The 72,089-nt window shown below is 38.4% G+C and overlaps 5 protein-coding genes across 6 annotated transcripts; 3 read left to right on the top strand and 2 right to left on the bottom strand.

Moving 5' to 3' along the window:
• Nucleotides 1-28,515: 28,515 nt before the first annotated feature.
• On the bottom strand, nt 28,516-35,464 carry LOC127973120 (claudin-3-like). Its single transcript, XM_052577189.1, has 2 exons — nt 34,911-35,464; nt 28,516-29,207 (listed from the first exon to the last, which is right to left on the bottom strand). The coding sequence occupies exons 1-2, from the start codon at nt 35,389-35,391 to the stop codon at nt 28,555-28,557; spliced, it is 1,134 nt and encodes a 377-aa protein (XP_052433149.1). The 5' UTR covers nt 35,392-35,464; the 3' UTR covers nt 28,516-28,554.
• Nucleotides 35,465-39,537: 4,073 nt separating this feature from the next.
• On the bottom strand, nt 39,538-40,628 carry LOC127973117 (claudin-9-like). The gene has a single exon (XM_052577186.1). The coding sequence runs from the start codon at nt 40,582-40,584 to the stop codon at nt 39,931-39,933; it is 654 nt and encodes a 217-aa protein (XP_052433146.1). The 5' UTR covers nt 40,585-40,628; the 3' UTR covers nt 39,538-39,930.
• A 9,744-nt stretch (nt 40,629-50,372) lies between these two features.
• Nucleotides 50,373-69,695, top strand: LOC127973119 (claudin-4-like). The gene is made up of 2 exons (XM_052577187.1): nt 50,373-50,550; nt 68,912-69,695. Exon 2 carries the CDS (start codon nt 68,919-68,921, stop codon nt 69,549-69,551), a length of 633 nt encoding a protein of 210 aa, XP_052433147.1. The 5' UTR covers nt 50,373-50,550; nt 68,912-68,918; the 3' UTR covers nt 69,552-69,695.
• Nucleotides 51,370-54,939, top strand: LOC127973121 (claudin-4-like). The gene is made up of 2 exons (XM_052577190.1): nt 51,370-51,984; nt 53,665-54,939. The coding sequence occupies exons 1-2, from the start codon at nt 51,441-51,443 to the stop codon at nt 54,255-54,257; spliced, it is 1,137 nt and encodes a 378-aa protein (XP_052433150.1). The 5' UTR covers nt 51,370-51,440; the 3' UTR covers nt 54,258-54,939.
• Nucleotides 60,557-63,931, top strand: LOC127973111 (claudin-4-like). Of its 2 annotated transcripts, none has more exons than XM_052577176.1 (2): nt 60,557-60,643; nt 60,738-62,149. In XM_052577176.1, exon 2 carries the CDS (start codon nt 60,854-60,856, stop codon nt 61,796-61,798), a length of 945 nt encoding a protein of 314 aa, XP_052433136.1. In that variant the 5' UTR covers nt 60,557-60,643; nt 60,738-60,853; the 3' UTR covers nt 61,799-62,149. The 2 variants fall into 2 exon arrangements, with proteins under 2 accessions (XP_052433136.1, XP_052433137.1); XM_052577177.1 differs by lacking the exon at nt 60,557-60,643 and adding an exon at nt 62,617-63,931 and having other exon boundaries at nt 60,846-61,561.
• Nucleotides 69,696-72,089: the final 2,394 nt, after the last annotated feature.

Raw genomic sequence — 72,089 nt, 5'->3', positions numbered from 1 at the left:
AAAATGTGTTTAATAAACACACTGAATTTATAATAAGAGTTAAGAGCCCAACTAATGAAAACACTAATCACTGTTATGGTGAAACACAATAGAGTTAAACCTCTGTTAATTCTCAATAAAACTTTTGTAGATGTCTAATAGAAATAAGGTCAATTTGGTTCGTAATAAGAGAAGCTGGTAAAGCTGTTTGTGGAGTTGTTTAATCCTCCTCTGCTGAGATCTTGAGAGATTTAATGTCTTCTTTTATCTTCAGTTGATTCAGTTGAAGGTTGTGGCTGAAGCCAGTTTTTGTGTTTCTGCTCTTCTATTTTTCTGTTCTCTTCTTTCCTTCAGTGATTCTCCTCGTTAACAGGCTATTAATTAGTACTCAATTCGTACAGCTGAGTCTTTACTCATTTTCAAGAAACATGTAAAGACTCAAATGTTTCACCTGCACCTAACCAACTAATACCAGCACTTTTCCTTTCCTTATCTTTTTGTTAAAAAAAAAAATAAATAAAAAAATAAAACCTGGCTATGTGTTCTATACTAGACTAACTGAGACTTGTCATGGCACTTGTATACTGTTGTTGTTCTCTTGTTGACCAGAATGCTTCTACACAGCAAAAAAATCTGAGTGAAATTAACTCTGCTGGGAGTACATGTGAGACCACACTCAAAAGTGTGAAAGTGTTAAAATAGGAGTGTTAAATTAACACTGAAGCTGAGTTAAAGTTAATTAGATAATTAAGTGATTCATTGAGTGATGATTGACCATTATTGACGAGACCTGATGTTAACATACAGAATCAACAAAGACGAAAATCACTATTTTAATGGTGTCACCATTATAGTGGTCAGTGTTTGCTTTAGTTGGGCTCTTGACCCCTAAAATGTTAAAGTCAAGTTATAACTATGTTATAAAACTGATGGACAAGCAAAGACTATTGTTATTCCCGAATTACTGAGTTAAAGTTACATTGTTGATTATTGCAGCCCTGTGATTTTTCAACAATGTGTTTCCAGCATTTTAAATACAATCTGAGGAATTATTTAAAAGTTGTTTGCTCAAAAATCTTTCAAAAGAGTCTTTTAAGTTAGACATGCAAACATCAAGAATCAACCTGTGAATCTCAACAATGGGGAAAATCCAAAAAGCATGTTGCAGTGCATTCTGGGTGCCACCTATCAAAATTCATCCATGACTCCCATGATGCATTGCGGCATACATAAATTATTAGCTGAATTGTTTCAGTAATTTCCTTTATTGTTACTATTCTATTTTTGTTTTATGTTACTTTTAGTAGTTTGTTTGCTAATGTTTAGAGTTGTTCTGTTTTTCTGAATATGCTGTTTGTCACCGTTTTTGAGATTCCTACACTAATCTTTGATGTATGTGTGTGCCTAAAACAAGCTTTTTTTTTTTTTCATTATCAGAACAACTTTCAAGAATTCCTTTTAAGTAGCTTGTACTGTAAAAAGGCTTTAGTTGAGTTTTGTGATAAAATGCCCATGTTTTGATTTTTTTTTTCTTGTCTGTTTGTTACAATTCAGTTGTAACAGCCAAACCAAATCTCATTTTAAAATTGTAAGCCTGTTAGATTATGTGTTATTTACGTCTACACCTAAATAGCCTTAAACTTACCCTTTACAATAATGAAATACTAATTCATGTTGTACAGCATAGGGTTTGCAAGACTGTTTTCTACTAGTTTATTTTTTATTTAAAAAATTAGTTAATTGCTTGAGCGTCTCAACTACTCATAATTCATACTATTGTGAATTACTTTTATTGTAAATAAAAAAAATGTTGTTTTAATAAACACTTATTAATTTATAGCCTTATGCAGCAATTACATATGTAAATTTTCATGTAACAACCAGTATTTGTATCTGTAACAATCAACATTTTTCCTATCTGTATTCGGATACAACATAGTACAGTTACTTGATAAGACCGTTATGAGTTTTTATCTTTTTTTTTTTTTTTTTTAGTTATCACTGAACATGTCGTGTTAAACTAAAATAATTATACATTATACAAGTAATATTTATCATGCACGCAGAGAGATTTCATGACAAACATTTAGTGATCATTTGAACACGACTGAATCCATTCAATGCACACATTTTCATTACACAGAACTCTTTAAGCGAGTCTTAATGTTTAGTGAACTTCACTAAACAAATGTGTGTGTGCCGTGCTAACCAGTAAAAGATAAAGATGCAAAAATGTAGGACAAGTCAAAAATGTATCCGTCCCTAAACCTATTATTAGTCTACTCTTGAGAGAGAACTGGTTTGGTTTTTGAGAGACTGAGACATACAACGCAGCTGTTTTTAATTGGTGAGCATGCTGTGCTTATTCATTCGTTTCATATCATATCGTAGAAGTTTTAAATCATTGCCTTTTAAATATATACAGATAATATAACGTGTATGATGTATTATTATGGGTGAAACTACTCTTGCAAAGCTCTGATTTCTGAGAGATGCACGGAGAGGCAACAGCAATGCTATGTTTGATTTGCACTCTTTTCATTCATAAAGTGAATATTTTGATAATATTCATTCACGTCACACTCTATTGCGTGACTTTAGAGGTCTGTGTATAATATTGCGCTGATCCCCTGAAATAACTGTTATCTAGCAAACACCAGACTGTGCCAGTTTAGCCGAGTATTCAGGCAGAATTATTACTTCTCCGTTATTCATTTTTGAAGTAATTATCCATGCCATTCCGAATAAGGCTTCAGACACAACCCTAAATTTACATTTTATATTTTCTTTTTACATGCAACATAGATAAGGTCATAGAATGTAAAACCTCCACACAATATTGTAATCCTAAAATTCACATCGTACTTGCAAACTCTCTGTATGCATTATGGTTAATGCATGCTCGAGTAGTCGGTTGTTTCCAACAGCGTTTGGAAACAACCAACTATAATGGTGACACACAAATTGTGATTTTCTCATTTGGTGAGTCTGCTTGTTAACATCAGGTGTCTTCAATAATGGTCAATCATGACCAGATTAATTTCTTAATTATCTCATTAACTTCAACTCTGCTTCAGTGTTTAACTTTTAACACTGCTTCAGTGTTTATATGAGTCCACAGACTCCACACTCAGCGTGTTAAATTAACACTGGAGATTTTGCTGTGTAGTCTATGCAAGCCCTAGTAAAGTATGACAAAAAAAAAATTCATATCCCGAGCTTTGGCTGTGTGTGTGTGTGTGTGTGTGCAGCACCAAGGCATTACTAATTTAAAATATCTGACCACAGACATAATATCAGCTAACAGCAGCATTATCAAGTAAATAAAATATAAATAAAGTACATAAAAATAATTTGACCCTACAGCTCCAAACTTGGGCCTGGAGGGCCAGTGTGCTTTAAAGTTTGGATCCAACCCTAATTAAACACACTTGAACCAGCTAATCAAGCTCTTATTAAACACCCTACAAACTTCCAGATAGGTGTGTTAAGGCCAGTTGGAGCTAAACTCTGCAGGCATTGGCCCTCCAAGATCTAGTTTGGAGACCCCTGTCCTACAGAGTTGTTACTTTGCACATGGTTTATGATCATTACAAATAAAAATGTCAAATAATTTTCTTAAAATAGGAATATAATGTTTCTCACATCACATACATTATCAGTAGTTAAATATGTGGTCTTGAAGAGGATCCTTTTCAATCATTTGGACTCGGTCTTGACTTGGACTCGACTTGGACTCAACAAAGCTGGACTTGACTACAGCTCTACAAAAAACACTTTAATTGTCTTATAATATGTATTTATTTTTTACCTTATTTGCTCAACAACTGCCAAACAATTTATACAACAATAAATTTTTCCAAACCCCTCTAAAATCACAGTAGTAGAGATAAGGGCTCGCTTTAGTTGGGCCAAATTTTTAAAAGCAAAATTTGTTATATCAAAAACTGCTAGAAACTATCTGATCAGATGAGGCATATTACTTGCTGATGGTTCTATTGATTTAGTCATCATGTTAAGGTGTGTGTGTGTGTGTGTGTGTGTGTGTGTGTGTGTGTGTGTGTGTGTGTGTGTGTGTGTGTCTGTTATCATGTTCAGCCCTGTTTGTGTTTGGTTGTCCACTGTTGTCTGTTATCCTTGTGTTTGGACTGTTTCTCTGTGTGGACTTTTACCTTGTGGTTTATTAAAGACTACAACCTTTGTTCATCTTTGTGTTTATAATGCATACTTCACAACATGTCACAACGTGATCAATAACATCTATTTTCCTCTCTTCAAACACAATGTTTCTTTGTTTTGATGAAGCAAGGATCTTTCCTCCATTGACTCTGGCCGTCTAGCAGCCCTCATTCCTTACCTTCTCCAGTATCGGTCATGTGACCTCAGTTTCAGAGGAATCATTGTTGTGAACAGAGTTGAATTTCCCCGGGAACAGATGAGATAGAACAAAGAGAACTCTGTGAAGCACTTTGAGATTTGGATCAATTACAGAGAGCACAGGTACACCAGCATTTCAGCTCAGCTAACAGAGTTATTAATTAGGAAAGTGCACTGTAATGCACTTCCTAATAGTAGTGAAAAGTGTGAATTTACAGTATACTTCAGGATAATAATTGCATTACTTCCACAGTAATTTCACATTGGGACTTCTCTTATATCTAACTGCACTCAGAGATTTCTTGTAAACAAACAGCATCACACTGTGTAGTGTATACAATGTGGAATGAATAGATTATGCTGTAGAGTTTTATTTATTTTTTATTCTTTTTGGGTTTCTTTGAGCTATTGAACTTGTTTTTGGTTATTTTTTTACCAGTCTGAAAAATTATTAAGAAAAGAAAATATCACTCACAAGGAAAACCTTTATTGCGATTTAGACAGACACATCAAGAATAAGCATATGAATCACAACAATGGTGTCAGTCCACAAAATAAATAAACATAAGTTCTGAATTTCATGCTGTTAAAACTTAAGACAAAAGCAAGAATACAAGCACATAGTAAGAATTAAAGACAATAAGGCAGAGCTGGATAGTAACGGATTACATGTAATCTGGATTACGTAATCAGATTCCAAAACTCAAGTACTTGTAATTAGAGTAAACTACTTTTTAAAATACTCGTAATCAGACTACAGTTACTTTTTTATGGATTACATGATTACATATTATTTGCACAATGGTTATAAGCTGTTCACAATTCATTGATTCTCCTAAGTTTCTTTTTTTATAATTTTTATATTTTTTCCTAGTAACCTGCCGTTTATATACATCTGTGATTCTTTGAGTTTTTCCGGCGGATAGGGGGAGGGGTGTCAGGATCATGCTCAGAAGAAATCAGCAACAAGATAATGGACAATGGTGGGGAACGCAGCCTTTAATTACTGGATGTACAGTGATTTAATTTTTTTAAGAAAAACACGGAAAAAGTTCACTGTTCAGTGTAAGCTCTGCCTACCACAGATTAATTTGCTGACCATGGAAATATTTGACCTAGCAAAGTAATTGCTGGGAATTTCATGTTCTTTAATATAATTTTGTAATGTTGATTTTTCTTCATTGTTACTACCTTATGCACTTCAAGTGTTTTGAGATTAAATATTTACCTGGAAATGGTCTTTCTATCTATCTATCTATCTATCTATCTATCTTGTTTACAGAGAGCAGTGTGTGACCGCCAGTCCCACCACACACGGGAGAGCACAACGGACCCACACTGCCACAGCGCACAATGAAGAGGAAGCCGAGCACCCTGCACCAACAGCGCACATACTCCGCTGCCTGACCCCCGTGTCCGGGCCACACAGCTGCTGCTGAAAGCGACGTCCCACAATGAATTTACCACTTACCTTAGATGTTTGAGACCGTGGCCACCCGGGAGGCATGGCCCAAGGAGGAGTGGTCAAGGATCTGCTGGTACCGGTCCTCCTCAGGCGAGACTGGCCAGGGTTCAACCAGTTACTCGCCACCATAGTGAAAAATGGCCTGCTGTACTGTGTTGCACAGTGGAGGGGGGAGGAAAAGACACTGCTGGTCGTCCCGCGCAGCAAGACCGGAACGGTAATGGAGATAGCCCACGCACACCCTATGGCAGGACACCTAGGGGTTCAGAACACCGTCCAGCGCCTCCGTGAATGGTTCCACTGGCCGGGCCTAGAGGCTGATGTCCGGCGGTTCTGCCAGGCCTGCCCAACCTGCCAGCGGACCTCACCACAGACCCCTCCCCCCAGCCCGCTGATACCGCTACCCATCATTGAGGTGCCCTTTGAGCGGATCGGGATGGATCTAGTGGGGCCGCTGCCGAAGTCCGCCTGTGGGCACGAACACATACTGGTCATTGTGGATTATGCCACCCGCTACCCTGAGGCCATTCCCCTCCGAAAAGCCACTACCAAAGCCATCGCCCATGAACTCTTCCTGCTGTGTAGTCGGGTCGGCATCCCATCCCAGATACTGACTGACCAGGGCACCCCATTCATGTCCCGGATTATGGCAGACCTGTGCAAACTCCTGAAGGTCCGAGTGCTGCGCCGAGTGACGGCCGAAGATAAAAAGGACTGGGACAAGATGCTGCCATACATCCTCTTTGGTGTTCGGGAGATCCTTCAGGCCTCCACCGGCTTCACACCATTCAAATTACTCTTCGGCCGCCAGCACCGTGGTCTGCTCGACGTTGCCCGAGAGGCCTGGGTACAACAACCGTACACCGTACCAATGTGGAACACGTGCGTGAGATGCGGGAGCGACCGAGTGATGCCCATCATCTGGGAGCACCTCGTCAAGGCACAACAGGCCCAGAAGCGACATTATAATCAGGCGGCCCAACCACGGGAGTTCCAACGGCCGCCTGTAAGTTCCTGGCCACCTGGCAGGGCCGATACACCGTTACCGAAAAGGTCGGCCCCGTTACAAACCGAGTGCGACAGCCCGGAAGACAGAGGAGAGACCAGCTCTATCACATTAACCTCCTGAAGCGCTGGGTCAGAACTGGGCCTCAGCTCTTGACCTACTCCAAGGCGTCTCCCGTGGTTGTGGACATGGACCCTCAACTCTCCGCAGCCCAGAAGACTGAGCTGCAGCACCTGGTCAGTCAGTTTCCAGATGTGTTCTTCCCCCAACCTGGGCGGACCCACGTCTTGGAACACGAATTCCGCACACCACCCGGAACCATCGTCCGGCAGTGGCCCTACCGTGTCCCGGAGGCTCGGAGACACGCCATCAAGGAGGAAGTACAGGAGATGCTGAGGTTAGGGGTAATTGAACCATCTCACAGCCCATGGTCCAGCCCCATCGTCATGGTTCCGAAGCCCGCCGCCTCAACAAAGTCTCAGAGTTCGACTGCTACCCCATGCCCCGCGTCGATGAGTTGTTGGATCATCTGGGAAGAGCCCGGTTTATATCAACCCTCGACCTCACCAAGGGATACTGGCAAGTCCCTCTCTCGGAACAGGCCAAGTCGAGGATGGCCTTCTCGTCCCCAAACGGACACTGGCAATACCAGGTCCTTGGCTTTGGCCTCCACGGAGCACCGGCCACCTTCCAGAGGCTGATGGACATCCTGCATCAGGCCTACGCGGTGGCCTACATCTACGACGTCGTCATACACTCGAAGACTTGGGAGGACCACCTGGAGCGGCTGCTGAGGGTGCTATTGGAACTGCGCCAGGCTGGCCTGACTGCCAACCCCACGGAAATGTCACTTGGCCCTCTCAGAAGCGAAGTATCTGGGGTACCAGGTGGGACGTGGCCTGATCAGACCTCAGAAGAAGAAGGGGGCAGCAATCCTCTCCGCGCCAAGGCCCACCTCCAAGACACAGGTACGGGCCTTTTTGGGGTTGGCAGGGTATTACCGCTGCTTTATCCCTAACTTCTCCTCCTTAGTCTCTCCCCTGACCGATCTGACCTGGAAGGGACAACTGGAGAAGGTCCCGTGGACCCCTGAGACAGAGGCGGCGTTCCACCAGATAAAAGGACGGCAAACGCCAACGCCAACGCCGACGCCGACGGACTCTCTCAGATTTGGGCAGCTTTCGCACAACGGACCCAACACTTCCACAGTGCACAGACCGAAGAGGAAGCCGAGCACCCTGCACCAAGCCACCTCACGCCACCGCCTTCTACCCTTGCATTTATTAATAAAATTCACCCTTTGGGGAATTCACCTGTACCTCCTCATCGTGTCCTTCTTCACCCCGCCATAGTTGTTATTGTTTTTCTTTTTCTCATTGTTACAATGTACTTAAAATGGTTTGGGATGGATAGAAATGTCATTGCTGTGTGAGTTTTGTCTTTTTCAAAATTAATGTTTGCAATGTAGCTATTGTTTGATGTTTTTCATTGATACAGTCATATACACTTATAGATTTTTTAAATATATATTAAATATTCTACCTAGTAGTGATACTGCTGTGAATTTCATGTTTATATATATATATATATATATATATAGCCTGTAGATGGGGACAAAACTGTCAATTAATTGGACAAAAAAAATGCCCCTGCACATACAAATATAATCTAATTATGTCTGTTGCTAACAAAGTGAATATGAATAGACAGTGTCGAATGAGGCATTAAATTAAGATCTTCTTATGTTGCACCGTATTTTATTTTAGGCGTTTTTACAATGTTGCACATTTTAACCATTCACACACAATTCTATTGAGTTTAGGGATGCAATGGCAAAACAGAAACGTTCAGATGAGTCCTTGCTGAAACTTATCAGTTTTGTTGAGCGCGTGCGCGTTCACTGACTGAATTACGGACTCTTGCGAATTCCCTCATCATAAACAAAAAAGCGCAGATATATGTACAAAATAAGAGATTCATTTCACATTTTTACAGCTTTAGTGATTATAATGATAGCTTTTTTTTTTAGAAAATCAGCCAAAACAATAACTACAGTATAAGAATAACTTGAATCTTGAGAGTGCTTAAACTCACAATAGATCAATGTTAGTGATAATGTCACTCTCTCTATATAATTTATTCGCTGTTTGAATAATCGTGGAAAGGAAATGTAACAATGTTCGTTGCGTAGGAAGTAAGACGGCAGGGTCGGCTGTTACTACTGACTGCTTTTATTTCAACAAAAAATGATACAAAACAAAAAGCACGGAAAATAATGATCAATAACACAAATTCAGTGGTCCAGGAGTATAGCAGCTAGCAGTCCTTCTCTCTCTCCCTGCTCCTGTTTCTCCTGGTGTTTTATACTCTCAACGCCAATTACTGCAACAAGAGACAGGTTTTCGTTATTTGCACTTAACCCACTCACTCACCGCAAGTCTCCTGACGCTCTCCTCCACTGCAGGGTTCGCTAAACCACGCCCCCGCCACAGGAAACATTATATAATTCTAAATTTCTGACGCTATTATTAAATTGTAATCTTGTTAAATACAAATTATGTCCCGTAAAAAAAAAATGTATTTACCCTTCATGACACCCATGTCTGGTTCTTGCAAAAAAAGACGTGTTTATGATGTTTAATACACAGTGGTGGAGCCAGGATGTTTTTCATAGGGGTGGCCAAGGAGGGGCCAGCAACCAGTCAGGGGTGGCACAGAAATCTTCATTATTTCAATATAAAAATATGTTTGATTATAATGTACTGGACTGTTTTAGTGCCTAAAACAAAACTGAGTATAATTAATTTCTACTTAACTGTAATTAGATTAAGTAATAATGGGTGAAAATGACAAAATGAACTCCAGGTATTTTGATAAAGGGGCTCACTATAGCTTTATTGTTTATTCAGCTTCTAGAAACTCCCAAATGCTTGCTCTCCAACATTGCATACTCCTGGATTAGGCATGCGTAGTGATAAACTGTCCAACACTGGTAAGAGACAAAATTTGTGAACTTCAGCAGGGTAGTGAATATACCTCAGAGCAACAGACAGCACAGGTGGTCCAACAGGTGACTGTAGACTTAGCAGTACAGGCCATAGAACGGGAAAAACTACAAAAAGAAATTAACATCATGTCATTTGACTTGCAAAAATTGAGCAAAAACAGAATATTGTTACAAGCACACAACAGAGTGTTAGTGCCACACCCCACACAAACACAGCGGTATTTCACAAAGGTATGACCCACAGCAAAACTCACAGCAAAATACCAACTTAAGTTGGCACCTAGCATTGACGCGACCAGTTATGTTGACATGTAATAGAGAGTTCAAAATATCCGGCCAGGTGAACCTGGCCAAAAGGATAAACTCACAAAAGGAAAAACTGCAATGTGAAGACAAGAAGGATCAGATGTGTTTTGCGAGGTCCTGCAAACATACTAGCAAAATGAGGTAAGAAAATCGCTATCTTTATTATATTTTGAAAAAAGTAAAGTTTAACGTTAACAGTTTACAAATGGGTAACTTAAAGTCACAGTGAGTTCAGTGTAAAATGCATTGAGTAAAGAAGTTAATATACAAGACTTGGTATGTCCTTGTGCTTTGGACACAAACTTTCAATAATAAAAAGAGTTATTTGACCTGTGTCATGGTCTTTCATTTATTTAGACTATTTGAATAATATAAAGTCGTGGAAGTTTGACTTCTAACCCTAGGGTTGTGGGTTTGAAACTTGGGCTGGCAATACCAAGACTGAGGTGCCCTTGAGCAAGGCACTGAACCCCCAACTGCTCCCCGGGCACTGCAGCATAAATGATGAACACTGCTCTGGGTGTATGTTCACGGTGTGTGTGTGTGCACTTTGGGTGGGTTAAATGTAGAGCATGAATTCTATGGGTCACCATACTTAGCTGAATGTCATGTCACCGTTCACTTTAAAATTGTGTATGCTTATAGATAATAGGCCTTACGTTCAGTAAACAAAAAATATTTTGTTCTGGTATATTTTTGTAATGATGAGATCCATGTGCAGAACTTTAATGATGAGAATGGTCAGACAGGCAATGATCAGTAACGGCGTCAGGTATGTAGGGATAATCAGAATCGATAACAGGAACAGGCAGATGTCGGGGGCAGGCAGCAGAGAATCAGAGTCGGTATAAACAATCCAAAGGTCAGGCACAGAAGGAAAACACAAGGAAAACGCTCGGAAATGTCAGACTGGCTAAACAAGACTTCGCAGTGAGTGAGAGTGAGTGTGCTGCTTATATGTGTGTGTAAATGAGGTGCAGGTGTGGCAAGGAAATTGGCTGATGAATAAGGTGCAGGTGTGGCAGGGTGATTGTGATGCAGTGACTTATGGGTAATGTAGTTTGGGTGTGGTGCAACAGTATGAGAGGTGCTAGTGTCCAAGTGACATCTGCTGGTTGATGGGTGGAATGGTCCTGAGTGGAGTGCCCTCTACTGAAGCTCATGGGCACTCCATCTAATGATCGTGACGAAGCCAAAGGAGTGGCTTCCAGACGCTCAAAATAATCTAAGAGGGCGGTGGAGCGGAGGCGGAACAGGGGGAGAGATGGAGGGCCAGGTCCATGAGGAAGTGCAGTGGTCGGGGGCCTGACATAGGAAACAGGGGCCCACCGAGGGTTTAACAGGAACAGGGCTTAACTTGGGAACAGGAGCCCGCCGTGGGCATAACTTGGGAACAAGGGTCCACCAAGGCAGAGCAGGTGGCATGGGAGCCCACCAGAGTGGAGCAGGTGGAGCTGGAGCCCACCAGAGAGGAGTAGAGGACCACCACAGCCGAGAAGATGGGACAGAAGCCCACCAGGGCAGAGCAGAGGATCACCACAGCTGAGAAGACGGGACAGAAGCCCACCAGGGTGGTGCAGAGGACCACCACAGCCGAGCAGATGGGACAGAAGCCCACCAGGGCAGAGCAGAGGACCACCACAGTGGAGTCGATGGCACAGGAGAGTAAGTCTGCTCAGGTGGGACTGAAACAGAGAACATTAACAGGTTAATAGCAGCCTCCGTGGCCGTGATGAGATGTTGTATGGTCTCCTTAGCCCTGACCAGAATGAATGACAGCTCATTGACGGCCTCCCTGGCCGTGACAGGATAGGACGAGAGCTCTGAGATGTGACGAGGCTCTGGTAGATCTGTGGTGATTTGACTGGGTTCATGAAGATCAACTGTGACTTGACTTAGTTCATGAATATCAACTGCGACTTGACTGTGCTCATGAAGATCGTTGGTGACATGACTTGGTTCCTGAGGATCAACTGTGACTTGACTTAGTTAACGGAGGTTAAGGGTGACTTGACTTTGCTCATGAAGATCATTGGTGACCTGACTTTGCTCATGAAGATCATTGGTGACTTGACTTGGTTCCTGAGGATCAACTGTGACTTGACTTAGTTCACGGAGATTAAGGGTGACTTGACTTTGCTCATGAAGATCATTGGTGACTTGACTTTGCTCATGAAGATCATTGGTGATTTGACTTTGTTCCTGAGGATCAACTGTGACTTGTCTTGGCTCATGAAGTTTAACTGTTGTTTTACTTGACTCTTGGGTGTTAGAGTTGACTTGACCTGTCTCTGGATGGTCAGCGGTGACTTGACCCATCTCTGGATGGTCAACGGGTACCTGACTAGACTCCGGGAAATCAACAGGGACCTGATCAACAGTGACCTGACTTGACTCTGGAAAGTCGATGGGGACCTGATCAACAGTGACCTGACTTGACTCTGGAAAGTCGACGGTGACTAGCCCTGGCTCTGGAGGGTCATCGGTGACTAGCCCTGGCTCTGGAGGGTCATCGGTGACTAGCCCTGACTCTGAAGGGTCCATGAACACCTGACTCGACTCTGGAGGGTCCACGAGCACCTGACTCGACTCTGGAAATTCCACGGGCACCTGCCTTGACTCTGGACAGTCAACCGGAATCTGACTGGACTCTGGAGGGTCAACTGGAACCTGACTCGACCCTGGAGGGTCCACTGGAACCTGACTCGACCCTGGAGGGTCCACTGGAACCTGACTCGACTCTGGAAAGTCAATGGGCACCTGACTTGACTTTGGACTGCCTGTAGAGATGTGAGACGCCTCGGCTTCGGTCACTGCCTCTGGAACAGCCTCGGGCACCGCCTCGGTAATGGCCTCGGGCACCGCCTCGGGAATGATCTCCGGGCTTTGAGGAATGGTAGACGCCCGTCTCCTCCTCCTCCGCCCTCTATGGTGGCGAGTCGGTGGCACCTTGTCTGGAGGCTCAGGCGTTGAGTCGGCCATCTTGTGCTGTGGCGCTGGGCTGGCGGTCATCTTGTGCTGTGGCTCTAAGCTGGTGGCCATCTTGTGCTGTGGCGCTGGGCTGGCGGCCATCTTGTGCAGTGGCGCTGGGCTGGCGGCCATATTGTGCAGCGGCGCTGGGCTGGCAGCCATCTTGTGCAGCGGTTTTGGGGCTTTAAAGTCCTCTGCCTCTCCCACAGTGAAAGGAGAACCACATAACAAGAGCGAAAAGTCCATTATATCCCTTAAGCTGCAATTAAACTCCCCTCTAGGTAACCATGATTTTACTGGTTCATTGAGTCCAAAACGGAATAAATCCTTAAACAAGACTTCATCGTCTAGAGCATTGGTCTCAAACTCAATTCCTGGAGGGCCACAGCTCTGCACAGTTTTGGTCCAACCCTAATCAAACACACCTGATACAGCTAATCAAGGTCTTCAGGATTACTAGAAACTTCCAAGCAGGTGTGATTTGGAGCTGGTTGGAGGTAAACTCTGCAGAGCTGTGGCCCTCCAGGAATTGAGCTTGAGACCACTGGTCTAGAGGAACTCGATATACCAATTCACAGAACTGTTGAACATAGTCCTCAATAGATCGATCTCCTTGCTTTAGATTTAACAGCAGGTCAACTGGATCTGTGGTTAGGCTGGATTGGTGATATGCTGACATTGAAACAGGAACCGATACCTCAGTGACAAGGGGATACCGGGCTGCTGGATCCTGGTATGGCGAAGTCTTCTGTAATGATGAGACAGAGACGTTCGGATCCATGTGCAGAACTTTAATGATGAGAATGGTCAGACAGGCAATGATCAGTAACGGCGTCAGGTATGTAGGGATAATCAGAATCGATAACAGGAACAGGCAGATGTCCGGGGCAGGCAGCAGAGAATCAGAGTCGGTATAAACAATCCAAAGGTCAGGTACAGAAGGAAAACACAAGGAAAACGCTCGGAAATGTCAGACTGGCTAAACAAGACTTCGCAGTGAGTGAGAGTGAGTGTGCTGCTTATATGTGTGTGTAAATGAGGTACAGGTGTGGCAAGGAAATTGGCTGATGAATAACACTCAAAAAAATGATTTTTGCTATTTGTTCAATTTAATTAATTAAAATGAGCACATACAACACAACTCTTGGTCCCAACTTAATTTTATTTAACATAAACAATGTAATTTAAAAAAAAAAATTTTTTACATTGAGTCAACAAGAATATTTTTCGTTCGTCTTAACCGGATGTATGTCACGCTGCGTAGATGTGAGATGGGTAAGTGGCCATTTCAATCTATCACCATCCATCTTATTTAATTAACAAATTAATTAAAATATGCTTTGTTAACATCTTGTTGCGTACCAGAAAGTTATTTTTCTATAAGCATTGTATGAAAATAGCTCTTAAGTGTGTCGTTTGTAGCTGATGTTAGGTTTCTGGACTCAGCACATGATGCAGTCATATATTTAAATCATTCTCTCTTTTTTTTTTTTTTAAAGTATCAAATAAAGTTAACATGAAGAATCGCAGAACAGAAATATATATTCAGTACCATAAATTAATGTATAAAACCAGTGCCATAAGACACCCCCGATCATTAGAAATGGCCAAACTGACCCACAGGATTTTAAATTCTTACTCTGCATTCAGCTGTTGTTAGGGTGACAAAAACTTTCAAATGTATATTTTAGTTCTTCATCAACTGTATATAGTTTATTGCTAGTAAAAACGATTTGAGATGCCAATCAAAGCGCGCAGCAGCCAATCCAAGGCTTTAAATTAGTCACGCTTGTTAAATTCACGTGTTCGTGACTGAATTCACCGCATTCAAGTCTCTCGTCTTAAACAACAAATAGAGTTTTAGCGACGTAAGTACGAGATAAATTTCGCTGCTTTAGTAATTGTAAGTGGAGTTTTGCATATCTTTTGCTAAATTATGGTCATGGACCGACTTATGTCTGTGTAGGCAGCTAATAACATCATGTTTCTCCAAGCGCTTGTATATTACGTGTAAATTAATGTTATTCTGTTACTTGAGATTAATATATCAAGAGGAATAATCGACAATAATGATTTGTCATAAATAATTTGGCAGCCTGACCCTGTACTAAATACTTTTTTTTTCTTTGTAGCATTTTAAACTTTTTTTCTTTTCTTTGCTGAATTGCCCATAAACAAGACCTCTGTAATTTATGTCTTCAGATTAATGCAGAATTTCGTCGGATCACAACCCTTACTTTACAGTCCAAATTCCTTTCCCAACTGTATCAGTTTTCTGAAGATGAGCTGACAGTGTTTACCAAAAAGGGTGGAGTGTTTAGAAAAAGCATTCAGGATGTGATGGTGCCAATGTCTCAGGTTGTATTATTACTTTAATTATTTTTTTTTTATTTAATTACTTTCTAATACAAGCTATTGATATAGTGCTCTGTAATGCATAAGGGGTCAGAGATGTGTATTGGAGGGTGTTATGTCAAATGTATAAATATCAGAAACTTAAAACTTTTGTCTGTTTTCTTAGAATGGAGACCATGCAAGAGTGCATTCTCAAGGGGCTATGCATCCACCTGAATGAAGATCCACAGGATCTGGTGAATGGAGTATTTGGTGAGTATAGAGTTCTCTTTCATTACAAACAGTTATCAGAAGTAATATATAGTAGGTCTGACAAAATTCAGAGTAGTTAACCTGACAAAATCTTCTCTATTAGGCATGACAAAACTTTATCTAGTAGGAATGGCCAATTTTCTTTTTGTAATCTTGACTAAAAGAATTTAAGTTTATTCAACAAGATTACTACAAATCGTTTCAAACTAATTCGATTTTGGTTGGAAAATGTAATTAAATTTTGTGGAAAATTTACTCAAATTTTTTTAAGTTCGTTCAACAACTTTTTTTTTTGAGTGAAGGTGCAGGTGTGGCAGGGTGATTGTGATGCAGTGACTTATGGGTAATGTAGTTTGGGTGTGGTGCAACAGTATGAGAGGTGCTAGTGTCCAAGTGACATCTGGTGGTTGATGGGTGGAATGGTCCTGAGTGGAGTGCCCTCTACTGAAGCTCATGGGCATTCCATCTAATGATCGTGACAATTTTAGGTTTAGATGACTATATATGTTGTGACAACTTGTGATATTAAGTTATTATTTTAAGTTAGGTGCACTGAAAAAAAAGATTTGTTGGATTTACTCAATTGAATTATGGACATTGGTTCCACACATTCAGTTTGAGTTCAAAGTATCCTATGCATTTATGTGGTTTCATTATAATACGATTGTGTTAATCCTATGCAATTTCAAAAAGTAATGTGTACATAGTCTTTTCAAGTTATACTAACATAATTCAGTTATGCTAATTTAACATTATTATTTTATTTCAGATATATGCTTCAATCATGTTAATTCTGTGCAATTAAATCAAGTTATCTTAACATCATTTTGATAACTTCACTAAAATTACATTTTAATACATTTCCATGGTTTGTTTTCGCATGTTTCATTTCACGTAACACAAAAACCTTTTGTAAATCCTTTATTTAATAATTTGAACAATGTGTAATTTAAATGGCATTTCTAAATAACATTGTGCTTTCAAAAGCATAGCATAAATAACTTCTCTGATTATTAAATTTAATAAAAATTAAATACATATTAGTTTTAATTAGACTAGTATAAAAACAAAGACAGTTCATTTTGTATGCATAACATGTAGATCAACAATATATGTAAACCTTCATAAGTTTTACAAGATTTCTTTTTTTTATAAACATAAGTAACATTATACTGCATGTAACTGTGTTAAAAAACTAATAAAACATTGTAACACTAATTTATTTCATTTCTCTCAGAAACGTTAAAACTGTACCCAAGAACACGAGTACCTGGAACTAGGGCTGCACGATGTGTCGTTTAAGCATCGATATCGCGATGTACGAATCCATGATAGTCACATCGCAGGATGTGTGATGTAGGCTGTCGTAGTTGATCCGTTATTCATTAACTGTACGGGCAGCTGCTCCCCGGCTCTTGACGAATGTGATTCGCGGATTAATTGTACAGCTTAACCATCATAGAGTGAAAGTTTATCATTTACATGTGTTTTTAAGTCCTGTCAGTTTAACAGGGCAGAGAGAGAGAGCACGAGAGAGAGCATGCGCGAGAGAGAAGAGAGAGAGAGGGAGAGAGAGAGAGCGAGCCCCGGCCGCACGCTCACCATCTTCAAACAACACAAGCGATATCTTGCTCTCTCTCCCTTGCACATATGAATCAGTTGACACGATGGTGTCGATGTTTAAATCATTTAAAATGAGAATGTAAGTGTGCTCACCCAATTTTTGTTTGTAAGAAAAAATTTGATTAGATTTCATATCGCAATATATATCGCAGAAAAATAAAATCGCAATGTCATTTTTTCCCAATATCGTGCAGCCCTACCTGGAACTGTTATTTCAAGAAAAATGCTTTCGTTTCAAAGATAATTATATATAGACGTTACAAAATAATGTGAAAATACAGTATCTGACCCTTACCTAAACTATAAACAATGTATCTTATTTATGCTAGTTCATCCATGTGTCATAGATTCAGCTCTCTAATCAATCAACTTCTGAGCCAGTCCAAAGAAGGGCCAAATTCAGACAAAAAAAAACATAAAGACACGAGAGCAGGCAAAGGGGAACAGTCTAAACAACAAGATCACGGTTTACCCTCTGCGGTGGTCTTGCATGAAGGCTGCTTAAATTTTCTGAGGTTGATTGTTTGTAGTCTCAGTAGTCATTCAAAAATCAGTCCGTCTCACTGGTGGAGGAGTTCAGATTTAAAATTTTGGGCCTTGATAGAGAGTTCACCTGCATCCAAGTCCATGATGTGTTTTTGCTAAATTTCATATGTAAAACGCAACTTTGTGCGGTACTGCAGGTTAAGAGCATAAATTAGACCAAACAACATTGAAGTTGCAAAATCCACACTGCCGATGTCCTGAAGCACTGCTACACCCTCTAGCACAATGCCTACATCATGGGCTTCCTTGTCTGTGTGGCAGTTGTTACGTCACCTGCCGTGTTTAGCCAATTGAGGGCGCTCACAGGCTATAAAAAGGTAAATGATGTGCTACCTGAGATACGTCACCTGTTGAATTGTTGCGTCGGTAACGCGTTTCCGTCACTTCCGCACTTCCGTCATTCCCTGGCGCTAGCAAACATCAAGGTAAGCAGAAAGCGCTTCTAGTGTGTTGGCTGTGGCTCCGTTATTTGGTTAATACAGTTTTCATGTGTGTTTATAGGTTGCAATTAGTTTGGAGCATCGGCTTCGATTCAGTGATTGCTGCCGTGCGGCTATGTAAACAAGCCGTGCGTAGACTTTAACGACGGTAGGATGAATGCTTTGTGTATTTATTCATGACGCACATATTATAGCAACTGAAAAGTTGAGAACGATAACTTGCCCCCTTTCTCAGCTGTGAGACCCAATGCAGTCGCTGTAATTTTGTTAATTCCTACCCTGGCCTTGGTAGTAAGAGTCCTGTCATGTGTGCTATTCAAATCTCCTTGACGATTGGTAAGGTATTTTTGATCTGTTCCTGTATTGGGATGGGAGAGAACCAATCTAACAGGGTCTCGTTTTTGTGTATAGGTTTGGGGAAGCAAGTAGCTGCTTTTCATTTGAGGCACTCGTGCCCTTTTACAGCTGCATTGCTGTCCTGTTTCCAGAAACTATTTTTTTATTATTATTTTCTTTTTTTTTCCTAATAATACCTTGGGTTTCTAATATTATCTTGTTTTCAAATATTCTTTTTTTCCTCGATTTCTTGTTTTTTTTTTTCAATATTGTTGCTCTGGTTGTTTTTCATTGATTTTGTCTACCTGACTCAGTTGCATTCTCTGATATTCTTTTTTATATTTGAATTGTTTTACGACAAAGTCCTTATTGCGTGACTTCCTTTCTGTCTTCATATCCTTATATCTTGTTGAATTTGTTTCTGTTTCCATTTATTTGTTTATTTCTGTGGTAGGTTTATATTGTTTTTGTTTCTTTTTTTGTGATTTATTTACTGGCCATATGCTCTTCTCCAGTGGCTGTGTTTATTCCATATATTTGGATATCTGTTAAATTTTGATTTTCTTTTGTATTCATTTATATTGTTACTGTGACCTCCCCGCGAGGTAGCTGCAGATTTTATATTTGCAAAAGTATTTCTTTTTTTGTTTAATTAACCGAGGTTTAGAGAAACTGTTTATTTGGGATATATATATATATATATATATAATATTTTTGTCTTGGCAGGGTCTGGGCACCAGGGCAGAGGACCAGCTTATTTTAGGTGGTGGCACCCCCGTCACAGTGTGCAGTGATTTCTCACAGTGTGTTGTGGTGCGTCTTCAAGTGTGTGTGTGTGTGTGTGTGTGTGTGCACAGCGTGATTCACTTATAGGTGGTGTGGTCTGGTCAGCCGCTGGTAAGCTCCAGCCCCTTGCCTTTTGGCGTTGTATCAAATTTCTCTTGGTGGCCCATTGGGATGAATAACCAAATGCTCCATTGCCTATTTTAATATTTTTTACTGTTTTTACTGTCAATAAAAAGATTATTTTTATATTGTTACCTCTGTCTCTGACTCGTATATAATTGGTGATACGAACCTGTGTTTGCCCTTTTAACAGGTGGTTTGATTAAAATCTTTGGGTGAAATTCCCATCGTGGCGTAGTCTGGTTATATTTATTATTGTAAGTCGCCTCCCCGTGACGTAACATTGTCAGTCTCCACCGACCCCCCACGCCACATCTGCAGTGTACTTTATCACGAAGATGCCCATGGTAGTCTTCTCAATCGCACACTGTAAAAGATCTTCTTTCATTTCCTAAAGACAGAAAAAAAGATGAATTTGTATTACAATTAATGCTACATGTCTAGTGGATAAAATTATTATTTTTTAAATTTATGTTGCAGTGTGCATATTTGATGAAACCATGGTTTTTAGATGTATTAATATTTTGCTTGTTGTACAGATTCCATCAGTTAAGCTATAACTACTCACCACATACTCCTGAATGAGCTCTTTAGGGTCCTCATTAAGATAGATACACAGTCCTCTGATGGCAAGTTCACAAGCTGCATCAATGTCATCCTTAAAAATAAGCCAAAGCAGAAAAAGAAAAGTTAGTTTAAGACATTACTCAAATCACAATTAAACAAAAGAGCACAATGGGTCTCATTCACTAAAAGTTCTTAAAAATGTATGTGTATGGTAAATATGTTGTAGTATAGGAAAATATAATAAAGATAATAGCTTAATTTTATTATGTGAAATGTAATGCAACTTACCTAATGCTAATAACATCAATTACAAAAAATAGAGTATGAATACATGCACACAAACAAAAAACAAAAAATTATAGTGTGCTAACCGGACATCCAAACAATGCATTTTTTAAAATCAGTTCAATAAAGCAAAAATAACTCAATAAAACTCAATAAAATAAAAATAAAATAATTTGTGCCTTTTTGATCACTAATTTCCAAATTCATGTTTATACCATACTGCCATACTATATATGGTAGTAAACCTTTAAAATCTATTTCTATCTATAATCTGTCAATATTTAAACAAATGTTGATGTAAGAGATTATGTGAGCCTGGAGACTGTAAAATACCGTATGACTTTATATAATTATTGGTTAAGTATGAAAGGGATCTTTTACAGGCAATCAGCCGTTATCACAAGAATAAATCCAGACAGTGTGATCAGGACCCGACATGAATGAGGGTCTTGTATCACACTGAAGGGGTTTATTCAGTTATAACAGCCAGCTGTCTGTACATTACCCTGCTTATTAAATGGCTACTTACCTAATAAGTAAGTAATTAAAAATGATATATTGATTCAAATTATTTTATTAGCTAATTACTTTTGGTTTTAAGTTAAGACATGACGTTTAAGAAACCATGCCTTTAAATACTTTAAAACTAAGAATTTCTATTGTAAAGTTAAACTGTTCCATTTTATAAATTATTTGAAGGCCAAGTCCCACTGATGTTCAGTTTTTATAATGTTGAAAGTTTTTTTTTACTGTTGTATTGACTGTGTAATGTATAAAAATATATTTCAACACCTGAGGCACTGCTACAATGAGCTCTATGAACAATACATGACAAAAAAAAGTCCCAGGACACGGGATTTATTTATTTATATTTTTTGGCATTTGTCTAGACATTTTGTTACACCTTTACTTAGTGATTATTTTGACTTATGTCTGTTCTAGAGACACATTACAACTTTTTGATAAAGCTCTAATTGGTTTTCTTTTGGAAATGATTCAAATTCATACTGAATGTATTTATTACTGTAAAGCATAGTCTGTGTGTAAAAATCGTGATTAAAATGTATATGTCTTTTTCTTTTTGTCCATATCACACAGCCCCAAATGTCAGTTATGTTGCTGTCTATGGGTGCGACTCAGAAAGCCTTCTGAAAAGACTTTGTTAAAGGGGATTATATGAATGTTTTTGATGTGATCACCATATGCAAGTGCAACTTTGCTCACTTACTTCAACTACAGTTGACATCATCTCTTTCAGCTTTCTGTCTTGTTGCCCTGGTCACCTTTCAAAAACCTTCAGAAAGCCTTCATAGTGAAGGTCAAGCTGTGAAATAAATTTTGACTGTAGAGGAACTGTAGTGATTCGCTTGAACTCTGCATTCACCTGAAAGCAGAATGTTAACAAAAAGAAATTAGAGTAGCAATAAGATATGACTCTCTGTAAGACATATTCAACCAATTTTGGAAATCTAACACAAAGCTCAGTGACATCAAAGAGAGCTGGCCATGTCATCATGAAGTCGCTGATCATAGGGGCACAACGAAGCACTTCTTGTCTCCTAAATGCAAATGTTCTCTGCATTTTAGTTTTAATAGTCTCTCTATTGCTTTTTTTCTTCACATCTGAAAGAAGCGCAATCTCTAGACTAGAGTATGGTCGTTCTCTCCAGGGGAATAGGAGGGGCAGTAGTACGCTGAAAAAAGTAATAAGTAAATTTACTTAATTTTTATTTGGCAAGTTTTTGCACAAGCATTTTTCAAGTAAGTTTAACACATTTGGAAATTAAGTAATTCTACTTAACTAAGTCAAGTAAAAAAAAAAAAAAAAAAAACGAATAAGTATATTTTATTGAGTAAATTTTAATTAAATAATATTAAGTTAATGCATTTAGCAGACACTTTTATCCAAAGCCACTTACAGTGCATTCAGGCTAACAATTTTCACCTATCATGTGTTCCCGGGGAATCGAACCCCCAACCTTGCACTTGATAATGCAATGTTCTACCACTGAGCTACAGGAACACTTCAAGATTTTCTGAAAAATAAGTGAAAATTTCGCTTACTTACTTTTTTATTTTGGAAAAGTTTTTACACTAACAAAAAACCTGAAACAGATATTCTAGAAATTTTTTATTTCAGTTGATTTCATCTAAGGCTGTGTCTGAAGTCAGTTGTAGTAGTTCTTGTGTTTCTCTTTTCTTCAGTGATTCTGTTTGTTAACAGCAGCTGTTCATCACTAATTCTCAATCAGCACTTAGTTAATCACTTAATTACTTGAATGCAAAGTTTTAAAACTTACAGGGTTTAACTGTTTACTCAAACGGTTTGAGTAAAGTTTACTTATCGGGTTTTACAGTGCTATTTCTTTTGTCTGTTTTCTTAATTGCAGAATATTTATCATGTGCATCCAGTCCTTCGTGCTGTCTTTGCTGTAAACTGGTTTAAAGGGACAGAAGAGAGAGACTCATTTACCCTCATTTGATAAAACTGTTTTGAAAAAAAAAATATTTTACATTTAGAAATTTCTAGAATATCTGTTTCGGGTTTTTTATTAGTGTAAAAACTTTTCCAAAATAAAAAAGTAAGTAAGCGAAATTTTCACTTATTTTTCAGAAAATCTTGAAGTGTTCCTGTAGCTCAGTGGTAGAACATTGCATTAGCAAGTGCAAGGTTGGGGGTTCGATTCCCTGGGAACACATGATAGGTGCAAATTGTTAGCCTGAATGCACTGTTAAGTGGCTTTGGATAAAAGTGTCTGCTAAATGCATTAACTTAATATTATTTAATTAAAATTTACTCAATAAAATATACTTATTCGTTTTTTTTTTTTTTTTTTTTTTTACTTGACTTAGTTAAGTAGAATTACTTAATTTCCAAATGTGTTAAACTTACTTGAAAAATGCTTGTGCAAAAACTTGCCAAATAAAAATTAAGTAAATTTACTTATTACTTTTTTCAGTGCACTTCACCACTCTTGGGCTTCTTTACATTGTAGGCAGGGCTTTTTTTCCATCTGGCTTATGCTTTAAAGAATTTACAGTAACTTCAGGACATCCAAGTTTTCGGGGATGTGTGCGATAGTTAGATAATTTGTACTTAAGGCTCACTTTCCAACTCCCATACCCAGTGTCTGAGCCCTTTTCTGTTAAACATGGATGCTTCTTGATGAGAGCCTCTCCCACTTGTTCAAACTCTCTGTCTGTGACATAGACCTTGTATTGAACAATTTTTTGGACCAACCCCTCAAGACTTCAGCTTTATATCAGGAATAAGCAGTTTTCAATTTTCTCTATAGACACTGTTTGCCTGTTCAAGCTTAAATTCTACATCATATGAAAATGGTGGAATGCAGAACATTTCAGGCCAAGAAGCTTGTGTGGTAGAGGACAGAGAAGAAATGGATGCAGAGACTTCGGAATGTCCTGGGGCAAAAGTTGAACTGTTCATTGTGCCAGCTGAAGTAGCATTCAGAGGTGAGAGGGGGTCAGTCATGTTTATTATTTGTATTGTGTTTTTGTCCTTAATTCATTGAAGTCAAATTCATAAACTGGTTATCAAAAAGAGTGTCCATAAACTGCAGACGAAAGGGGTCCTGTAGCTTACATTGACTCCTAATGGCATCTTCTAGTTCAGTCACAGATTCAGGCAAGCCAGATGGAAAAAACACTCTCTGCCAGCTGCTCTCCCCCAAAATGATTGAAGAACAGCCGATGTCATTGTCCAGTGCCTCAATAGTGAACTCAATAGTAAAACAATAGTGAACACACCCTCAACACCTGTTTGCATGTTTAGATACAGCACTTTTTAAATGTGGAATAATTTAAGAATTTATACAATATCACTGTAAATCAAAGTAAAAAAATTATTTTGAAGCTAGTTTTACTTTTTTATTCCTTACCTTTGCAGCAGACAAAATCTCTTTAACGTTACCATCTGCACATGTCATCATCATTCACATTCATCAGTAAATTCACTGACTTCTACAAGGCTAACTGCCTTTGCTGGGGACTGACTTAGCTAGTAATTTGTCTGAACAGGCTTTGGAATTCCTAATGTACAGCAAATGTCATTGTAAAGAGAGAACGAGCAGAAATTAGTCATAACAACAACAATTAATGATTTTAAGTAACAATTTACTGTAAGTTACTCTTCCAAATTAAAGACGATGCTATTTATAATATTACCCCCTTTTAAGATGTAACTTTTTGGAAAAAGGCTTTTTAATTTTTTCCAAAATTTATGGTAAATACTAGAAAATTAACCAACATTCACTTTAAAAAACAATTTATAGCATACCATAAAATAACCTTTATTGCAGCAGTCATTTATATTAATTATGATATCCATCTCAAAGTGACAACCATGTTAGTTAGCCAACAAAAATTTTATTAACTTAGATGTGAAATCCTAATATTGTAATCTTAAAACCTGCCTGAGAGAGATTTTTGTGAGTTATGGGGCGAGGGCAGGGCTATCGAGTATTCGTTTACTTGATGAAAGAGGTCATTGCACTAAAAACATGCTGTATGTTTAAAGGGGGGGGGGGGGGGGTGAAATGCTGCATACTGAGTTTTTTACACTGTTAAAGAGTTGGATTCCCATGCTAAACATGGACAAAGTTTCAAAAATTAAGTTGTACGTTTGAAGGAGTATTTTTGTTCCAAAATACTCCTTCCTGTTTGTCACAAGTTTCGGAAAGTTTTTTTCGAGTATGGGTCTGTGTGACGTTAGATGGAGCGGAATTTCCTTATATGGGTCCTAAGGCACTTCTGCCGGAAGAGCGCGCGCTCCCGTATAGCAGAGCACTGAGAGCACAGACATTCACTGATCAGAGCGAGAGCGTCGCGGAATGTCACAAAAGGAGTGTGTTTTTGGTTGCCAGGGCAAGACAATCCTGCACAGATTACCAAAGAAAAAACAGCATTAAGGGACCAGTGGATGGAGTTTATTTTTACAGAGCATCAACGGAGTTGTGCAAGTGTTTTTGTTTGTTCCCTGCATTTCGAAGATGCTTGTTTTACAAACAAGACCCAGTTTGACGCCGGATTTGCATATCGTTTATTTCTTAAGGATAATGCAGTCCCAACGAAAAAGGGTCACAATCGTGTGTTGGAACCGCATGTGGTGAGTAAAACTGCTTCAAATATCTCTGTGTTGTTAACTTAGCTATCAGCGCGTAAGCACATCAAGTAAACAACATGCGATGTTGGCATCAAACTGCACTTTCCACATGTACAGCTTACAAAAAAAAAAAAAAAAAAGACGACATAAAGTGGAACTTAGTCATTTTTCAAAACCGCTAAGCAAATATATACAGTTTCAGTACATACCACATAGAGACATCGTTGCTGATGCTGCTCTTGTTCAATTTCAGCCTCTGGATCTGATTCTGGATCATAAATAAACGGCTGAATCTGACTGTTAGCCATGGTTTGTTTTGGATGTTTTTTCCTCACGGTAATGTCACAGTTTCCACATGCTCTCAACGCAAAAGCCTACTGGCGCTCGTGATTCTTTAGCTCCGCCCACACGTCACGCTTCCAGCCGGTCGTGTTTTTCCGGGAAAAATCGGTACAGACTATCTTTCTCTTATGAATATAATAAAACTAAAGACTTTTTGGAGTTATGAAGGATGCAGTACTACTCTATAGATACTCAGGATTAACAGGATATTGAGTGAAAACAAGCATTTCACCCCCCCTTTAATCACGTGACAGATCCATGTGCTATTTCTGATTTCTGTCACTGTGTTTTTGTTACTGTTTCTTCAGGTTTCTTCTATGGTGTGTTGTTTTTTAAATAAATAAAACCTTGTTATAAATAAAATATTGATTAATTTGTCTTTTTGACTGTCTATCAGAAAATAAACACTAGGCTACAAAATAATATAATAAGCCAAGTATTTATAGCCTAGTTTTTAATCCAATTGTGAGTTTGCTGGTATAATAATTGCTTTTCCTAGGCAAACTTGACAAATTGGTCTAATATATGTATACGATGCTTGCTCAAAAAGAACATAATGACATAAATTAAAAGCAAATAACATTTTGAATCCTAAACAAGTAACACTACAGTTAATTTAGTCTAATCTGAACTCAAAAGACATAAATCATACAAAAAGGTAATTTTTGAAGATAAGAATCCACTGTAAAAAAAAACACACACACACACACACACACACACACAAATTTCAAAGTGATGTCGCTGTCATAGAGACAACTCGTTCTTCCCTATAGCTACATTAAAGATTCGTATCGTTCAAGAACGACACATCACAAGACACCAAACAAAGAGCTGGTAGGTAGGTAACCTTTATGTATGGTTTAATATGTTTGTATGGTTTTCTCAGATCAATGTTATTCCCCCATCAGGCTCTGCTCGCATTGGTCATGGTTGATTTCAATCAAATGTTCAGTCAACGTTTAATAAAACACTATAAAAGTAAAATACGCTTGGCGCTATCAAACAATAAACAGTCATGGTGATTTGCATATTTTGTATCAGTTTATTTTGTGACAGTGACCACATAGCAAGATTGCACCAAATGACAATATGCACAGAATGTTCCATAATAATAATTGTCTGGTGACACGTTACTTGTTAATGCATGAGAGTAAGTCAGTTAGATAGTCGGTTAAATTGTCAGGCCTAACTTAGTCATTTACATTTCACATGTAAAATGACTAAGTTAGGCCTGACAATTTTGGATGCATTCTCTGCATTTCATTCACAATTAGTTTTTAGGGTTTTTTTAGATTGAGAATAACAGACACGCATAAGTGTTTATTTTGAAGACAGGGAAGAGAGCAGTGCCAAGCCATGAAAAGAAGTAAAGAGTTTCTTTCAAATAATTTTTTTTTTCTCAAATTACAGGGATGACAAAAAATTTATTAATCAAAAATGTGCTTTATTACTGCATTTGTTTACAAGTAACTTTATTCAAGTTAAAAAATAATAAAATCAATAGGATTTACGTAATATACTGTAGAATGTAGATTTTTTTGTTGTTGTTGTTGTTCTTTTTGGTCACTGGCGGCCACCCCATTTGGAGGCAGTGCCCCAGCATGACAACTGAAAATGCTCTAGCCCCTGCTGTTGTTCTTTCCCTTACATGCCACCATTTGCCACCTGCACTTGTTAGGTGATCTGCTGATGATTACTGGTGTGTATTTGGCTTTGCTGCTAGGTAACATGGCCCCATGGCTTGAGTTTCAGGTTTTGTGTAGTCATCATTACATCCTCATACAGGAAGAGATACTGAGATGATTTCAAGCATCCATTCTCCATTCTTGATGTGTACATTTATTGTTGTACTGGAACACAAATGTACGACATCTTAATGTTTCTGATCGGAACTACACCCTATTGCTACACAGACTACAATGTGAACACTATAGGACAAAATTACCTTACAGACACCTGTACCCCTCAGCTGTTCTTTCCACCTCAGTGCTCACAAATAGAGTACTCAAACTCACACCATATTAACCTTCCTCCCACAGTCCGGGACCACCCTGAAATGATCCATGGGAAAGCTTTTAGTTCAGTTTGTTTACTTATTAATAAAGTTAGATTACAATTTTGTGGCAGGAAGTGTTTATGAACCAAAGATATATGTACAAGGAAATGTACAATTCCATTTGTAAAAACAGATGAGAAAAATCATATAAATAATAAAGAAATGCAAATTACAATTTAAATCATACACAGTTTGATGGTTCAAAAAGATAATATTTAATAGTGAACATATAGTGAACACAAAGTCAAATTGTCTGTTAAAATACATAAAAAAATCAAACATAACATCTTAGTGCAACTAGTCCAAAAAAAAAACGTTAAAAAAAAACATACGCTTAATACACCTCAGTTAACTAAAAATGATGATTCGTTGAGATTTCAGCTGAACGTAGGAGACCTAATTTGCATTTTCACAGCAATTACAAAAGGCCATTTCTCACTGTCAGTGTCATTACATTCTGAACAGCCAACATCGTACTTACATGGAGACCAAAGTCATCAAACATGTTTCTCCACGATGGAGAATGTGTGGCATATTTTCACTTTTTTTTCCAGAAAATGATGCCTGTGCACTGAGCACTGCAACACTGAGTTCAGAGTTGTCCTTTGTTTGTTTCACACATAGTCTCTTCTGTCATAGCCTCCTCCACCGGTTGAGCGAGACCCAGGATACGGCATCCTAGATGGGCTCGATTTTTTCCTCTCTGGAGGGCAGGAGCAACAGAGCAATGATCCCCCCAAAATCAGGAGCGCAGCTGCTGCCCAGCCGATGTAGAGCGCCGCTCCCATCTCCCGTCTCCGAGCGTCAGGAAGCAAAGGGTTGTAAAAGTCCCTGATGATGCTGTTTGCAGACCAGGACACAGGAATCAGCTGCATAAGCCCAGCTATGATAAACAGCACACCTCCTAGGATCATGACTTTAGCTTTGGACGACTCGTCTTCAATACAGTTAGTGCACTTCGCTCCTCCGATGGACACCAGTACAGCCAGGACGGTCAGAAGGATGGATATGACAGTTAGAGCTCGAGCCGCTTGAAGATCCTGAGAGAGAGCCAGCATGGAGTCATAAACTTTACACTGCATCTGTCCGGTGCTCTGAACCACGCAGGACATCCACAGGCCATCCCAGATAATCTGAGCCGTCACAATGTTGGATCCGATGAAGGCTGTGACCCTCCACGTGGGGAGAGTACAAGCCAAGATGGCCAAAAGCCAGCCCAGAACACATGAGATGATACCTATTAGCTCCAGGCCAAAAGACATGTCTTCTTAAAGGATCTGTGGCAGTTATACAATGCCTGAGATGCTGTTAAAATAACTGGACAGCTGTGAGGGAACCTGCAGTATAAGCCGAATTTCAGCCAATACCTCTCAGCAAACAGAGTGTATCTGTGAGAAAACAAGTGTCCTTTATACCTCAGATCAGGTAGATAGGAGGAGTCTGTGAGGAAGGAGACATTACACAAAGGAAGGGCAAGTTACACCAGAACAAAAACTGCCCTCCATTACTGGACAGTTTTGGGAATTAAGAACAAAACATAGCTTCTTTGCACATCAATAGAGGCTGTCCATGCTTGTGCACAATGACATTAATTTATTTTAGAAAGATAAGATGTAAGATGTTCTTTTGAAAGGAGGAGTCATTTTACTGTACTCCCCGCAATGACCTCTTTTTAAGTTAAGAAATTATTTCAGTTATTGTCATCCGTGAAAAGGTTATGTTTATACTGAGCTCTGTTAGTATGTTAGTATAGAAATCACTAATTGCTGACAATTATTGCCATTTTTGGTTGGAAAACAAACAATAGCAAAGTTCATAGTGTTTTGGTTGCTGCTGTTTTTTTTCCAAATATTTTAAGTTGTTTTAATTAATAGCATGAATATGGGGTAAGTATGGTTGGGAGGGTTACAGAAAAAAATACAAAATAAAAATTATAAAAAAATTTTAAAATAAATAAAATGAAGTTCTTAGCAATGCATATTACTAATCAAAAATTAAGTTTTCATATATTTATGGTAGGAAATTTAAAAAATATCTTCATGGATCATGGTCTTTATTTAATATCTTAATGATTTTTGGCATTAAAGACAAATCAATAATTTTGGACTATACAATGTTTATTTGGCTATTGCTAAAAATATACCCCAGAGACTTAAGACTGCTTTTGTCATGATTCTGCCTTCATGTCCTGACTTTTCTCTAGTCTTGAGGCAGGATCATGACAGACCCGTGTTTTGTGTACAAGCACATGGCCTTGTCTTTGGGCCATGTGCTTGTGTTGTCTCGTTCCCTTGCCCCGCCCCCTTGTTATCCTAGTCTTGTCGTTATTGCCGTATCTGTGCCACCTGTTGTGTCTTAATTAGTTCCCCTATTTAGATCCCCTAGTGTGCTCTGTCTTTCGTCGGTTCATTGTTCCAAACTGTGATTGTTTCCTCATATGTGTTTCTACATGTCAGCCTCGTGAGATATCGTATCCTTGTAACCCCTCTAAGAAGTCTTTGTATAACTGTGAGTGTTTGTTTGTAGTTAGTGTTCAGAGTCTTTGTTTATCGTGTCTTGTAAAGTTATTTAGTGTCTACCCTAGTCGTTGTTTTCCCCCTCGTGGGTTTTGTTTTCCCCTTTTGTATTTAATAAATCCTGTGTTTGGTACTTCCTGTCTGCATCTGAATTCATCCCAACCCCTCCACATAACAGCTTTTGTACTCCAGGGTAATATATGTAAATAAAATCAAGAAACACTAAAATACTTAAAGTAATGTTATAAGTATCAAATATTAAATATTGTAACATTTTAAGAAAAAATGGACACTGCCCCTTCAAATACTCTAATCAGGGTTTATACAGACACTGTGTAATGAAATACCAGAATTTCTACCAATTTCATTGAATACTTCTTTAGAGACTGATATTAATTTACTGTGTCTCAGACATCTGTTGCATTAGGCTAGGTTCATCATGTTGCTATGGTAAATACACAAGGAGAATTCACAGCAAGATCTTAGTTGCTGGCAGGGGCGGACTGGCCATCTGTGTGATCTGAAGAATCACAGAACGGCCGGTACTCCAGGACGGTCGGTGGGCCAGCCCACCACCCGCCAAGCATGCAGTCATCACCGTTTTTTTCCCCCACTAATCTGTTTTTACACTCCAGTACTGTAGGTGGCAGCAATGCACTGCACTGGCCGTGGCCGCCAAGTAAGAAGAAGAAGAAGTGGAAGAGTAGGAAGAAACCAACAGCAAAGACGTTAACGTTAGATAGAAGAAGCATAGAAACAAACAAACAATATGCATAACACGACCGGCGGGTACAAAACGGAAAGAAAAGGGTGGGGCTGAGAAGGCGAGAGAAAAAAAATGTGGAATTTAGGTACTGAAGCCGTTAAATGTCCCAAACTAACTGAAATATATCAGTATTTTCCAGTAGCAGCACCTCTCAGATAAATATTAGCAGCAGTGAAGAAGTGAGCCAGACTACAACATGCCATCAGTGATGATGATGGACAGAAAGATGAGCTGGTTCCACAGGCAGATCCAGATCCAAGTATGGAACATGAGAGGAGAAAGAAAGTTACTTGCTAGGGATGATGTTGGGAAGTGATATTCAGGTTGCTACATTTTTAATGATTACAGTAGTTAAAACAGCTCAACTTCAACATTTTAGCTGTAAAATGTCACATGCAGTAGCTAATATTAAGAAATATGTTGTGCTTTTACTTTTAAAAATGTTGGTAACATTACACTTAATATTTACAAATTTTGAAGATTTTGAATATAGAAGTTAAATTTGTAATGGTGTATTTTCATTTAGATGTGGTATTAAAATCTGTGCAGTAAGATTAATTACTGCATAAATTAAGATTATTAAGTAATAAATTCATTTTAAGACAGCATGGAATAGATTGTATAATATACTTTTTATAACAGCATATTATATAAACTATTCCATGCTATCTTGGAATAAAACCTGTTTTTTTTTTTTTTGTTTTTTTTGTTTTAATCCATTCCATTGTTGTTTATTCAGGTTGAGTTTAGACCAAGAGCAGAGAAAGACACCCACTCCAGCTCAACATCAGTGCTATTGCTATAATTTGGATGGTATAGTATCATGAGCCACAATTAAAGTCTCGTGACACTCATGCTAGGCGTTATTTTTGTTGTTGTCGAGTTTACACGCGCCGATTGCTTTGGGACGGGCCTAGTCAAAGTCCAGGGCCATTTTTTAGTCCCAGTCCGTCCCTGGTTGCTGGATAAACAGTTTCATAGATATACATTCTAGCATTTTATAGCTCATTTTTAGAAACTTTCTGATTTTACATTTTTTACATAGCTGCAGTAAAATTTACACTCACCTGATGCATCTTTCTGATGAGAGTATGGTTTGCATATTTTACTCTTTGAACTTTGAGCATTTAATATTTTGCTTTGAATGGACTGATTATGTAATCGACATAATACATATTTTGACTAGTAAACCAGAACGAACTATGGAGCCCCGCACATGACATACTGTACAAGAAAAAAATAAATAAATTGTGTGTGTGTGCGTGCATAATTTAGCAAATCAAGTGAACAAATTAGTCAGTTGTGTGCACAATTTATAAAATTGAGGGAACAAAATAGTAAATCGTGCACACAATTTAGCGTACAATTTTTCCCTGCATGTCATGTGCGGTGCACTGTAAAAACTCTTCTTTTTTTTTCAGAATTTAATTATATTATTATTATTATTTTTTACAAATGTACTGCATTTTAAATATGCTCATAAAAAAAGATGTTTTTTTTATGAATTGAAGCAAAAAATTTGTAATCATGTAAATTATATCTGTCATAAAAATAAAATAAATGTAGTGACCTAAACTTGTATAACATTAATATTAGGCTACAATATTTTTATTTTATTTGTTTATTTATTCTTTTTTTTTTTTTTTACACTACAACATTTTCAGCCAGAAACTGTAAACTTTTTGTTGCATTGTGCCCGTTCGTTTACACAACAAATGCGTTTTGGGGACTGAAAATGCATATTTTTTAAACGGTTTAAAAGTGCAAGTTGTTTAAAACACAGTGTTTTTGGCCATTTTTGTGGATATGTGTAAACGCAAATCATTTTGAAATCATAGTCGTGTATACGTGAAACTTTTTTCTGTTTTTCACTACATCGTTGCCGTGTAAATCTAGCCTTAGATCCTCTCCTGGTTTTCTGAGTCAACCAAGCATCAGAAATTCAAAGCACAGGGGAGCTATGAGAAAAACAGACATCCACACTGTTTTGATGAAATCTTAAGTTGGAAATGCACATTTTTGAGCATGTGTTTCAAAATGCATGTTTTTAAATGTTTATTAATGATGCCATTATCTTATCAGTGAATTTGAGAAAATTGTGATGTCATGCATGTGTGTATTACGTGTTCAGTCTGTAGTGTAGTGTTTCTTTACAAAGTGACATCACCATCTACTATCGCCTGACATGAATAATACACCATTTTTGGAAACACTTCAGATTGGGTAACACTAGTCACCATTAACTAGTTTCTTATTAACATGCATATCACTTCCTCAGTCAAAGGCTCTTTAAAAAAAAAAAACATATTTTCTTACAACACTTTCTTACCTTTGGATGTTCTCAAATGCTTATAAGCAGGTTCAAGCTCTTCTGTGTTTTTATTTCATTCTGTGAACCATGCCTCATCTTCATCCATAAAATAGGCCTATTTTATATAGATTAGGGCCCTGACAAAGACAAGATTCTTGTGCAAAGTATGGCACAGTATGTTCATTCAGTGTATTTTCAAATACATTTCTGAGATGAATCGGTTTAATGTTAACTCTTTCCCCACTGCTGACAGAATTTTCTGCCAATCCATGTTTGCACTGTTAGACAGTAGGGGCGCTATTTGCATCTAAAAACAAGCGAAAAATAAGCATAAAACACACTATAGAAGCATTGATTATGCATTAGCTAACATGATCATCAAACATTACATACAAAACAAAACTGTCTAAGGATACCGAAATAAATGTTGACAGAGAAAGTGGTTTATGGTTGTGAAGCTTTGGGTTGTTCTACTCCATGTTTTGATCATCATTCTCAATTTGATCTGGATATAGACTTTTATTATTTTTTTAAAACATGATTTTCTCAGGTTTTTGTTTAAAATGTTGCTTTTATTTGATTAAAAATTGCAGGAAGGTAGTTTATTTATTTTAGGCAGAGGCTCTGTTCTTTCATTTAACATAATGCATGTTCATATAGTCATACAATAAAATATTCTGGATGCCACTAAATGTTTGTGAAAATTATAACAAATGCTGAAAATAGCTTGCAACTTCAAAAAAAAAAAAAGTGGGGCAAGAGTTATTAAATTAAATTAATTAGGATCCAAAAACCATGGAACATAAAAACAAATTAATTAATTTGTATTTATTTTTTTAAATTGTGAATGTGTATTAAAATTAATGTGGCACACTTAAACTACAAATCTTAATAGAACATGGACTCACATAGATACATGTAATGAAAAGTTTACAAAAACACTGAAATTTTAGTTATCTGTAACACAATACTAAAAAGCACAATATCAATATCAATGCACATTTGACAGGAACATATTTTTGCATGTGCTTATTTTTAGTAATAATATAATACTTGCAATTCTTCGAAACGGCTTGCATAAACTTGGTAACAAAAGAAATGGCAAAAGAATTCTGACTCGCTGTACAGAAACACACACTGTCTTGTGCTGTATCATCATGTTCAGAGATTCAGAGTTGCAACACAAAAAGAGTACATTTGTTCACACATAGTTTTGTTTGTCAAAGCCAGCGGGTGGTACAGATCGTGCAGAGGAGTACACCATCCTGCTGGGTGGACCGTACCTATTCCCCTCCTGCGGGGGGCAGCTGCAGCAGAGAATCCCCCCGCCAATCAGCAGAAGGGCGCTACATGCCCATCCCAGGTAAAGAGACGCACCTATCTCCCTCTTTTGTGCCTCTATGATTAAGGGGTCGTAGAAGGATCTGATGATACTGTGAGCAGACCAGCACACAGGGATCAGGTGCATGACCGCAGCGCAGATGAAGGTGACTCCAGCGGTGATCATCACTCTGGCTTTGGCCCGCTCCTCCTCTAGGCATTTAGTGCACTTGGCCCCCACAACGGAGAGCAGGAGTCCCAGTACTCCCATCACAATGGCTATCACACACAGAGCCCTGGCCGCCTGCAGGTCTGAGCTGAGCGCCAGCATGGAGTCGTAGACTTTGCACTGCATCTGGCCAGTGCTTTGCACTACACAGTTCATCCAGATTCCCTCCCATATGGTCTGCGCCGTTACGATGTTCACGCCGATGAAAGCCGTGACTTTCCACATAGGCAAAGCGCAAGACACGATGCCTACAATCCAACCGAACACAGCTAGGGTGACCCCTAATATCTCCAACCCCAGAGCTGCCATTCTGTTTTATACAAGAATGTGCTGTGAAATGAATTACATTCACCAAGGAAAGCCTTTCAGGACAATGGCTCTTGCTTTATAATGCAACGAGGAGGAAGGTGGAGTTATGTTGGAAAAAAGACTCAAGGGATTGGCTAAACTTTGAGTGAGCTTAACCTTGGCATGGAAACGGTTCGTTTAATGATTTAGCTCTCTTCATCTGGTATTTCCCACTCGGTGACCAAATGGGGGATAGATAACAAAAGCCCAAAGGGAACTGGTTAAAGGATAACCAGCATGACCACAGGCTTTTGAGCAAAACTTTCAGTGGTTGCATGCTTTAGAAAAGGGATACCACAAGAACAAACTTAATTTGTTTGGATTATATGAGCAGACATTGATTTGAAAGTGATGACTGAACTCATTCATCACCTGAGGTGGAGCAGTAAAGTCACTGAATGCTGAGAGACAACCGAGACAGAATCAATGATGCCTGACAGTGTGACTTTAGCTGCTATCAGCAGTCCACGATTCATCAACTCTAAACTAAACAGCATCAGGCACTATTAACTCTCTATCTCTTTCTCTCACACACACACACACGCTATACACACACTTACTCTGTAATCAGTCATGTGTAGGTATGTGAAGCCTGGTGACCTTGCGTCAGCCTTTGCAGTGTTGTTGGAGCATGTGGAACAAGTGGAATAAGCATCTTCTACTTCTATTTACAGTACATCAAATCAGATGCATTTGTTGTATGTATTTTTTAACTTGCATGAACAGTAAACAAAATGTCGTTATAGCACCATGTTTAATGACTTCAAGACAGAAGTAGGTTAGCATATTTACCTTCCAGAGCTTTACATATTTCCTAATTATTGAACACTTTGAGAAAGAGTTGCAGTTAGTAACTAGAATTAAAAGTTAGTGAACTAACTTTGATGTTGGCTTGGCCATCTTGGCCATGGAGCAAAAGAGCCAAAGTACTTGTGTGCCCAACATTGAGTTGCCCCGCTGCAAAATTAATACACATAATAATGCCATAAAAAAATACACCTGCAACAGTCTTTTTCCATGCTCCCTTGCTGTTTTCTTTTTTTAATAAAAAGCCTGGGCTATGATAACAGCTATGACAGGGTTGTCTAGCTGGATGTGAAATAAGTCTTGCCTATTTTTCTCGTGTATGTATTTCACAGTCCTGCCACCGTTGCGTTGTGGGCAACGACACACAAGATTACTGAAACAATGCATTTTAAATCAAGGAGATCATAAGGGGTCCAAGCACAATGGTTTGTATAGATGATGCAGTTACACACTGTTTAAAATTGTTTAATTTGTACTGTATGTTCATTCTATTTATTTATTTGTGCTATTTACATAATGTTTACTTTTTTTAAGTTTGTTTTTGTTAATGTAAAATAGCACTGCATAGTCTTCACTGTAAGATAAAATACACAATCAAACCAAAATGTATTCAGACACCTTCAACATTTCTCACATAATCACAGTTTATTTGCTGTAGTTTAGAAACTGGTAATAATATATGACAATAACTCAGAACAAATTCATCTTGATAATTTCGGATAACTTTGATAAAAAGATATGTAATGGAATCAACCAAAACTTCAGACTGTCAGTATGACAATATTTACACAACTATCAATACTTTGTTGAACAGTTACCAAGCAAGAAATGCTTAATTTGGTTCAGTCTGTGGTGTGAAAAGGTTGCATTAACAATTAAAGAAAGAAACACTTAAGCAAAACATGGGCAGGTCCTTAATTATTATTTTTTTTAATCAATTTCACTGGTAGCCTACTGTATGAAGAATTAGTGGGTATAATATTTCACAGATCACTATTTTGCCATACTCACTTACATAAATGAACTAGTGGCCTGCACCCACTAGTAAAACAATTCTATCTTATTTTTGGATTGACTTTGGATAAATTCTTGTACTACAAGGTAATTCAGTCAAGAGCAGTGAGTGATTTACTTTCATTTTCATACATTAAAGACACTGACAGCAGAGCTAGTAAATTAGGCGCGGTCCCTTTAAGAGACAAACGCATCCATTATGATGATACACATCCGATTTTTTTTTTGCAAATCTTTACTTTCACTTAAGACATAACCACATACTTATTCGAACACACTTTCCAACACGGGTATTTCGACATATTTTGTATGTATTTGTTGTCGGTACAAAAGCAAGAAGACTTTGAGACGCGTCTCTGCTTGCTCCCTGAACAACACCGCGCTGCTGAATTGAGCTCTTTTGCTTTTCGCTCTTTTTTCTGTTTATTTAAACTGCGATTTGAATTTGTTCGTTCAGGTCCAGGAGGAAGTGAACGTCCTGAACGACAGCTCTCTTCAGTGTTGCTGTCCCTGTCCGCGATACGCGCGGCTCTCTCTCGTGCACACGCGCCATCAGCTGCTCAGTTCAGTTTCCCGCAGCGCGGGGCTGAAGCCAACTTGATGTGTTGAATGCTCGGAGCACGTTATAAAACGTATTCTTAAAATACACATTTCTGTTTTAATAAATGGTCATATTAAATCATAGCATAACACATAAGTAGGTACAAAAATAATCAGTGATGCATGCGACCCTTTTGGTCTCAGTGTAGCTCCCTGCTTTACCATGTTATGCAACGCTGAGCAATTGCTGCGACATTAAGCCTGACAGAGAAATCTCACAAGCACATATAAACACTCATTTTCATATGTGTAATATATTCTTCTAATTGTTTTGTGCCGTTTCGCTGCAGTGTTTTAATGTGAAAGGCTGTAAATGTGTACTTCAAGTGTTCAGACAAATACATCGCGAGCTCATCTGTGACGTTCAGCATGATGATTCAGTTAGAAACCAGCTAAGACCAGCGTGACAGTGGCCGAAACTACTTTAAAACCATATAATATATTATTCTAATTGTTTTGTGCCGTTTCGCTGCAGTGTTTTAATGCGAAAGGCTGTAAATTCTCTGTGGACTTCAAGTGTTCAGAGAAATACATCGCCAGCTCGCGAGCAGTTGGCTGCCGCGAATATATAATGTTATTACTTTAAACAGTTCAGAAACATCTGAATTTAGCTCTTGGTGTGTTCTAACGTGTGGATTGCGTGTAATCGCGTTTTTAAAAGGTCTTAAATAAGAATGAATTCGCTAGTTCTCGGCTCCTTGTAGACAGCCTGGGCTGAGCAGCAGTATTTTTAACCAGTTTAAAAGTGAAACGAAACCCGACTCCGCCCCTAAATGTCATTGCAACTGTAGGGGCGCAATTTTTCTCAGACAATGTAAGTCTATGGGTAATGAATTTTGACATTTAAAAATTAATAAAAAAAAAACTTTAAGTCTGATCAGTCTGAAAAGATATAGCAACCATCACCGCTCTATCCCGCAGGTGTCTGCCGAGTTTGGGGCTTGTGGCTTTAAAGCCCTAGGAGGAGTAGCGTACAGAATTTCTGTCAGAAAAATAATAATAAGAAAAAAAAGAAGAAGTTTAAATAGCATAACAGTACCAACATAATTATAGAGGCATCTACTCTGCCATATAGCAGGTGCTTTTATCTGCACCCGTGCAAGTCTCAGTTTCGCTCTCTTGACTAAAGCACTGGGCACAAAGAGGTTTTGAGATTTTCTAGAACAACCAGAGCATTGTCTCCATTCCCGGCTGGGCTGACATGAAGAGGATCGTTTATATTTGTGATTGACCTTTAAAAGCAGGATTGATTTCAAATAATAATAAAGGGCACTCTTTTACTAGAATTTATTTATTTATTATTTATTTTATTATTATTATATTGATTTATTCTAGTTTCTGAGTCTCATAAGTTTTATTATTATTATTAATATTATTATTATTATTATTATTATTATTATTATTTTATGTTATTTAATGCCTGTCTAAATAAAATCAGGTACAATTAATGCATAATTAATGAAACTAAAATTAAAAAATATTTCTGATTCTGAAACTGACTTTATTTTCCACTTAAGACACTGCAATAACTATAATTAAATAAGAAACATGTCAACTAACATGTTTTAGTGACTGTCTGCATCATGTCTGCTAACACTTTTATTTTGATGGACATTCTACGGACTGTAAAAAACTCTGCAACTACTTGTCAGCTTATTCTACTATCCCTAACCTAACAGTTACCTAAACTCTAATGAAAATTAGTTGACATGCAGTTGCAAAGTTACTTATAGATAGAAGAATGTTTAAAATGGACACAAAATTAACTGTAACCATTCATTTAGCAATTTTAGTGGAAAATGGCATTTATTATCACCACTTAAGAACTACTGATTATTCAACTATAAGCTGATTGTGAAACAAACAAGAACAGAGGATAAAATGACAAAATTACTTCTTGCAACAATATGAAATGCATTCAAATGAAAACAAAAACGATAATCTTATATCTGCTATGTTGGTAATCAAAGTTCAGCATCAGTCATTTATTCGTTTTGACGTTTCAACGCTTGTTGCCATCATTTAGCAGACTTGTTGACTTTTCTCTCAAGGTCCTTCATGTGCACGGAGTCAAACCTCTCAGACATAGTCTTTCCTGTCATATCCATTCACAGACATAGATTTGACCCCTGAGTAGTCCACTCTCGTCGGCACGGCATTGCTCTGCGCTTTCGAGCAGCAGGAACAAGACATAATGCCTCCACCTACGATCAGCAGGCAGGAGGCACCCCATCCGAAGTACAGCGAGTTCCCAAACTCCCTCTTCTGCGTCTCCTCTAGAAGCGGGTTGTGGAAATCCAGGATGATGCCGTTGGCCGTCCAACACACAGCCACTAGCAGCATCAGTCCACACATTATAAACGTCACCCCGGCTGCCAGCATAATGCGCGGCTTGTTAGCAGCATCTGATGTGCAGTTGGTGCACTTGGCCCCAGCCACAGCCAGAGTCATGCCCACCACACCGAGCAGTATACTCACGACTATCAGAGCGCGCGCAGCCTGCAGGTCATCGGGAAGACCCAGCATGGAGTCGTAGATGCGGCAGTGCATCTGTCCTGTGCTCTGCACCGCGCAGCTCATCCACAAACCTTCCCATACGATCTGCGTGATGACGATGTTCTGGCCTATGTACGCCGCTACTCTCCACATGGGCAGACAGCAGGCCACCATCCCCCCCAGCCACCCGGCCACGGTCAGGATCATCCCCAGGATCTCCAGGCCGGCTGAAGCCATCGCTCTTCACTCCTCTGTTCGCTTTCACAGACCGTGGTGCTCAGGATCCAGGATTAGCTCTGATATTAGAGCTGTCCTCAAACTTGAAGTCTTGCTTAAATGAAGAAACGGTGAAAGAGGGAGGGAGAGAGAGATACAGTTTCTACCTTCTTTATTCTGCTAAGGGAAGATGGAAGGTGGAGTCTTAGATGGCATCGTGTTTTGTGTGGTACAAGAGAGACTGAGGCTTTTTCTAGCACTTTTCTTGTAACGGTTAGCAGTATTAAAATTATCCACTCAAATGCTTCATATCTGAATTGTTTATTTTAGTTTAGTTTTTTTAATGACACACCACAATGAGGAAGAATAGCAGCATGTTTCATACTTGTCCTTAATGAAAAAAAAGAAGGAAGCTTATTCAAAAGTTAACTTTTTAGTTAGTAATGCACTAAAACAAACAAACATAGCATTTCTTTCTCCTTTACTTGTTCAGCCCCAGTAATTATATGGTTCAGATTTCAGTCGGGTTGATCTTTCGGCACCTGCCTGCCTTGGCATCATATAAAAGTAGGAATTTTTGTCCCACATTAACATAAAAATCCTCTAGTGTCTCATGTGTCCTTGAGAAAATCTGCTGAATCACTCCTCTTCCAGTAGAGACAATTCACTTCTTTGTTTTCAGTAGTAATCATAGGTATCCAGAGTTTATGTAAAATGTGTTTCTAGCACACTTACAGTTTCCATTTGTTTGCACAGACATGGAAATTGGACATGGATAAATGTAGAAATAATAAGCTTTGCACAGTTACATAATTTGGTTTACTCATTTATCTGAAATGACATATACTGGTTTCAATCTGTTCTGTGTGATTCTGGTCATTTCAGTGAATTCCATCACTACCCAAGACTGAAAAAAAAATTATAATTTAATCATTTGATAATTTAATCATTACTTAATAAAAAAAAAAAAAAGTGTTTTCTATGGGGCAGAAAAAGACAAAAACTCCAATAAATACTCATACATGTAACTCATTCTATATTATATTGTCTTTAGAAGCCATAGATTTGAAACTACAGCTGTATTGAATACCTTGATCAAAACACAGGGGAAGAAGAAGATCTTTAGTGGACAGAGATCATGAGAGGGATCAGAGGGGAAGCAATATCAGAGTTTTAGATTTAAAAAAGGCATACTAAATTGACTTTTTTATTATTATTATTATTTCCAACAACAGCCCAGACAGCAACATAGTGTTGGCCCAGATCCGGCCCACATCTGGCCAACGTGTCTGATTGAACTGTATCATGATCTTAAGCCCACAACTGTTTTTGTCAAATGTAAAAGCCATTTCACATTAAAAGTGAGATGAATAAATGTCAGGCTGAAGGAACTGTACATTCACATCTGTACAGTAGAGGGTGCAGCTCAAACAAACCTTTCAGCTGTGCTGCTATTCTGGATTGCATGTAGAATAGGATACAGAAAAAGAAAGTTCAACACATTCTTCAGCAAGAAAAAAAAGAAAAAGATGTATCATTAAATTGGATCATTGAAGATCAGCAGCAAAAAAAAAACACTGATTAAAGGGGGGGTGAAATGCTCATTTTCACTCAATCTCCTGTTAATCTTGAGTACCTATAGAGTAGTACTGCATCCTTCATAACTCCAAAAAGTCTTTAGTTTTATTATATTCATAAGAGAAAGATAGTCTGTACCAATTTTTCCCGGAAAAACACGAGCCGCTGGAGGCGTGACGTGTGGGCGGAGCTTAAGAATCACAAGCGCCAGTAGGCTTTTGCGTTGAGAGCGTTTGGAAACTGTGACATTACCGTGAGGAAAAAACCATCATCCAAAACAAACCATGGCTAACAGTCAGATTCAGCCGTTTATTTATGATATAGTTCGTAGCAGTGAATGAAGATGTATCATATCGATCACAAGGAGTACCTCAAGGCTCAGTACTAGGGCCGCTACTCTTTACGCTTTATATGTTACCCTTGGGAGATATCATCAGGAAACATGGTGTTAGCTTTCACTGTTATGCTGATGATACTCAGCTCTGTATTTCCTCGCAGCCCGGTGAAACACACCAATTTGAAAAACATCAATGGAATGCATAGTCGATATAAAAAATTGGATGACGAGTAATTTCTTACTGCTAAATTCAGAAAAAACAGAGGTGTTAATCATAGGGCCTAAAAACTCTGCTTGTAATAACCTAGAACACTGTCTAAGACTTGATGGTTGCTCTGTCAATTCTTCGTCATCAGTTAGGAACCTAGGCGTGCTACTTGATCGCAATCTTTCCTTAGAAAGCCACGTTTCTAGCATTTGTAAAACTGCATTTTTCCATCTCAAAAATATATCTAAATTACGGCCTATGCTCTCAATGTCAAATGCAGAAATGTTAATCCATTTATTTATGACTTCAAGGTTAGACTATTGTAATGCTTTATTGGGTGGTTGTTCTGCACGCTTGGTAAACAAACTACAGCTAGTCCAAAATGCAGCAGCAAGAGTTCTTACTAGAATCAGGAAGTATGACCATATTAGCCCGGTCCTGTCTACACTGCACTGGCTCCCTATCAAACATCGTATAGATTTTAAAATATTGCTTATTACTTATAAAGCCCTGAATGGTTTAGCACCTCAGTATTTGAATGAGCTCCTTTTACATTACACTCCTCTACGTCTGCTACGTTCTCAAAACTCAGGCAATTTGATAATACCTAGAATATCAAAATCAACTGCGGGCGGCAGATCCTTTTCCTATTTGGCGCCTAAACTCTGGAATAAGCTACCTAACATTGTTCGGGAGTCAGACACACTCTTGCAGTTTAAATCTAGATTAAAGACCCATCTCTTTAACCTGGCATACACATAACATACTAATATGCTTTTAATATCCAAATCCGTTAAAGGATTTTTAGGCTGCATTAATTAGGTAAACCGGAACCGGAAACACTTACATCATTAGAATAATGGCATCTACGCTAATATTTGTCTGTTTCTCTCTTGTTCCTAGGTCATCGTGGCCACCAGATCCAGTCTGTATCCAGATCAGAGGGTCACTGCAGTCACCCGGATCCAGTACGTATCCAGACCAGATGGTGGATCAGCACCTAGAAAGGACCTCTACTGCCCTGAAAGACAGCGGAGACCAGGACAACTAGAGCCCCATATACAGATCCCCTGTAAAGACCTTGTCTCAGAGGAGCACTAGGACAAGACCACAGGAAACAGATGATTCTTCTGCACAATCTGACTTTGCTGCAGCCTGGTATTGAACTACTGGTTTTGTCTGGTCAGAGGAGAACTGACCCCCCAACTGAGCCTGGTTTCTCCCAAGGTTTTTTTCTCCATTCTGTCACCGATGGAGTTTCGGTTCCTTGCCACTGTCGCCTCTGGCTTGCTTAGTTGGGGTCACTTCATCTACAGCGATATCATTGACTTGATTGCAAATAAATGCACAGACACTATTTAAACTGAACAGAGATGACATAACTGAATTCAATGATGAACTGCCTTTAACTATCATTTTGCATTATTGAGACACTGTTTTCCAAATGAATGTTGTTCAGTGCTTTGACGCAATGTATTTTGTTTAAAGCACTATATAAATAAAGGTGATTGATTGATGATCCAGAATCAGATCCAGAGGCTGAAATTTAACAAGAGCAGCATCAGCAACGACGTCTCTATGTGGTATGTACTGAAACTGTATATATTTGCTTAGCGGTTTTGGAAAATGACTAAGTTCCACTTTATGTCGTCTTTTTTTTTTTTTTTTTTTTAGCTGTACATGTGGAAAGTGCAGTTTGATGCCAGCATCGCATGTTGTTTACTTGATGTGCTTACGCGCTGATAGCTAAGTTAACAACACAGAGATATTTGAAGCAGTTTTACTTTTTCGTTGGGACTGCATTATCCTTAAGAAATAAATGATGTGCAAATCTGGCGTCAAACTGGGCCTTGTTTGTAAAACAAGCATCTTCGAAATGCAGGGAACAAACAAAAACACTTGCACAACTCCGTCGATGCTCTGTAAAAATAAACTCCATCCACTGGTCCCTTAATGCTGTTTTTTCTTTGGTAATCTGTGCAGGGTTGTCTTGCCCTCGCAACAAAAAACACACTTCTTTTGTGACATTTCGCTCTCGCTCTGGTCAGTGAATGTCTGTGCTCTCTCAGTGCTCTGCTATACGGGAGCACGCGCTCTTCCGGCAGAAGTGCCTTAGGACCCATATAAGGAAATTCCACTCCATCTAACGTCACACAGAGCCATACTCGAAAAAAACTTTCCGAAACTTGTGACAAACCGGAAGTAAAACCGGAGTATTTCTGTTTTGGAACAGAAATACTCCTTCAAACGTACAACTTAATTTTTTAAACTTTGTCCATGTTTAGCATGGGAATCCAACTCTTTAATAGTGTAAAAAACTCAGTATGCATGAAATAGCATTTCACCCCCCCCCTTTAATAAAATTGGATTAAATACAAAATGCATACTTGTCCTACAATAATTAAATATATTAAATATCATGCGTTACTTATTTGAAAAAATAACTATTTTCTTGTAAATTAAAAAGTATTGCACTTTACTAGTTACTTGAAAGAAAAGTATTCTTATTATATACATTTACATTTTACATTTAATAATTTGGCAGACACCTTTATCCAAAGTAACTTACAAATAACTTATTAAATATATAACTTGCATTACAAATATGTTACCCACCAACAAAACAGCAATGTTGCAAAGAGTCATGTTTATGATTACTGACCTTTCTCAAGAAGGTTTTTATTTAAAGAATGTTAAAGGACACTTTCAGCCCAGTGTCTGAATGTTATCCACTAAGCCATAGTGTTGTGATCCAATACGGACCTCTATTAAACCGATAGTTCACCCAAAAATGAAAATTATGTCATTAATAACTCACCCCATGTCGTTTCAAAACCCGTGAGACCTCCGTTTATGTTAAGAACACAGTTTAAGATATTTTAGATTTAGTCCGAGAGCTCTCAGTCCCTCCATTGAAGCTGTGTGTACGGTCTACTGTCCATGTCCAGAAAGGTAAGAAAAACATCTTCAAAGTAGTCCATAGCAAAAACTACGACTTTATTCAGCATTGTCTTCATGTCTGTTGTGAGAGAGCTCAAACTGCAGTTTAGTGATATCCAGTTCACGAACGAATCACTCGATGTAACCGGATCTTCTTGAACCAGGTCACCAAATCGAACTGAATCATTTTAAATGGCTGGCGTCTCCAATAAGCATTAATCCACAAATGACTTAAGCTGTTAACTTTTTTAATGTGGCTGACACTCGCTCTGAGTTAAAACAAACCAATATCCCGGTGTAATTCATTTACTCAAACAGTACATTGACTGAACTGCTGTGAAGAGAGAACTGAAGATGAACACCGAGCCGAGCCAGATAACAAACGAAAGATTGACTCGTTCTCGAGTCAAGAACCGGTTGCATCGGTTTTCGGATCACCAGTAGTGATGGGGTGTTCAGTTCTTTTCTGTGAACCGGTTCTTCCAGACAATTAGATTCAATAAACCAGTTGAAGAAAACGGTTCACCGGTTCTTTTGCGCTCTACGTAATGGCGTCATTTGTGATGATTGCCCTTGATTCAAGCCTTCGGTTTACCTGCGCTCATGACATTAGCAAAGAATCAGTCCAGAATCAATCACCAAAAGAATCAGTTCTGTTCAGACGCTCTGTGTGTTGGTCTGCTTCACGCTGAATCACACATGCGCAGTATCATCAGCTCCTCGGTTCTCGAATCAGACGCGTCTGACATAAACGGTTCTTGACTCGAGAACGAGTCAATCGTTTGTTCGTTATCTGGCTCAGCTCGGTGTTCATCTTCAGGTCTCTCTTCACAGCAGTTCAGTCAGTGTACTGTTTGAGTAAATGAATTACTGCGGGATATTGGTTTGTTTGAACTCAGAGGGAGTGTCAGCCACATTAAAAAAGTTAACAGCTTAAGTCCTTTGTGGATTAATGCGCATTGGAGATGCGAACCGTTTAAAATGATTCAGTTCGATTTGGTGAACTGGTTCAAGAAGATCCAGTTACATCGAGTGATTCGTTCGTGAACCGGATATCACTATACTGTTGTTTTGAACTCTCTCTCACAACAGACCCAGAAGAGAAGACAATGCTGAATAAAGTTGTAGTTTTTGCTATTTTTGGACCAAAATGTATTTTCGATGCTTCAAAAAATTCTAACTGACCCTCTGATGTCACATGGACTACTTTGATGATGTTTTTCTTACCTTTCTGGACATGGACAGTAGACCGTACACACAGCTTCAATGGAGGGACTGAGAGCTCTTGGACTAAATCTAAAATATCTTAAACTGTGTTCAGAAGATGAATGGAGGTCTCACGTGTTTGGAACGACATGAGGGTGAGTTATTAATGACATAATTTTCGTTTTTCAATGAACTAAACCTAATGAACTAAAGTCTTCCTGCAGTGCATCTGTATGATCTCATAAGAAATATAATCAGAAAAGCATCAATAGACAGTTTCATAGCTCCATAAGGTGCAAACATTGCTCCAAAATACAATGCTTTAATATCATTTTTTAAACGGATATTTCTTTAAGTCAAATGACTTGTCAGATCTCAGGATCATGGGCTATGGGAAGCTTTGGACTAGTTTGATTCATTCACAGAACTGAATTCCACCAATTAAAGATATTAAAGCAATAAGCACCAAGAAGCTGTGGTTTACAGTGAATTTATAACAGCTAAGGGTTGTTGCTAGGTGGGACGTGAAGCTGTTATAAATTCTTTTATTGCTTTTGTAAAACGATTATTCCATGTACATAGTAAAGTTTCACAAAATAAAACAGAGCAAATTAAGTGTAATAACATTAATAAAAACAGTATTCTTCCACCAAACAATGTAGTTCCTCAGAAACAGTTGTGGTTCCAACAAAGAGGTTGCTGAGCAACACACAAACATAAACAAAGGTCCTTTTCTATCTCCCTACACCTAAACCTACCCCACATAGAAACCTTTCTGCATTTTTAGATTTTCAGAAAACTCATTCTGTGTGATTTATAAGCTTCTTTCCTCAGGGGACCTCAAAAATTTCCACATTTACTGGTATTGCTATCCTTGTGGGGATATTTGGTGCACACACACACACACAACTTTCAGGACCACATGTGTATCAAAAGTGAAGGGATATGAAATTAGTGTGTAATGTAAAATTTGGGATTATATTCTTAAACACCAATTAATTAATTCAGAAGAATTAAACAGGTGAGCATTGGCCTAAAATAACTAAATAAATAAAATAAATAAACAAGTGACATAAGAGTGACGTGAGGTCTCTCTCTAGGTTGTTATGTTTACAATATTACACTGCCTTTTACTTATATATACCAGCCTTTAAGTTATGTGCAGCTTTGTGGTGTTTTGCTGTGGAAGTGTGAACCTGTTCCACCATAGTTTCTCATGATCAGTACAGATCATTAATCAGGCCTTTAAAGCTTGCTGCCTCAGACTGGGAGCGAAACAGGTGCAATGGATATTTTTGCTCAGTACCTATTAGTATACAATTTACCTTTTTTTTAACAGTAGACCACCTACTCTGGCTATATTGGTTTTAATAATACATAATGCTGTGATTTGTTTTTCTCACTTAATTTTGGGATAAAAATGTTAAAATGTTAATGTTTATCTTTATCTGAGATTAGCTACATTTCTTAAATTGGTTCAGCAAATCCATTTGATCACTTTTGCTTTTGTAACCACTATCGGTTTAGGGTAGGCTTATAATACGTATAATTTCAAACATGATAGAGTAGGCTATAAATCTTTTTGTGCAACCAAAAGTGAACTCGGTGCTTATTGCTAACATGGTACAAGCAATATCATTTTAAAAAAATACTTTTGTTTTGTAATTAAACAGTACTGTTGATTTTGTTAATAGAGCATGATGTGGATACGTCGCCAGGAAAGTGCTGTGAAATGTAAATGAAACAATGTATTTCACGTTTTACAGAAATGTAATCATGGAATCACATATTTTCAAAGAGTCTGCGTTACAATTGTATGTTGATTTGTTGTGATATGTGGAAAAAAGGCGATAATAGTAACAGCAGACAGTTTTGGATTTAGAAAGATGTTTATTTTCTTAGAAAGATTTTCTAGAAATACTCATGAGAGAAAAAAAACATTTGGAAAACCATTCTGTGTGCTTTGGGCTTCCCAAAGATGTATCTGATCTAATCATCAGGATTCTGAACTATTGATTAAAAAGTCTGTTTATTATTTTTAAAAGGCCATGTTTTGTGAAAATGCTTTACAGAAAGAAAGAAAAAATTATTTTAAATTATTATTTAATTAACTTTCCATCTACCCGTTTGCACTATATCATATTTGTCCATTAATTATTAGTTTTTGTACTTTATTTGAATTTAAACATTTCTGTTCTTCTGTTCATTAGAATTATATGGCTGCAGAAAGTGGAGAAGATTCACTTCCTAAAGTCTTCTTATCAAAGTAAAAATCAAAGCTTTTGTTTTGTGATGTGTAGTCCAGTGTTCTTCTTCTCTTCTTATATGTTAATAGTCTAGAAACTCAGCGGTGTGTAATTAGCTGGCCGGGTCAAGCTTCAGGTGCTCTCAGTGTTGTGTGATCGTTCTTAATCATTAGAAAGCAGAGTCGAGTCATCAGTCTTTTCATTCTTCTAGATCGCTATCACAATGTTGATCATCTACAGAAACTCTGTCTGCCTTCCCAACAGCCCAGGGGTGAAAATCTCTGACGTCACGCGTGCTGCCTCTCCCCCGTCAGCCCCGGGGGGAGAAACTATTAACAGTTTCATTAGGATTCACACCGGAGTCAACCGAGTGTGGGACAAATGACTCACTGCAGGAAGTTGAAGTATATATTTTTAGAAGAAAAAATGCGTTTGTGTATTTGTTTCTTATCTCAAGACATTACTTTTTATTTTTTTTATTTTAAAATAAATTTGACTAAAGACCAAAGGTTGACTCTTCTGATGATATTATAAAACTCATATTGCATGATGTTTGTGTCACAATTCACATCTTTCCACATGTTTGATATTTCCCATGCACTAATTTTCCTAAGAACTAGACCAGCAAGTTCCCCACGTAACGTAATGTTTAGATCTTTTATTTTTATGAAAGCCTCACTGAGTTTGAAAGCCTTAATCATGTAGAAACTTTTTACGTGATCAGAAACACATTTTAGGACAAACCCAATTAAATTAACTAAGACTGCGCTTGGATGTTTAAACAATCTACAAAGTATGATTCACCATATTACCTACATTACAATCATGTGATTATGACTACTCTACACAATATTTTAATGTCAGATTACCTGGTTTACCTGAAAGTAGTTTTTGTAGTCTTTTTTATTTAAATTGAATGAACCCCTTCCCATGTTTGTACTGAAAAACTGGATTCTACTAGAGCCTCAGATATTTTAAAGAATTCAAAATGTCCCTCTGAGAAGGTAATCTTTGGCAAACATCTTTCCTCGGGTCCTTAATTGCAGACATTCCTTACCTGTGTGTGTGTGTGTGTGTGTGTGTGTGTGTGTGTGTGTGTGTGTGTGTGTGTGTGTGTGTGTGTGTGTGTGTGTGTGTGTGTGTGTGTGTGTGTGTGTGTGTGGAACCGTATCCTCTTTCTCCTGGCGAGGGGAGTTTAATGAGCTGCCATGTAAAACAGAGCCATTATTGTCCTCCTGGCCATCAAACAGAGCCTTCTTTCATTTATGAAACAATCAGTATCCCTTACTCTGTCCCTCTTTTTTTCTATCTTCTGCAAAGTAAACACCTGAGATTGATTCGTCCCGTCCACCGTGTGCCTCTAAATGTCTGCAAACCCTCGGACAGTGAACACATTTTGGTTATTTTAACTATATAGTGCTGCAGTGGCTTTAGGAAAGATTGCACCTCTTTCTCTGGACACTGGAAACCAGGTCAGCAACTGCATGTTTTTATTTTTATCTCGTTTCTCTCTTAGAAATGCTTCTGTTTATAAAAAAAACAAAAAAAAAACATGAGATATAAAAATATGAAAAGAAAGGAAGTTTCCAGTCTTATTCAAGCAGCTGCTTTCACTGTTGAAGTCTTTTTTTTGTGAGAGTATAAACTGAAAGTGTTAGAGAAGTATTATTTAAAGGGTGGCATGTGAAACGCTTTGCTCAAAATGACTAATTTACTAAAACCCATAATTAAAACGGTACAGTTGTCACATAATTATCTAAGTAGAGATGAAGTGTTATGAAAAAGTTAAAGCTTTATCTGTAATTATCAACAAGAGACAAGACGGTGAATTAATATTCAGTGTCTTTTGAATGTGTGTATTAGAGGGGAAAACCTAATTGTCAAAATCTTTTCATTTTTATTTATTTATTTATTTATTTTTATTGCCCTTGAGTCAGTTATGTTACTTCACGTGCCTATATGGACGCCCATTTTCAGTATTATATTTGTATCTCCCTCACTTCTAGTTTATTTATGGGTTACTCCTATGCTCTGTTTGCTTGTTGAAACATGAGTCACGCTACTGTTTATTTTCCACAAAAACTATGAATAACTATAAAGATTGTGATTCATAAAATGTCCCGCTAGCAAAAACAAATCCACCCTTAATGCAATAAGAGCTGAGGCTCGTCCCTGGGATTTGCTTGATTAATGACATCACAGCCAGGGGGCGAATCATGATGACGGTGCACCTGAGAGTGAGTCGTGCGGCCCCTCCTTGTTTCACTTCACATAAAAGGGCCCACTTTACTCCCATGTTCACTAAAGCAGCTCTAGAGACCGAAGACAGTTCTTTTACACTCAAGCAAAGCAGCGTGCTAGTATGGTATCAGCAGGGATGCAGATGCTGGGCATAGCCCTGGCCATCATCGGCTGGATCGGGGTGATCGTGGTTTGCATTCTCCCTATGTGGCACGTCACGGCTTTCATCGGACAGAATATAGTGACTGCGCAAATAACCTGGGAGGGGATCTGGATGAGCTGCGTGGTGCAGAGCACAGGTCAGATGCAGTGTAAGGTGTATGACTCCATGCTGGCCCTCAGCTCAGATCTGCAGGCGGCTCGAGCCCTGACGGTCATCTCTATCCTGGTGGGTGTCGTTGGCATCCTGCTAGCGGCTGCTGGAGGGAAATGCACCAACTGCATCGAGGACGAGCAAGCCAAGGCCAAAGTCGGCATCATTTCGGGAGCCATCTTCATCGTGGCTGGAGTTCTGTGTTTGATTCCCGTCTGCTGGACGGCCAATACGATTATAAGGGACTTCTACAGCCCTCTGACCCTCAGCGCACAGAAGAAAGAGTTGGGAGCTTCGCTGTTTATTGGATGGGCTGCTTCGGCGCTGTTGCTTATTGGTGGGTCATTGCTATGTGCGAACTGCCCTCCTAAAGATCAGTACAGCGTTAAGTACAGAGCTCAGCCTGGAGGAAATAAAGGCTATGTATGAAGAGGAACCGAGGGGTACTCCAAATAGTGACTTTAATTTGCATACTTTGGTCTTTTTTGACCTGTTGTGTTGACTATGCATGTGAATTTTACACTGGTTGAATTAGCTGCCAGCATTTGATATAAAGGTGAAATACAAAGAAAGATTCAGATCACAGCGCTGAACAGAACCGTACTGCCAAACATTGTGTGAGAACTGTAAATACTTTTTTTTTTTCTTGCTGGATTCACGCTCTATGGATTCACTTTTCAGATATAGTGTTAAGGAATACAAAGTGTACATTTAATCTTGTTGTGCTTTGTGACAGATATTTGTGCTATGCTACAAAAGATTTCAATATATGCATTTCAATAAATAAATTCTTTACAAACACACAATTATTTTTTCTCGTGCTTCATTACACACAGATAAAAATGGATATGTGAATTATTTTTAAATGATAAATGTCAGGACCTAGCAAACAGTTCAGTTTGTACTCACTTTGTTTAGAAAGAGTTGGGTTTCTGATAATTATCTGATTAACAAGTGATCTGGGAGGTGTCACAACTCATGGAAAGGGTTAACTACATGAGGAGTGCAAAGGATCACACACACTTAGAGTAGTGTATGACTGTTAGCCTTCAAGAAAAAATATACCTCAAAATTATTTGAAAATAAATAAATAAATAATCTATTTATTTCAAACTTTGACATATAATAACTGAATAATGTCAATACAAATATCCAAATATTCTTAGTATAAAATCTTTCATTCATGCGCTGTGGGAGGACGCATAGATTACTTCAGCCATCTACTGGACATTGCTGTCATTACATGATTTTTACTTGAACATGAAGTCATGTTATTCTCATTTCTATCACCAGATGACAGCATTCAGGCCCAAACGTACTTTTTTTTTCTTTACGCTTCAGGTTTCAGAAGTATAGGTTTTTAATACACTGAAGCTCAAAGAGCTTCAACATGTTTGTACCTGTGAATAAACTATGAAAATGTCCAGAAGAGTTTTGTAGCTATTAATCTGTGTCTACACATACAAACACACACAAGTCTACCTTAAGAGGGAACTGCAGTATGATTCACCAGTGTTTCGCTGCTGATGTACAGTTTACTGTATGCTACTTAAAAACACTAGCATACATCTCCCTCCAGTTATTATAGATCACAGCTGATCAGTATAAAGATTATATTGATCCTTTTGTGTGGTTTATCTGAGTATTGTGTAATGTTTTTCTGCACCTATACCATAAAAATGTGGAGACAGCATACATTAAATATTTCCAGCCATATAAAGACCATATTTTTTCATGGGGCATTTTATGTCAATGCAAGGTCATTTAGAAAAGCTATTTGGTAACTGGCCTTGAAGGACCTTGAAGTGTTGCTGTAGCTTCGAAAGCCAGTTTTGTGTTTATAGTGTCAATGTGCAATCATAGGGGCTCTGGGTAGAAATCATCAGCTCAGGAGAACCAAACTCCACCTTTTCAAACCTTCCTATAAATAGCAAAGGTCTCTGGTTTGCACACTTTTGGCTGCTCTATCACTGTAAAGGCTGTGGTTTAATAATGGTCTCCCAAGGACTCCAGATTATGGGCATATCCACAGCCATGCTGGGTTGGCTGGGGGTCATTATCGTGTGCGCATTGCCCCAGTGGAAGGTATCTGCGTTCATTGGGGCCAACATCGTCACAGCACAGGTCATCTGGGAGGGCATGTGGATGAACTGTGTGGTGCAGAGCACTGGACAGATGCAGTGTAAAGTCTACGACTCCATGCTGGCGCTCAGCTCCGATCTCCAAGCGGGCCGAGCCATGATCATCATCTCCATTTTGACTGGACTCTTTGGGATCATAATTTCTTTGGCCGGTGGGAAGTGCACCAACTGCATTGAGGACCAAGGGTCCAAAGCAAAGGCGTGCATCGTTGCAGGCATTTTCCTAATAATCTCTGGGGTTCTCTGTCTGATCCCAGTGTCGTGGGCGGCACACACCACCATACAGAACTTCTACAACCCCATGATGGTGGAGGCCCAGCGGAGAGAGCTGGGCGCAGCTCTGTATGTCGGCTGGGGATCGGCTGGCTTGCTTTTACTGGGAGGAGGAATACTTTGCTGGAACTGCCCACAGAAGCATGAACGCATCTACAACCCGAAATTCTCCGCAATGAGGTCCAATTCTGCTCCGAGAGAGTTTGTCTGAGACGCAGAACCCATAGGACTGGCCTTAAAACTCACTTAAGTGATCTAATTCATCACCGTATATCAGCAATTCATCTGTAGAACTACTTGAGAGACAGTTTTTTTTATATGCAATAGCATAACTTTTTCAGTCTTCCTCTTCACAAATACCCAAATAACTATGAATACATATCTTCGCAATAGAGATTACATGTTATGATAATATTTATGCCTCTAAATGTATAATTTTATACTTTCCGTTAGATAAATTATTTTTATGTTGGCAATTCAGTCGCTCAAACAGAGCGAAGTACTAGAAACATGATGGGTTCAATTCTCTGGGAAAGCTTTAACTGGTAAAGTGTATTCCTTCAGTGCAATGCAGGTTGCTTATGATAAAAGATTAATGTATATATTACAGCTTTTAAAGTGGAATTATAAATGCAGATTGGTTATTTATTTAAAATGTGTATAACAGTTGAGTAGATTACTTACAAATTGTCACTGTTTCAAAATTTTACGTAATATAAACCCAACTATATGCAAATAAGAAATAACATGAATTTGTGTGTTTTGTTTAAAGACAAAAGCCTTCCAAAGTCATAGTAGCACACGGTTAACTCATTGAGTGAGAAGTCAAATAAACATGAATGTGTTCATCAGTAGCCGATGCAATGCTGAAATGTTGAGAAAACACTTAAACACTTTTTATTTTTTATTTTTTTGTAAGTCCACACATTGATCAAATGCTGTGTGGCCTCTCCGTTTTTTGTATAATTATATCCACATGACTGGTATTTGTGTAAATGTCCACAAAACTGCAATGTATTTCTGTATATTATATTCTAAATGTGAGTGGAAGGCTAATTTAGAAAGAACCTTTAAAAGATGAAAAAGTAGAATTAGGGAGATTCAATTAATTGTAAATAGCTAATTGCTATTCTGTGAATAATATGCAATCACATCATCAATAAAAAACTATATAGTCTGATTATGAGTATTTTAATATGTTACCTAATCTAGTTACTAGTACTTAATTATTTGGAATCTGATTACATAATCCAGATTATAAATAATCTGAATTACATAATCAGATTCCAAAAATTAATCAGTTACTTACTACCCAGCACTGGTGAACAATAATACCTTTTTTATTAACCTCTAATTTATCAGGTGTATTATTTCAATAAAATAACAACAAAGGATCCTAATTTGTCTGACTGATGTATGGTATTAATTCAGAATCAGAAAGTGCTTTATTGTCATTTGTGTTTACACACACAAATAACTTGTAATGGTGTCAGGAGTTTAAAGTACAGAAAATACAAGCATACATTGCAGTGCAGTACACACATAGAATTTAATGTTATAAAAAACACTAATAATAGAGAGAGTAGACAATAAATTATAAATAACACTATAGTAATAGAAATATAGAGAAAAATGAAAATATGGACAAACACAATTGTGTATGTGCAAATGTGGTATTTACTATAGAAGCCCATTTTCACCACTAAATAATAAATAAACAAGGTACCTGGACTTTTTATCTCACAATTCTGACTTTTTTCTCACAATTGTGAGTTTATATCTCATAATTCTGACTTTATAACTCACAATTTTGATTTTATAACTTACAATTCTACGGAAAAAAAGCCAGAATTGTGAAATATAAACTCGCAATTCTGACTTTATAACTCGCAATTTTGACTTTATAACTCACAATTGTGTGTTATAAAGTCAGAATTGAAAGATAAGAACTTTTTTCCTCAGAAATGTGAGATAAAAAGTCACAATTACCTTGTTTTATTTTTTTATTCAGTGGTGGGAACGGGCTTCCATAATTAATAGCGGAATGTTTTGATGAGTTTTTTACAGATGTTCGGGTGGGATATGGCCAGGGGAGAAAAACTGTTCTTGTGTCTGGCTGTTTTTGTGCTAAGTGCTCTGTAGCACCGGCCAGAGGGCAACAGTCTATAGGAGTGTGTGTGCTGGATGTGAGGGGTCTCGAAGGTTGGGCAAATGAGCACTGATAATCCTCTCAGCAGTCCTGACTGTGCATTGCAATTTCCTGATGTCTGACCTGGTAGCCGAGCCAAACCAAACAATTATTTAATTAAAAGAAAATATCACAAGTATCACAAGCAATACATGTTTATTATTTAAATAATTAATGGGCCCATCTTTGTTTGAAGACACTTCAAAGAAGTCTGATGAACTGTGTGATGCAGAGCAGAGGACAGATGAAGTATAAAGTCCAAGACTCAATCATGCAGCTGACCCAGGACTTGCAATCACAGTAATGATTGGCTTTATTGGGATGCTGTTGACATTTGTGAAAGGCCAGTGCAGCACCTGCCTGAAGAAAATTATTAATTAAAACATACAAAAAAACAACACATACACGTTTAAAACATTTTGTGTAGTACACTTATAATATTATTTCATACATAAATAAGAAAGAAATATTTAAATGGTATGGTAAAATGTCATCTCTAGTGATCAAAACATCAGAATATTTCTCTCTTGGTTCCGTTTTAGCCAACCTGTCCTCCAACCAATACGCTTATATAGGTCGTTTGTCCAAATCCCTGAAATACGACCCATCAGAGCGTATACTACAACTGCGCCCCTATCTGCAAAAGGTCGTTTTCATATTAATGTATTGTACTCTTTTTTTTGTACTGATTTGCCCTCTGGTTTGTGTTTCATGTAGCTCAGTTAGTAGATTATTGCATTATACCTTGATATGTAATCATGCTATCATGGGTTCGATCCCAGGAATGGACGTGCACGAAAATGTATATACTCAATAAATCATAATTTAGCATGATTTCTGTGAGGGTTAGGTTTAGGGGTGGGGTTAGGTGTGGTCATTCGAACGAATAAGCCACCTAGTAAAATATGTAGGAAATACTATGAGATCGGTGTAAAACGCCCACACATTGCATTTAAAAAACGTGCGTTTTGATTGGTAATGACGTTATACGTCAATTCATGACGACAGACGCAACGCAATACTGTCATTATTTTTACGCCCGCTAGAGGGCGCTTAACTTTAAAACGTAAATATAGGTCGTAATAAATGCTTGCACAAAGGACCTATATGGTCTTTTTTGTTGGAGGACAGGCTCGTTTTAGCATATTAGCCTCTTTACAGCCTGTGGTTGTTCTATATGCAAGCATCAATGTCTTGAACTTGAAGCTAGCCGCAACCGGTAGCCAATGCAAGGAGATAAAGAGAGGTGTAACATGGGCTCTTTTGGGCTTGTTGAAGACCAGTCATGCCGCTTCATTCTGAATTAATTTTAGAGGTTTGATTGTGCTTGATGGAAGTCCAGCCAGAAGAGCATTTCAGTAGTCCAGCCTAGAAATGACAAGGCCCTGCTAGATTTAGCAGAAGTACTGACCCAGTGTTTACAATGCAAGCATGCGAAGAAAGTCAAATGCCCATTACAAAAAAGGTAAAACAACATTGTAGGATGATTTTGAAGTTGGATTAGAAAATTAAATGGAGTTCTTCGCCCTACCCTACCTTTTTGAACCAAGTAAACAGATGAAGAACAAACCACGTGTGAACTTCCTGACATGATTACGCAAAGCATGAAGAAGCAGCGAGAAATAGTCCAAGCTAAGCATTTATGCTTAAAAGTATAAAAATGTATGTGTATATATCAGTAGTGTAGCCAGAAAAGGGACTCTGGGTGTGCATATGAAAATCTGGGTGTGCCACATTTATTGTCAGATTACTGTGCAAAATTATGGGATAGTATTTTTGTCGCACTGCTTCCGTCCAACCATACTACTTGTGGTAATTTGCAGGTCGTGTCAAAATGTAGTTAATTGTTAAATGTAATAATTTTCTTCCAAATACGATAATTTTGAACTTCTGGTACGATACTTGGACATTTCCAATCTGGCAACACTGTCTGTTGATGTTGGGCCCAGGGAGGGAGAAACATCCTCATCAGGTGTAACGTTAGGCTTTGTGTCCGGCTGTTCATCAAGCCAAGTTTTTTTGCTAAAAAAAAAATTAAGAAAGGAGCTCTGCGACATTTTGCTAGCTAGCAATGTGCAATCAAAAATTATCTGTTTAGACTGCTGTGGTCACAGTCAGCTGCTGTTTGTTGATTGGTTTGCAGTCCAAATGTCGGCAGATATATTTTAACAAAAATAATTTGAAATGTAAATTAAATTAATTTTTATCATTATTGCACCATATACTGGATTCTTATTTCTGTGCCCCTGAGAGTATGAAGAAAATCAGGCCCTTTCTTTGGGAACATGCTGCACAACTCCTTGTTCAAGCTCTTGTTCTTTCCAGGCTGGACTATTGCAATGCCCTCTTGGCAGGTCTTCCAGCCAATTCTATCAAACCTTTACAATTAATCCAGAACGCGGCAGCAAGATTAATTTTTAATGAGCCAAAAAGAATACACGTCACACCTCTGTTTATCAATTTGCACTGGCTTCCAATAGCTGCTCGCATAAAATTCAAGGCATTGATGTTTGCCTACATAACTACCACTGGCTCTGCACCCATTTACCTAAATTCGTTACTTCAGACTTATGTGCCTCAAGAAGCTTGTGTTCTGCAAGTGAACGTCGCTTGATTGTGCCATCCCAAAGAAGCACAAAGTCACTTTTACGGACTTTTAAATTATATGTTCCCTCCTGGTGGAATGACCTCCCCAACTCAATCTGGACAGAGTCCTTAGCCATCTTCAAGAATCCGCTTAAAACACATCTCTTCCATCTTTATTTGACCCTCTAACTTTATCACTCAATATTATAATTCTGTCCTTAAAAAATCTAACTACCTTTCTAATCTTTTTGTATTCTATTTTTCTTTTTATTTATTATGCAATTATATATGTGTGTGTATGTGTAAAGACCTCTAACTAGCTTGCTCTGTTCTTTTTTTATTCTATCTGTTTTCTTTTTATTTATTATATTATTTAAAATCCCATGCTAGGTGTACTGTGTTAACCTAACTGAGATTTGCACTTATATATCATTGCTCTTTTTGTTGTTTTTGATTGCTTCCACTGTCTTCATCTGTAAGTTGCTTTGGATTAAAGCGTCTGCTAAATGAATAAATGTAAATGTAAATGTATGATTTAGAATGTTCAGTGATGTCACAGAACTGCCAGATTCAAACCGCTTTCGCGCGTCGGCTGGCGCTGAGCCAGAGAATTCTGCATCTATTTTTAGGTGTGCCAGCTGCCACTGTGGGTGGCACAGGCACACCCTGGCATATATATATAGTGCTTTAAGTGGCCCAAAAGAGGTGCCGGTACAGGATGACTCAACCTCCACAGACAGTTTTTAATGTTTATAAGACAATAACTAGTAAAGATTTTGCTTTAGTATAATTTCCGGGACAATTAGGGCCAGATTCGGGACAACAGTTTAGATTTCGGGACTGAAAGAGCTACTGCTTTACTTCATTAGCTTGCATCTGACCTGCAGCGATATCATGCAGGCTCGTGTTGTTTTAGTCCTCAGAGTCTGACGCCAGGAGAGCATATTGTGTTGTTCATTGTATTTGAATTTTTACAGAGTTGACTGTGCACATTTCACACACTCTCTCCGGCCACATTGAGTTTTTACTGACAGCGGAAAAAGCGACACATGCGCTTTTCACTTGCAAAACTCAAGGGTGTTTGGGTAATGTAGTCTCTGCTCTCAGTGGGACAAATTAGGAAGCTTGCATTGTGAAGGGCGCTCTGAAAGCGGCAGCGCAGGCAAAAGATGAAATCCTCTATTAAAACAGATGTCCAAATGAGCGTACCGGTACACTAAAAACACCATCTGGGCACACGGAAAGGTCGCGATACGCTCAAGAGCTATATTTGGAAGTGGCGTTACTGAGTGCGTACCGGCCCACTGAAAGCACTGTGTATATATATATATATATGTATGTATGTCACGGACCAGCAAAGAAGGAACAGGGTCTGGGTCCAAATACAGGGAAATATACTTTAATAGGAACAAAAAGGCCAACAAGGCAAAAAACAAAACAGAAACAAATCACAGGAACAGAGCAGACGCAGCCAAAATGCGAGACACTAAACATACAAAATGACATTAGACAATACAGCCATGCAGAGTGGTGGGTGAGACAAGAATATATACTCCAAAACAAATGGGGAACAGCTGTGTGTGTGAGTATGTGAACAGGTGTGTAGAGTGAATTTTTGAGTGGGTGACACAGCTGTGTGGAGTGAAGGCAAATGAGTCCGGGAGCAAGGGAGAAATACAGGTGTAGCATCTAAAACAATGATGAGGTAACCAGATAGGCGGGGTAAGAAAAGAGACAGGACAAAGCACATGGCACCAAACAAACACAACACTCACAGAAGACGGGCACCCCAGTTGAAGACGGTGACAATATATATATAGACGGTGACGATATTTTTACATTGAGCACAGTACTACATTTTTGTTACTGCATCTGATAACATAAATCATATGTACTTATTAATCTATATTTTTTTAGCATTTCATTAACTTGACAAATGTTGCACTCATCTGTGAGAATCTTCAAATCTTTGTTCAAAAATAACATCATCTATAACAACTATAGACTGTCCAAACCAGATCTGTCACATTTCCATGGAAAGTACTGAGCAGGCTGCATATACAAAGAATCTTTCTTTGGAATCTGGTTCAGCAGGAATATCCACAAAACTCCTCCCAGTGAGGATCTGTGTCTTAATCAAACAGGCCATCACTTCCTGCTTGTTTTTCAGACACTTATGGGATAAGACCAAACCAAGAGCTGCGTTTGAGTTTGACGGCACCAGCAGCTTCAACATGGGGAGGATTGCTAAAGAGGTTTCCGGACAGGTCCTGTGCTTCATTGGATTCATTGGCATATGTGTCTGCTGTGGCATTCCCATGTGGCGCGTCACTTCGTACATCGGTGCCAACATCGTCACGGGCCAGATCGTCTGGGACGGCTTGTGGATGAACTGTGTGGTCCAGAGCACAGGACAGATGCAGTGTAAAGTCCAAGACTCAATCATGCGACTGACCCAGGACTTGCAAGCGGCACGTGCGCTGACCGTCATCGCAATAGTGATCGGCTTTGTTGGGATGCTCTTGACGTTTGTGGGAGGCCGGTGCACCAGCTGTCTGAAGAAAGAGTCCTCCATGGCCAAAGTGGTGATTCTTGGTGGCATCCTGTGCATTATAGCTGGAGCCGTCTGTCTCATTCCTGTCTGCTGGTCCTCAGCCTACACCATCTCAGATTTCCAGAGCGTTCTCACAATCGAGACCCAAAAGAGGGAGCTTGGGGCATCCATATACATTGGCTGGGGCGCCTCAGGGTTTCTTCTATTTGGAGGGATCATTCTGTGTACTTCCTGCCCACCAAATGAAGATATGTATCCAAATTATCCAGGCATGTACCCCTACCAAGGACCTATGTATGGGCCTCCTGGATCTTATATGCCTGCCAAAACATACGCCCCGAGTGCTGTATATACTGGAGCTTATGTTCCTAACAAAGCTTATTCGGCCCCAACTTACTCACCTGTTCCAGGACAATATCTTTAGCTAATGGACAATAATTGGAACTTACACTTTCTGAAACTTTTTTTAATGTAATCTTTACTTAATTAAGTGTTTGCTTAAATAAAATGTGTAAATGTAGGTATGATTTACTTGCAGTGTCTCATTCTTTGCTAGTCTTTGAATAGAGATGATTTGGAAAATCTTGTTTGTACTCTTTTCTCCTCTCATTTAAGTTGTTCTACTGGCAGATATGATTTAACGCTAATGAAGTATGTATATATGTATGTTTCAACAGAGTATATTACATTTTCAAGTACTATGTCAATAAATATACTATTATTATAAATTATCTCAGAATTTCATTTTTATATTAACACTTCATTAACTGAAAATTGAGCTTGAAATTGACTATTGCTGTCAAATAGACAAAAATGCTTAAATATTAAAACACGAAATAAAAATAATGAAAAAAAAAATGAAAATTTGATAATATCGCTTAGCTTTATTTTTAGTTTCAATAGTTTTTTTTTTTTTTTTGAGTCTCAACAAGTTTGTGTGATAACTACCCAATCCTTTTGGTTGATGTCTTGGTTTCTTTGTGTTTGTGTGATGCTTTATTGTTGCTCATTGATGCCCTTCTCACCGAAACCGTCATTCCTTGCTGGGGAATCTGGTCAGGCTTGAAAATTCACCTTAACCCGGTTTCAGGGTCATCTGACCTGGACTCCTCCCTTCTCAGACAATCTTAAAAATCTGAAAGCTAAGATCAGAAGTCAGTACTACGATTAACCGAGGAGAAAACACTTTCCATCCAACGAAGCTGAACAAACGAGAGAAAAATGGTGTCTATGTGTCGACAGATTCTAGGCCTGTCCCTGGCCATTATCGGTTTCTTGGGAGCGATTATTATTTGCGCCCTTCCTATGTGGAAGATGTCTGCGTTCATTGGAGCCAACATTGTGACAGCACAGATCGTCTGGGAGGGCTTGTGGATGAACTGTGTAGTCCAGAGCACAGGACAGATGCAGTGCAAGATCTATGACTCACTCCTGGCTTTACCTCAGGACCTGCAGGCTGCTCGGGCGCTTGTGATCATCGCCATCATTATCTGCCTCTTTGGGCTCATCCTGGGGATTGCCGGTGGAAAATGCACCAACTTTGTTGAGAGGGACGACAGCAAGGCAAAGGTAGCTATTGCCAGTGGTGTGATCTTCATCGTCGCTGGAGTGCTGGTCCTGGTCCCCGTCTGCTGGTCAACTAACACCATCGTCAGGGATTTCTACAATCCCATGCTCACAGATGCCCAACGGAGGGAGCTCGGGCCTTCTCTCTATATCGGATTCGGTGCGGCTGCACTGCTGCTCCTGGGAGGAGGTATTCTGTGCAGCTCCTGCCCACCTAAAGAGGAAAAATACAACATCAAGTACTCTCAGCCACGGTCCACTGCCACCAGCAGAGCCTACGTCTGAAAGTAATCAAGCATGCAAAGACCTTTTCACTTACAAAAACCTATTTTTTTTCCCATTTCTGTTTTTGTTTCCCAAGGAGAAACGAAGGGAGGACAGTCTCTGATATGGCGTAGTTTATTTACTGAGACTTTGTGCTGTGATTCTACAGATCACTGAATGAGAAAGTATGCATTTATAATGTGATGAGAGGAATCTAACTCAGTGAAGCTACGGAGATCTGAAACTGTTTTTTTTATTTTATTTTATTTTATTATAGAAACAAGCTGTTCTCGTTTTTGTTTTATGTATTTTTATGTTCAATATGACAATATGAATAGTTCCATTAATCATTATGGGTATCTGACTCTTAATCAATTACAAAGGCCATGGTTTTATAAAATGTGCAATAACCATATACATTTTTTTCTTACATAAATAAGCTTTTTTTTGCAAAGATGTCTCAATCAGTAAATTTGTCTTACTTTTGTTTATTAAAATTAATGCTTCTGTAAAACAGATTATTAATACTGCATTGGCTTCATTTCATAATGATATTTTGACAGTACTGAATATTCTCACATCAAAGAAAACTTAGATTTTGCTGAAGCTTGAAAATAGCGACAGAGATGTTAGAGAAGAACTCCTGTAAAACCGTTTTTAAGCAATGCTGTTAAACCAATCTCTATTTTGCTGTGAAAAAAAATTTAATAAACAACAATCATGCATATTTAGGCTGTGTCCACTTCATTAAAATAAATTTAGTGAAAATTAGACCCACTAAACAATTGTTTCTTCACTAATATTTGCTCATTGACTGCACTTTTTCAAATGGGTAAACACATACTCTATAACTTTTTGCCAAAAAATACAATTATGCTGCTCAGTGGTGAAAGACCAGTAGTGGATTAAAATCATTTTAAGCCAGCAAGCTTTAAAAAAGGCTAATTCAACATAAATCAAAGAGTAAATTCACTAGATCCACATGAAGAGGCTAAAAAGAGGAGGACCACACTTTCTTTCAGCCTCCTGGAAAAGGCAATGGCCGTGTTTTCAGTGCATGTAGAATAATATTATGTTATTAATCAGAATTTGATCAAATTCAGATTATGTGTCTGTGTCAATACCATATGATGGGTCCTACAGGTATAAACAGTGGAATGTGTTGATGATGGGCCCTTTTGAAATGAGGCCATGCCAACATTAAATCCATCCCTGAGATTAATGTTTCATTTTTCAGTAAATTAGAAAAAGTTCAAGCAAAAAAAACGGAAATAGAAAACACAGAATCTCTGTGCCAACCAAAACACTGTGAAGTTGTTTTGCTGAAACTTACACAGGTCCTCCCAAACCGGTAAGACAAGATGTCAGCGGTGGTGAAAGCAAAGGCATTGGTCACATACTTTTGTGAGACATTTCTGTGTTAACATTAAATACTGTTCTTCATGTGGACCTGGATGAATATAGAAACACAGAATTCAAACTGTAGAAATCTTTCAGTATGCTTCTAAAAAAGTTTGATTAAACAAAAGTCCCCCCTTAAACACCATAAACTGATGTCTCATATATTTAAAACGCCCTTTATTGTCAGAAATGCAAAGAATCTCAAAAGGACGCTTTGCCTCATTTTGTGGAGATTCTCATGTGGACTAGTATGTATTTTTCTGAATCTACGGCTCGAATTGAACAGATTGTCCTCCAAAAAAAAAAAACGACCCTATAGGACGTTCGTGCAAGCATGGTATTACGGCCTATATTTACGTTTTAAAGTTTAGTGCCCTCTAGCGGGTGTAAAAATAATGATATGTTGCGTTGTGTTGTGTTTGTGCATCTTGAAATTACATACGACTGTCATCACCTATGGAGCCCCGCACATGACATGCAGGAAAAAATATTAGGCTAAATTGTGTGCATGATTTACTAATTCGTTCCCTCAATGTACTAAAACGTGCACACGATTACTATTGCATTCCCTCGATTTATAAATTGTGCTCATGATTTCCTAATTCGTTCACTCGATTTGCTAAATCGTGCGTACGATTTAGCAAATCGAGTGAACGCAATAGTAATCGTGTGCATGTTTTAGTACATTGAGGGAACGAATCGTGTGCACAATTTATTTATTTTTTTCTTGCATGTCATGTGTGGTGCTCCGTAATTACCAATCAAAAAGTGTGTTTATTTGAATGCAATTTGTGGACTTTTTACATTGTCCAATCCGATCACACCTAACCTGGCCCATACCTTCAGAAAAATGATGCAAAATTGTGATTTACATTTTATAAGCACGTGCATTCTCTGTTACTGAACCTATAATCGTATATTGGGATTCTTGTGGCACTCCTCTCAGGGAAATGCACTAACTTTATAGCTGAGGAACGAGGAAAAATGAAAGCATCCGTTGTTGCTTGCGTGCTTCTGATGGTCTCTGGAGTTCTGTGTCTCATCACTGTGTCCTGGGCTGCTGTCTTTATGGTGAATGACTTCTATGACCCCCTGTATCTGGATGTTCAGCGCAGGGAGCTGAGGGCTTCTCTTTACCTCGGCTGGGCTGCAGGGCTGCTTCTGGTGCTGGGAGGGGGGCTACTTTGCAGTTCTTGTACACCAAAAGAGAAAAACTTGTGTACATTTGTCTTTAAGCCTTCCAGAGGGGATGATGCTCTTCTGAACCATGCACACAGCACCAGTCTCACGCTCTCCAACTCCTCCCCAGACCTGCATCTTTGCCATCAGACTATCAGAAACTATTTGAAAGATAATTTTGTGGTGTGTCTTGAAGTGACAAAATATTGTATGTGAAATATTTAGTGCACCTTTAGCTCTTTGAATTTTCTTTTGTAAATGCTTGCGCAAAAGCACTTGCTTGTCAATAATATTGTCCACAGTTTTATATTAATGAAATATGCCCATAGCGCACAATATGTTTTCTGGCCAAAATATATTTTCAATATATGGTGTAAATAAAGAATTTAAATAAAATTGATTTAATATGTTGAAAATATATTTTGTTTAGATCTTCTTATACCTAAATATAAGTCTACATTTTCCAATCGTTATTCTAAATGCAAATGTGGACTAAACAGCCTAAAAGAGATCAAAGCTAGATTTAATATACTGTATGTTCTCAATAAGTGTTATAGACACCAAATAAAAAAAAATTGTGAAATGTGAATGCATTTTTGAATGTATTGAAAATATGGAGACCAGAATATATTTTGAAATGCATTTAAAAATATATACTCATATTTTTTAAATGTCAAAAATGGCTATATATATATATATATATATATTTGTTTTAGTGAGACTGAATTTACTGCCAAAAAAAAATTTGAACTTAAATTATTGCTGCTCAGTGATGAAAAAGCTCCCAGAGGAAGATGTAATTTGGTCAAAGATTATGTATCTGTATCAGTACATGGTGGATAAGTAGTTGCTGTGGAATGTTTTGCTGATGGGCTGTTTTTAAGTCGTTTTTGTGTTTTATTTGAATGAAACATGCTTCCTAAGTCATTGTTGGAGTTTTTATTTTATTTCACTTCATTTTATTGCTAAGTATTATTTGATTTAATTTGTATTATTTTGCTTTTCTGTGTTCAATCTCACAGTCTGAGTAGGAGGACTGGAACACAAAGTACACAGCACTAGAAGAACCTGCTGTTCAAGAACATCTACTGATAGCATTAGTCAGTCGAAGAAACGACATACACTTTCAGAACAAGATGTTTATTTTAACAGTTTCTATTACACTACAGCCATTTTTACAGTGGGTTTAGGTTACAGTAGTTAATTATGATGGCATCATGATGTATATTCCGTCTGCTGCCTGTTCCTTCACCTGTACAAAGAGTTACAAAAGTAATGGGTAATGTGACGTAAGTGTTTCTTTCTATGTCTGACATATCTGAATTCATTGTTCATATAAACAAGAGTTCAGTTTAGTTACTCAGTTAAACTGAAAACCAGTTCTCCCACATAGCCTTCCTTAAAGGCTCAAATTACACTGTACTCAGGTTTAAATACACAAACAACCTGGCCTTGCTTACAGTGAAAGCATCATTTGTTCATTTTCTTATTTTCCCTTCTCAGCAGTCTCGGGTCACAGAGTTATTTCAGATAACAACTTCAAGGAAATGTCATGTATTTTGTGAAGTGAAGCACATGCAAATTCTTTTATATCGGAGCCCATGCGTCGCATTCTCAGAGATGTTAAGTAATGATGTCAAAGAGAGAAATAAAAGCATGACAAGCACCTCTCCAGCTCTATGTTGAGAAATCTGCTCCTCAGTCAGTATCGGTTTCATTCACGCTCCAAACACAAACGTCTCAGTTGAACCAATTCCAATTAAACATCATCCATAGTTTGATTCTGCCCCCATCAAGAAAAAGTCATTCATATGCTAGCCCTTCAAAACAAAACTATATGGCAATAAACCTCAAAATATAATACAATATATAAAATATTTCCATATATTGGAAACTAGTGCTTATATTTTTTTAATATATGCCTTGACTATGTATGGCTATATATATTGATACATTCAAATATATTTAGAAATAAAGACATAAAAATAATATTCATTGTTTGATCCTTTATTGAGTATGTATTGCACATAGATGTTCCCATATAAATGTGAATGTATATAGACATTAGTTCCCAGCATGCTTTGGTTCTGACTGTTAAAGGACAGTACAAAATGTTTTAAAAAAATGTAATAAGTGTTATGTCGTGTTTTTGCTTATTATTAATATAGGGGAAGATCTGTTAGTGTTTAATGTTGTATTATTTTGAAATGTTAAAAGTGTTTCTGGTGTGTGTGAGTTTGTGCAGAAGAGCAGACAACATTAAAATACATGCTACTTCATTTTAAAAACAAATAAATAAATAAAAAGCAATGGCTGTGCAATTTTCAGCACAGTGATAGTCTGCTAAAGAAGAGTGTTACAAAGAGATTGTCAAAAATAAGAAACATATAGTATGTGTGTATACTGCATGAGTGAAAATATGCTTAATATATTTTTACACATGCAGTGCTGTATCTTATCACATGTACATCTATATATTATAAAGCATATTTTATATTATATGCGCGTTTTTGTGCCTCTAACTTTCAGTAGACTTGAGGAACTACAGCTAAGTAGTTCCTCAAGAGTAGATCATTTTTGATAACAAGCAAAATATGTTTACTGTGTAAATCATAGTTACTGAAAATGTAAATTCATTCTCTGCCAGCAGAAGTATAGTGATATAAGAACTGATATTGTGAGTGTCACAAATAAATAAATGTATGGCCAACACATCCCACAGCACAACCACCTGAGCCCAACTTCAGTCTAACTTTAACTGCTATAGTAGACAGTGCTATGGCCAGACTGATAAACAAACACAGACCGGAAGTTAACTTAGGGCCAAGTGTGTGCGCCCGATGAAACCGTCTATAAGTAAATATACTGTTAACTATTTTTAGATATATAAAAGCAGCAATTCCTTGTGTATTATTCAATATACTGTAATGCATTTACAAAATATATTATACTGTATAATTTCTAATATACCGTTATGTCATTTAATACATTGATCATTCATATATGAGGAAATATATTTCTTTGTATTGCTGCAACTTAATCACATCTATTTCATAATGAAAAGCACTGTAAATAAGCTCAGAAATAAAACACCAATTTCCTAACGTTTGTTCTCTATCCTCCCCAGCCCCTCCATGGCTCTGCAGGTCTTGGGAATCACTCTTTCAATGATCGGCTTTGCAGGAACCATCATCATCTGTGCTCTGCCCATGTGGAAGGTGACGGCCTTCATCGGCACAAACATTGTGGTGGCTCAGGTCTTCTGGGAGGGTCTGTGGATGACGTGTGTGTACGAGCGCATCGGTCAGATGCAGTGTAAACTCTATGACGCGCTGCTGGATTTGGATCCTTTCCTGCAGGCTTCTCGTGGGCTGATCGTGACCTCCATGGCTATGGCCTGCTTGGCTTTCCTCATCTTTCTGGTGGGGGCTGACTGCACAAACTGCCTCAGTAACCCACGAGCCAAAGCACGGATCGTGGTGGTTTCTGGGATCACCTTCATGCTTTCTGGACTGACCGCAGTGGTGCCCGTGTCCTGGACGGCCGACTCCATCATCAGAGACTTTCACAATCCCATCGTCCACGAAGCGCTGAAGAGGGAGATGGGGGCGGCGCTTTATGTGGGCTGGGTCACTTCGGGCTTTCTGTTCGTCGGTGGGGCGGTTCTCTGCACCAGCTGCCCACCAGAGCGGCACAACTACTCACCGAGATACACCTTAACAAAGACTGACACCCACAGCAGCTATGCCATAAAGAACTATGTGTGATATACAACACATGACACTAAACAGACACACTGATCCAGTTCAAAAGTGATATTACACAACTGAGGCAAGTTTAAAGAATAAAAGAATATGCTTGGATTTTGAGGTTTCTGTGCTTAATAAGGAAAGTGGTATTTTTAATTGACTATCAAAAGAAAGAAAGAAAGAAAGAAATTTGTGCTTTTCAGTTTTGTGTGCTAATCACAGTGTAGATAAAATACAATTTAATTAAAATTAAACCTTAGATGACTCAGACATATAATGAAATTACTTAATATTTTGGGTGAATATGTTTGTGTGTGTGTGTGTGTGTGTGTGTGCGTGTGTGTGTGTGTGTGAGAGAGAGAGAGAGACATTATAAAGAGTTTATTATAGTGTTTAATCGTGTGCTTCCGTTTTGTAATGATTCAAACAAATAAGTTTGAGTAATAGTTTAAAAGTTTAAAATAATGTAAAAAATTATTATTTGTCGAATTGTCCCCCTAAACTGTATCCTCTATTTTTTTTATTTGTGAGTAAAATGATTACTGATCAATATTAAAGGGATACTCTGCGGCCACCGAAACAGACAGTAATTTAGGTTCTAATGTTGTTTTCTTTTTACAGTGCTTGAAAGAGGATGAAGCAGTAAAGTTATATTTATAATATGCACAATCAAATGAAAAACGGACGGAAAACAAATTGGAGGAGAGGAAGGAGTGAGAGAGATGCTTAAATAAAAAAAACTAAACAAAGCAAACCCCCCAAAGCCCCAACTAAAGTTAACCAGACTAAACTATCTATCAACAGAAAATGTAGAAACAAACATCTTCAGCGTAAAAGATGCCATAACTAACCCTACTCTAACTAATCAAACAAAAACATAAACAAAAATTGCCCCTCCCTCTCTAACCTAGTGTGTCTAATACTGTAAGAGAAACCTACATGATGTAAGTGTATGTCGCGACATGCTTACCTTACCCACAACCTCTCCAACACAACTTGCACAACTCTCATCAGAGACTAACGATTCTCAACAGGTGATCAGATAACATCAAACAGGTGCAACGCGCACATCAAAATCAATCGACAAGTGAACTACGGCAAAGCCAGAACCTTAACCCTAACAAAAGTAAACTCTCAGACTAATCTTCACAGTCTTCACAGAGTTTCACACATTCGCCTAGCACCCCCGTCTCTCTCTTTGCCATTAAAGTTTTAGTCTCTTTTAAACTGCACAGCTGCAGGCCATTGGCGACTCAATCACGGACATCAGCATCCTACGTCAGCAGAGTAAAGCCCCTTTCATGCTGCCATTCCGGCAAATACACAGGTAAAGTGTTCCTGCAATTGTTCCCAGGTCGGTAGATTTTGCACTTTCACACTGCCAGTGATGACCCGGTATATGTGTCATCACAGTCAAAAAGACAAATTAATCAATATTTTATTTATAACAGGGTTTTATTTATTTATAAAATAATAACACACCACAGATCCTGAAGAAACGGTAACAAAAACACAGTGACAGAAATGTCAGAAATAGCGTATGGGTCTGTCACGTGATTAAGGAATGACTTGAACCCGAAGACTTGTCAGAAAAGAGATGAGGTGAGCTAATCACGGACTGAAGACCCAGGTACAAAATGAATTAAAGGGGGGGTGAAATGCTCGTTTTCACTCAATATCCTGTTAATCTTGAGTACCTATAGAGTAGTACTGCATCCTTCATAACTCCAAAAAGTCTTTAGTTTTATTATATTCATAAGAGAAAGATAATCTGTACCGATTTTTCCCGGAAAAACACGAGCGCCTGGAGGCGTGACGTGTGGGCGGAGCTAAAGAATCACGAGCGCCAGTTGCGTTGAGAGCGTTTGGAAGCTGTGACAGCTGTGAAGGCTGAAACTGAACGAGAGCAGCAGCAGCAAGGACTCGCTCCGAGCGGGGCTCGAACCCGGGTCTCCGATGGGAGGCGGACGCACTAACAAGGAGGCAGAGATATTTGAAGCAGTTTTACTCACCGCCTGCGGTTCCAACACACAATCGTGACCCTTTTTCGTTGGGATTGCATCATCCTTAAGAAATAAACGATACGCAAATCCGTCGTCAAACTGGGTCTTGTTTGTAAAACAAGCATCTTCGAAATGCAGGGAACAAACACAAACACTTGCACAACTCCGTTGATGCTCTGTAAAAATAAACTCCATCCACTGGTCCCTTAATGCTGTTTCTCTTTTGGTAATCTGTGCAGGGTTGTCTTGCCCTGGCAACCAAAAACACACTCCTTTTGTGACATTTCGCGACGCTCTCGCTCTGATCAGTGAAGTCTGTTGTGCTCTCAGTGCTCTGCTATACGGGAGCGCGCTCTTCCGGCAGACGTGCCTCAGGACCCATATAAGGAAATTCCGCACCATCTAACGTCACACAGAGCCATACTCGAAAAAAAACTTTCCAAAACTTGTGACAAACAGGAAGGAGTATTTTGGAACAAAAATACTCCTTCAAACGTACAACTTAATTTTTGAAACTTTGTCCATGTTTAGCATGGGAATCCAACTCTTTAAC

This window comes from Carassius gibelio, chromosome B15 (assembly GCF_023724105.1).
Source record: "Carassius gibelio isolate Cgi1373 ecotype wild population from Czech Republic chromosome B15, carGib1.2-hapl.c, whole genome shotgun sequence".
NCBI classification, from domain to species: Eukaryota; Metazoa; Chordata; class Actinopteri; order Cypriniformes; family Cyprinidae; genus Carassius; species Carassius gibelio.
Note: the sequence above shows the minus strand (reverse complement) of the source record. Positions and strands in the feature narration are given on the sequence as shown.

Coding starts and splice junctions, on each gene's coding strand:
- LOC127973111 (XM_052577177.1), top strand. CDS start 60,854: ATGGAAAGTACTGAGCAGGCTGCATATACAAAGAATCTTTCTTTGGAA. Junction 61,562..62,616: donor CCATATACATTGGCTGGGGC/GCCTCAGGGTTT, acceptor ATGTGTCGACAG/ATTCTAGGCCTGTCCCTGGC.
- LOC127973117 (XM_052577186.1), bottom strand. CDS start 40,584: ATGGCTTCAGCCGGCCTGGAGATCCTGGGGATGATCCTGACCGTGGCC.
- LOC127973120 (XM_052577189.1), bottom strand. CDS start 35,391: ATGGCAGCTCTGGGGTTGGAGATATTAGGGGTCACCCTAGCTGTGTTC. Junction 29,208..34,910: donor GGCACAAAAGAGGGAGATAG/GTGCGTCTCTTT, acceptor AGATCCTTTAAG/AAGACATGTCTTTTGGCCTG.
- LOC127973119 (XM_052577187.1), top strand. CDS start 68,919: ATGGCTCTGCAGGTCTTGGGAATCACTCTTTCAATGATCGGCTTTGCA.
- LOC127973121 (XM_052577190.1), top strand. CDS start 51,441: ATGGTATCAGCAGGGATGCAGATGCTGGGCATAGCCCTGGCCATCATC. Junction 51,985..53,664: donor TATTGGTGGGTCATTGCTAT/GTGCGAACTGCC, acceptor GCATATCCACAG/CCATGCTGGGTTGGCTGGGG.